Source organism: Dendrobates tinctorius, unplaced genomic scaffold (assembly GCF_039654945.1).
Source record: "Dendrobates tinctorius isolate UK_male_01 unplaced genomic scaffold, ASM3965494v1 ptg000111l, whole genome shotgun sequence".
Lineage (NCBI taxonomy): Eukaryota > Metazoa > Chordata > Amphibia > Anura > Dendrobatidae > Dendrobates > Dendrobates tinctorius.
The window spans coordinates 41,633,847-41,705,935 of record NW_027361779.1 but is presented as its reverse complement, the minus strand read 5'-3'; the positions used below and the strand labels follow the sequence as shown (position 1 = coordinate 41,705,935).

General features: G+C 41.2%; 1 long non-coding RNA gene across 2 annotated transcripts; it reads right to left on the bottom strand.

The window, feature by feature from the left end:
• Positions 1–13,948: 13,948 nt before the first annotated feature.
• On the bottom strand, positions 13,949–53,228 carry LOC141100952 (uncharacterized). 2 transcript variants are annotated; one of them, XR_012234830.1, is made up of 3 exons: positions 53,105–53,228; positions 40,708–40,837; positions 13,949–14,806 (listed from the first exon to the last, which is right to left on the bottom strand). It is a non-coding gene; the product is annotated as an uncharacterized lncRNA (long non-coding RNA). The 2 variants fall into 2 exon arrangements; XR_012234829.1 differs by lacking the exon at positions 13,949–14,806 and adding an exon at positions 40,241–40,411.
• Positions 53,229–72,089: the final 18,861 nt, after the last annotated feature.

Genomic DNA, 72,089 nt, shown 5'->3' with positions numbered 1-72,089 from the left:
CAAAATTTGAGTCGGATGAAACTGGTCCGACTAGGGCAAAGAAAGTCAGAGTTTCGTCTGAAACCTGACCCCAAAGCAAGTCAATGGGGAATAAAAGTCGGCATTGAGTGGATGAATGTCATCCGCTCAATGCTGACTTTTATTTCCCATTGACTTGTATTGGGGTTGGGTTTCGGACAAAACTCCGACTTTTTATGCCCTAGTCGGACCAGTTTCATCCAACCAAAGTCGCTCAACTCTACTCTTAATATATTGCAATCATCATATTACATAGCAACATAGCACTGTGTACTTACAATTGTTCATTTTGACATATTACCCATCTTTAGTCTGAGGCCTAAGGGGAAATGTTTTCCTTGTGGAGAGTGACATACTGGATATGGCATGCCAATGTTAAGAGGCTTATTCATGGCGCAATTAGTGATGAGCAAGCATGTTCGCCACTACTCTGTACTTGCCTGAGTATCATTGTACTCAGCGAGCACCGAGCATTTCCGGGATTATTCAACGGGAGCTTGGGTCTCCGCCCTGCAAGTTTGGAACTCTTTAGAGCGCCAATCAACATGCAGGGATTGTCTGCCACGCACTTTAATGTCGCAGCCATCTTTGCTGTGGTATTACAATGATTGGCTGGCCCCACAGTATCATGAGGTCTATATTAGACCTGGCGCCGCCCTGCTTGGCCCAGTTGCCTCTGGAATCAGATAGTGTAGGGAGAGCTGCTGCTGAGATAGGGAGAGATTTGTGCTTAGTTAGTGTGGGTATACCATCGTTGAATCCACATATCCAGCTAAACCAACACTCCTTCTAAGGGTGTGTGCACATGCTGCGGATTCTGCTGCGGATCTGCAGTGGTTTTGGCCCTGCGGATCTGCAGCAGTTTTTGCTGTGGTGTACAGTACCTTTATATTCTATGGAAAACAAAACCACAGCATGTCACTTCTTTGTGCGGATTCTGCTGCGGTTTTACACCTGCTCCATTGTAGAGGTGTCAAACCGCAGGGGAAAACCACAGGCTAATCCGCAGATAAACCGCAGGTTTCTTGACCTGCGGATTTACCTGCGGATTTTGCAAAATCCGCGCGGAAAAATCCGCAGCAGAATCCGCAGTGTGTGCACACACCCTAAGGACTAATTACTCAGTATATAGATTGCAGTGCTAGGTAGACAGGGGAATGTATGTGGCTCTATACATATCAGTGCAAGGCATGCAGGCACTGTATGTGGGTATATAAATATCATTGCATACATCAAAAGCGTCCATTAATGTCTGCTTGTCTGCTGCTGCTAGGAATAAATTTTTTTTGCACCTTAATCCTGATTATTTTATTCCAAAGCAATCCAGAGCCTCTTTTTTTCCATTTGCTTGTTGACACTGCAGACTACAGCCAGATCCTTTTAATACTACAGTGTGAAAATCTACCAATTTTAAACGGCTTTGCCCGTCCCAGGCATCACATCTGAGTGCGCAGAAAATTCTGGCATTTTTTGTGGCACCGTAGAATTTTTTGTAGTGTCCTATAACATTTTTTGACACCATTTTGCTGCCCCCAAAAAATATTTATCTGGCAAAAAATTATTTAGCTGCCAAAAAATTATTTAGCTGCCAAAAAAATATTTAGCTACAGTTCATATATTTAACACTGTGTTTTGTCTGCCACACGGATCGCATATCATTACGCTAAATATTTTACAATTTCAGTCCTCTAAAAATTTTTATGTGTAGTGTCATAGCCTACTTATTGACACAATTTTGGTGGCAAAAAAAAAAATACAGGCCACATATTTAACAGTGTGCTATCTCCATCAGACGCCTGATCTATCTCTGGGCATTTCAGGCCTGCATTCACCCTTCCTTGTTGTGTCTTACTGTAATTCTATACAGTATTTTTCTGTAAAAAAATACATGCTACATATTGAACAGTGTGATATCTCCGTCAAACGCCTCTTCTATCTGTGGGCTAAAAATTGTGGCATTTGAGGGCTCCATTGAACTGTTATTGTCGTGTGTTACCCTAGTTCAAAACACTATTTTGCTGTAAAAAATAAAAATATATGCCACATATTTTACAGTGTGGTATCTCTGTGACACGTCTCATGTATCTGAAGGCTACAAATTGTGGCATTGAGGGCTCCACTCAACTGTTTTTGCTGTGTCTTACCCAATTTCTATACAGTAATTTTCTGTAAAAAAAACAAAAATACAGGCCACATTTAACAGTGTGATATCTCTGTCAAACGCCTCTTCTATCCGTGGGCTACAAATTGTAGCAATTTAACAGTGAGATATCTCCGGCAAACGCCTCTTCTATCTGTGGGCTACAAATTGTGGCAATTCAGGCCTACATTCACCTTTTTTTTGCTGTGTCTAACCATAGTTCTATACACTATTTTGCTGTGAAAAATAAAAATACAGGCCACATATTTTACAGTGTGGTATCTCCATGACATGCCTAATGTATCTGTGAGCTACAAATTTGTCATTTGAGGATTTCATTCACCTTTTTTGCTGTGTGTTACCCTAGTTCAAAACACTATTTTGCTGTAAAAAATAAAAACACAGGCCACATATTTTACAGTGTGTTTACACGCCTCATATATCTGTGGGCTACAAATTGTGGCATTTGAGGCCTCCATTCAACTGTTTTTGCTGTGTCTCACCCAAATTTCATACAGTATTTTTCTGTAAAAAAACAAAAATACAGGCCACATTTAACAGATTGATATCTCCAGCAAACGCCTCTTCTATCTGTGGGTTACAAATTATGGCATTTCAGGCCTACATTCACCTTTTTTTTGCTGTCTTAGGCTAGTTTCACACTAGCGTTTTGGAGCGCAGCGACGGCCTGCGCATGGCCGCCGCTAAGCCCCACCCCCTGCCGCGCCTCCGCCGGTAGCTCCGCCTACCGGCACATGACGCTGCATGCGTCCTGCGTCCCCTATCTTTATCACTGGGGGCGCAGGCCGTGCACAGTATGCATTTGGCGGCGCATGCGCCTTTTTGACGGTGCGCCGGCGCAACCAAACTGCAGCAGGTTGCGTTTGGCGCAGGTCGGCGCACCGTCAAAAGGACGCATGCGCCGCCAAACGCATACTGCGCACGGCCTGCGCCCCCAGTGATAAAGATAGGGGACGCAGGACGCATGCAGCGTCATGCGCCGGTAGGCAGAGCTACCGGCGGAGGCGCAGCAGGGGGCGGGGCTTAGCGGCGGCCGTGCGCAGGCCGTCGCTGCGCTCCAAAACGCTAGTGTGAAACTAGCCTTACTCTAGTTCCATACACTATTTTGCTGTAAAAAATAAAAATACAGGCCACATATTTTACAGTGTGGTATATCTGTGACACACCTCATGTATCTGTGGGCTACAAATTGTGGCATTTGAGGCTTCCATTCACCCTTATTTTGGCTGTGTCTTACCGTAATTCTATACAGTATTTTTCTGTAAAAAAACAAACATACAGGCCACATATTGATCAGTGTGGTATCTCTGTAAAACACCTGATCTATCTGTGGGCTACAAATTGTGGCATATGAGGGCTCCATTCAACTGTTTTTGCTGTGTCTTACCCAAATTCTATACAGTATTTTTTTGGAAAAAAACAAAAATACAGGCCATGTTTAAGAGTGTGCTATCTCCGTCAGACGCCTGATCTATCTGTGGGCTACAAATTGTGGCATTTCAGGCCTACATTCACCCTTTTTTGCTGTGTCTTACCCTAGTTCTATACAATATTATGCTGTAAAAAATATAAATACAGGCCACATATTTTACAGTGTGATATCTCCATTACACGCCTCATATATCTGTGGTCTAAAAATTGTGGCATTTGAGGGCTGCATTGAACTGTTTTTAATACAAAAAAATCTAGACTCATTTTCCGTGATATGTAGCACTGAACACTTCACCAGAAACCAGAGAAACTTAGGAGTTTTTATGAAAAATTAACAAGATACTTTATTTGCACCATAAAATAAATAGGCACACAAATATTAGATAAAAAGATGTGTTAAATACAGACACCAGAAAAATTTTACACCCAGAAAGCAAAAATAAACAATTCATAAACCATGTGAATCAGTAGCAACATAAGGTGAGAGAACTTCCAGAGACATATGTAACATGTATGTAACAACCTGTTAGCATACCATATCCATTAAGTGACTCATCACTGGAAAATTACCCACATTAGTCAGACCCATAACCTGAGTAACGTGTCTCCTCCTCTTGAGAAAGCGAGGCTGACAGCTGCGAAATGCGCATCGGGGTGCGCTCAGGACACCACAGCACGTGGTGAGAGACCCATCTTTTTTGTCTGGCTCCCCCTTTATTCCCCATTCCCCTTAATAATGGGTTACTAATGTAAAAGTGGCATGGGATGGTGCGGACGCTACTCAGGTTATGGGTCAGACTTGTGCGGGTAATTTTCCAGCGATGAGACACTTAATGGCTATGGTATGCTAATAGGTTGTTACATAGACTTATGTCTCTGGAAGTTCTCTCACCTTATGGTGCTACTGATTCACATGGTTTATGAATTGTTTATTTGTGCTGCTGGGTGTCAAACTTTTCTGGTGTCTATTTTTAACACATCATTTTATATAATATTTGTGTGTCTATTTATTGTATGGTTCCAAAAAAGTATTTTGTTAATTTTTCATAAAAACTCCTATGTTTCTCTGATTTCTGGTGCTATTGAACTGTTTTTGCTGTGTGTTACAGTAGTTCTATACATTATTTTGCTTTAAAAAAAATATAAATACAGGCCACATATTTTACAGTGTGGTATCTCCGTGACACGCTCCATGTATCTCTTGGCTACAAATTGTGGCAGTTCTAAACACTATTTTGCTTTAATAAAATACAGGCCAGATATTGAACGGTATGGTATCTTGGTAAAAAATACTTCTGTTTTAAATTGTTATGGCTGCTTCATGACTGTGCCTTAAATGCACTAACTACTACCACCATCATCATCTTCTGCCTAGAGGCAGTTACTGTGCAGACATTTTGGCTGGATTTCAAGATGTGTCAATTGGAGAGCATGGTGGTCGTAGATGTGACTTCTATGATATGGGTGTTTCCACTAGACAATCCATCCAACATGTTACTGAATCAAAATCTAGTTTTTCTCGCAACTCTATTCAGCTGTGCACAAACAAAGTCAAATTGATAGCTAGACCCCAGTGGATCTTGTCACGATACCATGTTGACTACAGTGCACAGAAGTTATCTAGATCCCTAATCTCACCTCTACTTTACCAGCATGATGAATTAATAGGAAAAGCACATGGTTTTGATGGAGCTGTTCTTTTCTTGCCAAAGAAACTAAATAAGATCAATGAGGTGGTTAGCCGCACATGCAATGGAGAAATAGTAAAGAATAGATTACAATTATTTTCACAAATGAGTTACCACTCACTTCACCAACTTGCTTTCACTTTTACAACATTATATTCCGAAGCCTTGAAGAAGTTGATGACTATATTATGAAGCAAATAGGTATGAATAATTATCACCTAAATGATGTTACAGAAGTCAGAACATACAACCTTTCTGTGTGGCAATGATTTACCATCAAAATTTTGAAGTATGAGACTAGTATCATCTTGTGCATTGATATGAATCACAAAGTTCTTCATAGTGAAACTGTTCTGGATGTAACATACAATTTGCTCTAGAAAATTAGAACATGTCTTCTATGATCCTTGCATTAAAGAACTGATTGGCCAGATATGTACGGACTCAGGAAGACCAGGCTGCGGGTACCTGTGCTGCGCCAGGTCCGGAATTGTCAAGGCTGCATCCCCTGTTTCCCAGGGGAAGGAAGAGGGGCACGGACAGGCCCCATTACCCAGGAAGAGGGAGCGTGTTTAGACAGGGATCCTGGCTGGAAGCTGAGGGAAAAAACATGCAAAGCAGGAGTGAGTACCCCGCTGTCAGCGTGTGAGCAACAAGGGGGGCAGTGCACAATGTAACCAAAGCGCCGGCGCTGCGACGGACTGTAGCAGACAGACCCGGTGACCTAGAGGCAGGGGGTGAGCCTTAGAGAAAGCGGGCATGACAGCAGAGGTTTTTGGTGGGGGCAAGCAGCGTGTAGGAGGCAGAGCAGCGTGCTCCATCCTTAGAGCCCTGGTGCCGCAAAGGACTGTTCCTGTAGGCTCCTGCCGCTAAAAGCGGTACTGCCAGAGAGCGATGCGCCGTGTGCTCCATGTCCGTGAGTATAACGCACGTGCGCAGTAGAGAGAGTCAGTTCATGCCCCGTATCCAGCTTGGATAACCAATAATAATAAGGCACAGAGGAATGACGGTGTTAGGAACGGCGGAACGCGCTAAATAAAAATAAATAATAAAGTGCGTTCACTGCTCGGGGTCCACCGTCCAGTAGATGTTACACTGCTGCTAGGTAATGACAGACAAGCAATATGGCGGTATAATGCGCACGGGTTAGACTTCACCCGAAGTGCGCAAGGCGGGCTCTGTTCACACACAGAGGCGCCGCAACATAAACATACGAAAACACTGAGCTTGTTAGTATCACAGGCCTCAGGTAAATACACACACGGTATCAGGTCACAGGAGCAGGACCTAAGACAGAGGAGCTGCATCCGTCTAGACCGTGCGTGTGTGTGACATCGCTACTGAGAGCGCCAAGAAGGGCTGCAACTGCAGCGTGGTGTAGGACACTGCCGCAGGACGACACAACTACAAAGCAGGCGCAATGTCGGATGCTAGCGCAGAGGTGCGGTGTGCACAGTGGCCTAATTCTTGCCACTGACTGGCGCTGACTGCTGAACAAATTCCCTATCCACATGCGTAATATCAGAGGGAAGGGGTTTCTTAATAAGTCAGTCACCAGAATCATACATCCGTCACCATTTACACATAGCAAGTATAGTCTATACTAGCGCATGGCCGAACGGTCATGCGCGCTTTTTATAGCCATGCAGGACCTTCCAGATCTCCGAGATGGTCTAATGTGATCTGGAGCAGGACCTGGGCACATGACTCCTGATCTCCAATGGGAGATTGTCTCATGAGCATGCCCAGTATGAGCACAGAGGAACTTAGTCTCTGGAGCCGTCTGCTGCAAAGTAATCTCTGCAGTAGATAGACTGCAGGAGACTGCAGAATGTGAGGCTCTGGATTCCTGCAGAGCAGAGGCAGAAACCTGACGCCTAACAGATGGAGGACATTGGTACAGTCAACAAGGTACTCCCTCAGCATCTTCCCAAATTTTGCACTACTTGTGGGACTACCCCATGCCTCAGGGCCAGGGTGAAGGCAGGGTCTGAGAAAACTCTCCCATAACTTTGCCTGTGTTCCACTGCCTCTGCTGGAGTTGTGTCTCTCTCATCTATACTCCTTGGTTATCCACCGAACTGTGACCTCTGCCACCAGCGTTTTGAGATGGGAATTTTTTTAATAATTCCACAAGAAGGGCCCTCTGGTACTGCAACATTTTATTACACCTGTCTGCCTCTGGAATAAGAGATATCAAATTCTCCTATTAGCGGGGGTCTAGAAGTGTCACCAATCAGTATTGCCTGTCAGCCAATATTTGGAGAACGCGAGGGTCACAGGAAAGGCAGTGTAACAAACTCAACCAATGCGTGCCAGACTGCTAACAGGCAAGACTTCCATGTCCTCACCAAGAGGACGACTGACCAAGCTCTCCTCCTCTTCCTTGTCCTCAGGCCGTCCATGACTTTCGACTAACCTCTGCACTATCATTGCATAAACATCATTGTAAATATATCATTGTAAATACACCCCTGTACTTTGTATCTGCCCCACCTCATTGTAGATTGTAAGCTCTCAAGAGCAGGGTCGTTTTCTTTTGCTTTAATTATTGTATTATTGTTATTGTTGTTACTTAGGACTGTTGCGTTTGAAAATGTTAAACTGTAAATATGTTGGCGCTATTTAAATAATGATTATTAGTATTATTAGCAAATAAAGTCCGTGGAGCCTCATTTAAGAGTCTCAAACACAGGACTAGCCAGATCTTCCTCCAGGGAAGTACCCAGCCAAGGGGTGGCTCCTTTCGGAAACCACCATTACCACCATATTAAGTGGCCCTTTAAGTCAATATCCAGCTCTTTACGAGTTTACAGATATGACAAGGGAAATACCAAGGCCAGGTATCCATCCACAGACAACTGTTTCGGGGTGTTTCCCCTCATCAGTGTGGAGTAGGATTCTGGCTAGGTGGGAGCAATGCATAGCAGACCAACATCACAAAACAATCACTGACCTCAGGGAGACCAGTCAAAGAAAACACTGCGGCAGCCGGCAAAGGCGCTCAATCAGTGAAATCCTAGGTGCAATGCTCCCTGGGAAATACAAATATGCAAATAAAGTCCGTGGAGCCTCATTTAAGAGTCTCAAACACGGGACTAGCCAGATTTTCCTGCAGGGAAGTACCCAGCCAAGGGGTGGCTCCTTTCGGAGACCACCATTACCACCATATTAAGTGGCCCTTTAAGTCAATAGCCAGCTCTTTACGAGTTTACAGATATGACAAGGGAAATACCAAGGCCAGGTATCCATCCACAGACAGCTGTTTCAGGGTGTTGCCTCTCATTAGTGTGGAGTAGGATTCTGGCTAGGTGGGAGCAATGCATAGTAGACCAACATCATGAAACAATAGATGTTGAATTAGATGCTATGTTGAATAATCTTTGTTTTCAGATCATTTGAGAGTTGTTTTGAGGAGCCCATGATGCCACTCTTCATAGGAGAATCAAATAGGAGAACTACTTGCAAGTGGCCACCTTAAATACCTTTTCTCATGATTTGATACACCTGGCTATGAAGTTCAAAGCTCAATGAGGTTACAAAACCAATTTAGTGCTTCAGGAAGTCAGTAAAAAGTAGTTAGGAGTGTTGAAATCAAGAAAATGATAAGGGTGCCCATACTTTTGTACCGGTCAAATTTTGTTAAAATGCAGATTGCACATTTTCTGTTAGTACAATAAACCTCATTTGAATCCAGAAATATAACTGAGTCCATCAGTTATTAGATATATGAAACTGAAATAGCTGTTGCAGAAAACAAAATTGTTATATAGAAAAAAGGTTAACATTAATAGGTGTGCCCAAACTTTAACATATGACTGTATTTCCCAGTAAAATCCATTTGGGCTTAGTTTTTGTATGTTTTACTGTGCGCCTGTAAAAGTGGCATCACACTCTGACAACATTGGTCACTGGTCACAGCAGTGACCTAGGAGTCAGAAATGCTTCCAGAGGCATTCCCCACGATGTTCCCATGTCGTTTGATACCCTTTAAAGACGTTGGGGGGCGGCAAAAAAGGTCGGGTTTCCCATAAACTTACATTGGGCTCGTAGCTTGAGTCGAGTACCCGAGTATTTCAATTTGCTTGACTCGAGCAACAAGCACCCGAGCATTTCAGTGCTCACCCATCACTAGGTGCAATGCTTCTCTGGGAAATTTATTATGCCAATTGCCTCTTCAAAGAGTAAGAGGACTTGAACTCCACAGTGCCACCTGTTGGAAGCATCAATCCTACAAGTCATTGAACCTTGCAATGTTACAGGAGGTTAGACTGCATAGCGCATTCCATATAGGGACAGAAAAAGGCCTAAGCCTATTGTGGTGTACAACTTCAGTGCGGAATCAGATAGAAAGTGGGAGTGGTAGTCTCAGTTTGTGAATTCTATTCCAAAGATTCAAATGAAACAGGAAGGTGCTGGACCTGTAAAGGTCAATCAGTGTGACTTTGAATTTTTGATTTGAGCTATAATGCAGTATCACCAACTTAATAGCCTTTTTTTATTTATCTCAAATTGCAAACAAGGATGGCATTATTACACAACTCAGTGCTATTTTTGCTACTATAACAAAATCCTGAAGCTAAGGCTTATGTGTCACAGAAAGTGTTCTTCCTGTCTAATAATATGAGCAAGCCATAAATATTATACATTATATATACACTGACTAGTAAAAGGGTAACAATGTTTTGAACTTTCAACTTTCAGCCTCCATATCTCACCATCCACTATGGCTTCAAACGTGAGACTACTATTATTTCATAGACATTAATCTTGGCTATCTCATACATAAATTTGACTTGCAACTATTTAGCATATGATTAGTTATGCAGATTCTTGTCATGTCACTGGATTGTTACTATTTTGCTCCTGCTGGTGGAAAAATATTTTTCTTCCTGTATGCTACAAATTACAACCTGTTCTCACTTTCACTAATGGCTCAGTGTATTATTAGGTTGATTCCCAAGTAAAAGGTCACTGGTATGAATCGACAAGCAGTCATGAAGATGATTTCCAAAGAAAAAGGAAACATCATCGAGCTTATCGATAGCGGTGTCTTGGCCAAGAGAATTGGAAAAAATGCATCATGTGAGTGCCATGACAGTTGAAAGAATATGAAGTGAAGTCTGTCCATCCATTCAATTGTCAAGAGGTTCACATGTAGGAAAAATATTGGAGTCAACAAGTCGGCTCATCCCAAGGTCTATCAGTTCTTGTGCAACAGACACGGCAGTGGAGGTGGCATGTATAGTGACATCACAGACATCCATGCAAAGCATGTTACAGAAGTCTGGAATGGTGGCCCAAAAAAAGGTGAAGAAGTCTCTAATGTCATAAGAATCGTCAGCTTGAGTTTGCAAAAAAGTATGAAAAGTAGACAGTAGAAGATTAGAAATGGGTGATTTCGGAGCGATGAGGCAAAAGTCAATAGACTATGCTTTGATGGGTGCAAATGCGTCTGGAAGAAGCAAGGTAAAAAGAGGCTGACGCATTGAGAAAGTGAAGCAACTGTCAAGTTCGGTGGAGGAAGTCTGATGGAATTATTTCACAGCCAAAGGCTTGATGGTGGTCTAAAGTCGAGCTATATGTGAGTATCCTACAAGATGATTGACCTCATACACTTGAGTGGTATGAAAACGATGAGATACTGTTCCAGCAGGACAACGGTCCAAAGCATTCGTTGAGATAGCCAAAGAAATGGTTCAATGACAATGAAGTAGGGTGTTGGATTTGCCCCAACAGTTCCCAGACCTCAACCTAATCGAACACTTGTGGGTAGGGTTTAAGAAAAAACTGTATACATAACCAAGTAAGTCAACCAGTATGTACCAACTTTGGGAACGTGTTGTAAACACCTTGGATCAGATTTTGGGTCAGGCTTGAATCTGACCAAGAGCATATCCACAAGAATTCTGGCAGTTGTTTTTATTTTTTTACATACTAAAGATAAATCTCCATAATGCCTGTGTTGGCATTACAGCGCTCAAATTGGGTTTAATACACTCCAAGGAGACGCTTAGATTGTTATGCATATTTTTTTCCAAGCAATTAGAGGTTTTTCGGTATTGCATTTCATGGTGAATTCATTCAATGCAAATCAAAATTTATGGGAAAATTTGACCAAGGAATTCAAATTTCAAATGATCTGCTCATATATAGACAACAGATGTTATATTAAATTATAACATTTAATTGAAGCTTAGTTTGACGCTACATTGCCTTAGGAATGCATATAAGCAACATTACTGTTTTATCTGTTTTCTGCCTTTGCAAGCTGTCATTCCAAAACTAAACAGTATAACACTTACTGGAATGAACATGCAACGTCAAAATATTATGCTTCTAGAGTTAAATATTAGTTTACAACTGTTCACTATGAGTCTTCCAAGCTTGTTGCAGAATTCCTTTGTAAGTTATAAACTGCAGGCTGTATTAAAATATCATTACTTTCATTCTATTCGTCTCCATTTATTGGGTTAAGTGGCAATCAATACCAAATGTGACATTACATTAGCAGGGTAAGTGCCAAAAACATGATACAATGTTTGAAAACCTTTCATTTTCTGTTCCCAATCCATAATCCTCAACAGATTCTGAAATCAAAGTTTGTTTATTAAATTCTGGGTTAAAATTTGTAATAAATATTTGTAAAGTGCATATAAGCCTAACTGATATAAGCCTGAGAGAGTTACACCAAGGATGACGTTTATTCGATTCGGCAAAGATTCTTCTTTGAAAAATGATTGTCATGTGGACAATCAGAATTAACATTTCAAAATAGAACTATGTTATGTTTATGCTTTATTAAACATGCTCTGAAAATCTTTATAAAAGTTCCCTGAAATTCCTGGTGAAGTAAACAAAAAACGGACCTAATGCTTTTTCACTTTCTGTAGTGATCATTTTACTGTGTAAAACTAGCTGTGCTGAGTTCCACTAAATTTTGAGAATCTGCAGTGGCTTCCTCCCACTAAAATAAAAGAAAAGAAACAGCAGCAATTTTTGCATACTGCAATACCCAACGCAAGCTTTTAGGCAATTATAGCTGCAGCTAAGAAAGCTTATTAATTGAATAATGAAGTGTTACGCTCTCCAATATAATTTTGCGACTTTGAAGATCTCTACTCGCAGTCATTCCTTAGGAACCCTCATTTCTTACTTCCAAAAGATAAAAACCTGTCTTGGTTCCATGATGGACAAACACAATTGGAAGATTTAAAAGGACATGTTCACATGTAGTGTTTTTTGATTCTTTTTTTTTTTTTGCACACTGTTTTTTTATATAGGAAAAATGTAAGCATTTCAAAGTAAGGGAAAAAAAAATCTCATTTACGCTGTACATTTTTTTCCTTGAAGTTTTTGACCGGCAGTGTGTTTTTTTTTTTTAATTTAAAAACACAGCATGTCAATTTTTTCAACATTTGTACTGCAGTTTTTCCCATTATGGTATAGAAAAATATCAGCAGCAAAAAAATGCATAAAGAAATACATAAAAAATGCTTTAAAGGGAATCTGTCACTTCATTTTTCCGATATGAGATGCAGACACCGCCATCAGGGGCTTATCTACAGCATTCTGTAATGCTGTAGATTAGCCCCCAATGTAACCTGAATGATAAGAAAAACGAGTTAGATTATACTCACCCGGGGGTCCATTCCAGTCCTATGGGTGTCGCGATCCAATCTGGTGCATCCCATCTTCTAGCGATGACATCCTCCTCCTTACTTCTGACATGGCTCCTGTGCAGGCGTACTATATCTGCCCTGTTGAGGGCAGAGCAGACTACTGCAGTGCGCAGGTGCCGGGAAAGGTCAGCGAGGTCCGGCGCCTGCACACTGCAGTACTTTACTCTGCCCTCAGGGTAGATAATACGCCTGCGCAGGAGCCTCGGCAGAAGAAAGGAGGAGGACGTCATCGCTAGAAGATGGGAGGCGCCAGACCGGATCACAACACCCATTGGACCGGACCCCCGGGTAAGTATAATCTAACTCGCTTTTGTTATCATTCAGGTTACATTACAGAATACTGAAGATAAGCCCATGATGGCGGTGGCCGCATCTCATAAGGCAAAAATGAGGTGACAGATTCCCTTTAAAAAGTATGTTTTAGTTTTCTGGCCATAGTCTTCATGCAGAAGAAGATGCATCAAAGAAGCTACATGTAAACTTACTTTTAGACAAACTGTTGCCAATCGCAGCCAATCACTATTATTTTCAATAGGGCTGTTGGAAACTGTGATTTCAATCTGGAAAAGTTCATCCCTTGATTAAATGGAGTCATGGCAGAAAAAGGAATGTCTTTTTAGAAGGATGTAGCTTATATAACAGACCCCTAACTTAATTTACATCTAGACCAGACTAAATACCTACTCTCTTTTTTCCCAGCTCACTTTATCTATTGCACACATAGACATCAATCATTTTATTGCTTAAATAGTGATCACACTTTCATGGAAGTTATGGGACTTTGCCACTCTTTTCTATTAGAGTGTGACATAAAGTCATATCGATTATCCAACTATGGGGAAAAGGTGGGTCAGTGGGCGTCCAAGTCCGCTAGCTGCATCGCATGGACCAGGGATCGTCCATCTGAACGCCTGCTCTCCCTTTAATGTGGGAATAATGCTAATCAGACAACACAGGGTGAGGGTAAAACAATGTGGCAATGTTTATTGAACCACAAAACAGGCAGATAACACAGTCCCAGCAAAATTCCCCAAAATGGTGCACATTACAGAGTCTCACCCTTCCGCGGACCCACTGGGATAATGGCAGATGCTACGTCGGAGCTTCCAGGGTGGGCTACCCCACCTGTGGTACACACACACAGAGAGAAGGTAATGATAAGCATAGGAATATGACAGTCTATTGAGTCTATTGGTCCAAAGCCAGTTGACACAAGAGTCACCACCTGGCTTCTCCGAACATCTCCATGGAGCCAATCAACCAGCGGGTCCCTTTTCTGACTTTCTCCAAATGTATCCATGGTTCAGCGATCGTCAATGGAGCAGATCTGTATCCTTCCAACTGGAGCCAAAAACCCCTAGGTTATTCCTGTGGCATCATAGATCCATGTTGCTTCTAATGGAGCCATGAAGTAAAATGGCTGCTGTCCTGTCTCTGGTTTCTTGGATGTTTTGCAGAATGTCCAGCTATGTCATTCTCTTCCAGCCTGCCTCGGAGTCTCTTTATACAGAGGCATGTAATCTATTTTTACATTTACTCAGTGTCCTTCAGTCCACCCTCACAGATAAGGAGAAGAATGGCTATGACCAAGTTGCCTTGTTTGATTATGTAATCTATTTGCATAGATTTTCCTCCTCTCTTTTAAAAATCAACAAACTATCTGGGCTAGACAATGTATAATTAGCCTATTAGTGTAGCCTCAGTTTACCTCCTGGTCCACTTCCCAGCGCCGTCCCCCAGAGGCCTCTGCCCCATGTTCTGCTCTGTCTTCTTCTGCTGCGGCTTCCTAGTCCCAGCGTGCTGCTTGCAGGTCTCCAGGCACAGTTCTAAGGGTAAAAACACAAAAATTGAGCCTGGCTTGAGCTGGTACACATGCAGCACATAAATGCATGTTCACATGGCCAAAAAGCATACAAAAGCTACAAAAGACAAAATGAAAAAACCCTGCTATAATTAAATAAGTAAAAAGCATAAGTGCATTTAAATCATACAGAGTTCTTAGTAATACTGTATTTGATCAAACATAGCATAAAAGCCGTCCCACCATCGACAAGGTGACTCTGTGGTCGGGGCGGTCCTACACTGTCTAGTATTAATAACCTTATCATGTGTCAAAGTTGACGTCTGTGTGAATAAGGGCAGACAAGGACCGGGTCCCAACCACTTTTCACCAGTCAGGGGAAGTCTTTAAATACAATTTCCCGCTCAGGAGAGGGAGGCCACACCCCAGCTTGCACAGAATGCAAAAATACAAAGAAAAAACACAAAAATTGAGCCTGGCTTAAGCTGGTACACATGCAGCACATAAATGCATGTTCACATGGCCAAAAAGCATACAAAACCTACAAAAGACAAAATGAAAAAACCCTGCTATAATTAAATAAGTAAAAAGCAAAAGTGCATTTCAATCATACAGAGTTCTTAGTAATACTGTATTTGATCAAACATAGCATAAAAGACAAAATGAAAAAACCCTGCTATAATTAAATAATTTTGCTTTTTAATTATTTAATTATAGCAGGGTTTTTCCATTTTGTCTTTTGTAGGTTTTGTATGCTTTTTGGCCATGTGAACATGCATTTATATGCTGCATGTGTACCAACTCAAACCAAGCTCAGTTTTTGTGTTTTTCTTTGTATTTTTGCATTCTGTGCAAGCTGGGGTGTGGCCTCCCTCTCCTGAGCTGGAAATTGTATTTAAAGGCTTCCCCTGACTGGTGTCCTAGTGGTTGGGACCCGGTCCTTGTCTGCCCTTATTCACACAGATGTCAACTTTGACACATGATATGGTTATTAATACTAGACAGTGTAGGACCGCCCCGACCACAGAGTCACCTTGTCGATGGTGGGACGGCTTTTATGCTATGTTTGATCAAATACAGTATTACTAAGAACTCTGTATGATTTAAATGCACTTTTGCTTTTTACTTATTTAATTATAGCAGGGTTTTTTTGTTTTGTACAGTTCTAAGGGTGCGTGCGCGCTCCCGGTCTCTTAAAGAGACAGCACACCATTCCCTGAATTATGTCTTAATGAATTGGTGAGTATCTCGCACTATTCCAGGCACCTCTGCCCTTAGGAAGGTGCCTGAGCAGCAAGTGTTTCCTGTTGCTACTCCTAAGTTCCTGTATCAGCGTGCCAGTAATCCGCAAGCATCTTTCTAACTCCGATTTGTCTACTCAGAGTGCCTGCCGAGTCTCACCACATCTCTTCGGAGTACACCAGTACCTCCTGCACCAGTACCTGCCAGCTGCTGGGTGTTATATGCTCCTGCCATCTGCCTTCTATCAAGTGCCACGCTGCCTGCAGTTCCTGCCAGCTTGCCTGTCCCTTTGGGATAGCTTCCACTTGTACGGAGTCTAACTGGAGGTAGCACCTTGCATCCCTTGGGCATTCCAACTTAGCCCTATTTGAGGGGTCTTGCTACGGGTGTCTGGGATTTGCTTAGTCACACCCCCTTCTGAGCCCCCCTGGACAGTGGTCCTGTGGTTCCATGAAAATTTCATTTAACAATTGTTCACTTCACCATCTGTGCCTCCATTTCCATTTGTTACTATCAGTAGACCTCACTATTCATCAAGGATGAGAGCACACTATGCTATATCAAATATCAGCTTACAAGTCAATATTCCAGGTTTACACCAACAAAAGTCAGTGTTCTTGACCAACCAGAAATCAACACTTAAGTCCAAAAGCCAACATATGGATAAAAAGTCCATTCTTCTTGGTTTGCTAAGCATAGTCGTCTGGGTAATTAAGATATAATCTGATTTCTTCACACTTTGCATTTGTTGAGAATCTAAAGTAACAGCATGTCCTTTGTATTTCAGGAGAGGCACTCTAGAAATTGTAGTTTAATGACAAAATTATCTCCTGTATATAAAAACAAAATTATAATGATAATTCTACACTAAATTATACATTATTGGAGTGTATTAATTGTATAGCACAATCCTCAAAGGTTTAATGAATAGTTGAAGCCTTCACCATGCACATCCTTTGCTCTGCATCATGTTGCCCTTGTCATGTACCCACACTCACCACCATAGACTATAGAAGCTGAAGAGAGATAAAATCGAAGCCCTCTCAACCTGCAGTCACAGTTAGGTGGCAGAAAGTCTCCATTCTATATAAATTAGCACTACTGCACTGGATCATCACCTTTACCTATACAGTGACTTAAAAAATTATTAATACCCTGTAAATTTTTTAAGTTTATGCTACGCCTCAAAACTTAAAGAGAACCTGTCAAGATGACATCCTTAAAAATACTCAGTAATGGCTGCCGATATGAGCCAGAAGACGGCATTCCATAGGAAATATACTGTCCCCTAGTTTGTTTCAGGAGCATACTATCAAATCCACCTGGCTTCTTTAGAAGGACTTTTATAAAAGTGTGGGGAATGTTTGCAATGTTTGCATTTTTGCATACAATGAAAAACAGTTTTTCAATTTTACAAATCAAGCAATAGATGGTTTTATTAATTGTAATTCACATAATGTTGGGTGCTGTATTGAATGCAGCATGTACCACATACGATATGTGGGCTGCACTATTAGGAAACTGAAAAGACATATTGAAGAACACATGTCTAAATCCAGTAGTAAAAATGAATCTTCTTCCGCAGCGGTGAAACACTTTGTAAAAGTGCACAATAGTGATACTACACATTTAAAATTCCATGATATTGAATATGTTAAATGGCCCTAAAGGGGAGGGAGTTTGCATAAACACCTGACCACACATGATGCTTTTTGAATTCTCATTTTAAACAACAAATATCCCCATGGTATAAATTTTAAAAATTATTTAATTTTTATTTATTAGTTAGTTAATAATATTCTTTGTACATAAGACATTTGGTGTTGTTTTTAATATGGTAGTCTGTTTTGGTTCTGCATTGGTTGATTCCTGTGATTAACTCCTTGTGGTGTTTAAGGGTGTTTTTGCCACAAATGCATCAGTTTTTAAATTGTAATTTTTATTGTAAATTTTTCAAATTTTACAGGAAAAGAAAAAATATGTAATTAGGCATTTTAGATTTGTCACCATCATTTATAGATTAACATCTTATACTATAGTAATAGGTAAACATTTTCAAGTAGATAAAGAGTAAAATTTTACAAACAAACACACAGACTCAGACAAAACGAAAGGGGGGGGGGAAATGATGTGGAATGTTATGACCTAGTTATAGTCATCTCATAGAGGTCATATTTTTAACATGGACCAAAAGGAATCCCAAGGAGACCAAAAAGGTTAAATCTCTCTATAGTATTGTCATTAAGGGCTGCCTGGATTCAAAACTCCTGATATCTTTGATGAAAGAATATAGATCTAGTTGGGAAGGTGGAGAGGTTTGCTTCTAATGGTAGGCAATCAAACACTGTACTGCTATTAAAATATGTAAAAGAAATCTAATGGATCTCTTGGGTATGGATTCAGGGAAAATATTTAATAGAAAGAGCTGAGGAGTTAAAGGGAGATCCAGTCCAAAAACTTGCTTAATGAGGAGTTGGACTATCGCCCAGTCCCAAAAAATGTGAACTATAGAATCTTTAGACAGGACGCAACGCCAGCAAAGGGAAGGAATAGATGGGTCCATTTTATGTAAAGATTAAGGCGTATGGTACCAAAGATGAAGGGTTTGGTACTGATTTTCTTTGTATGAAATACAAGATGCTGTCTTGGCCCAAATATTTCTCCATTCTACGACGGTCAGTGTTTTACCCAGATATTCCTCCCATTTGAGCATATAAGAGTGTCTTGTTAGGAAATCTGTGCCTGGAGCCTGCAGAATATTGTAAATTCTAAATATTAAACCTCTTGTTGAACTATTCTTGTACAGTCTCTCAAAGGAGGTAGGACAAATGCTTCAGTTTTAATGTTTTCCTTTGACATTGCTCGTTTAAATGGATTTGAATAGTTTTTTATAATTCCCAGATGGACGTTCTGCTTTCGCCCTCCTTCCCCCTCCAGCACTATGTTTGGGTTCAGTGTGCTGCAGGAAGGAGAACTGATGCCCCATTCTGTAGTCTTTTGTAGCCTTTAACAGACTTTTCTCCAGGATTGTCCTGTATTTAGCTCCATCTTTTTTTCCATCAACTCTGACCATTTTCCCTGTCCCTGCATCCTCACAGCCAGATGCTGCCACCAACATGTCTTGATGGTAGGGATGGTGTTTTCAAAGTGATGTGCAGTGTTAGTTTTCTGCCATACACGGCATTTTGTAGTTAGCCCCAAAAGTTCTAGTTTGGTCTCATCTGACCAGAGCACCTTCTTCCAGATGATAACTGAGCTCCCTACATGGCATGTGGAAGAAGTTGTTTTGCCCTAATGAGACCAAAGTGGAATGTTTGGGCTATATACAAATCGCTATGTGTTGTGGAAAACTAACACTGTGCATCACCCTGAAAACATCATACCCACTGTCAAGCATGGTGGTGTCAACATCATGCTGTGGAGATGCAATTCAACAGAAGGGAGAGGGAAGCTGGTCATAGATGATGGGAAGATGGATAGAGCTAAATAAAGGGCCAATCTGGAATAAAACCTATTAGAGAATGCAAGAGACTTGAGACTGGGAAATAGGTTCACCTTCCACTAGGTCATTGACTCTAAATAGACTGCCAGAGCTACAATAGAATTATTTATGTCATATCAAAGCATATGCATGTGTGTGAATGACCCAGTCAAAGTCCAGACCTAAAACCCAATGAGAATTTGTGGTAAGACTTGAATATTGCTGGTCATAGACAAATGCAATCCAATCTCACAGAGCTAGAGCTAGGTTGCAAAGAAGAATAGGCAAGCTTCTAGAAGTGGAAAGCTGGTAGAGACATAAACCAAAACAATTGCAGCAATAATTTTAGTGAAACGTGGCCCTAAAAAGTATCAGTTGCAGTGCAGTGGGGTTGGTGCAGTGTTACAGAAAGGCAGAGACTACAGAAAGTTCAACATAAACAGTGTATTTATTCTCAAACTCACATAACAGGAGTGATATCCTTGGGATTGCAGCTTGGTTTCCACAAATACAGTGTGTTCAAAATTACTTGCCGTGGGCAAAGGCACCGCCGTGTCTCTTGGTGCATCAGCCGCCTTGAGTTCCCTGGCTCTGTGTTAGCTTCACACAGACTTGGGTTGCACAGAGCCACCTGCTCTGCAGCTTGCAAACTCTAAACTGACACACCCAAGGCAAAACTGGCAGATTTAAATGGAATTGTGTATATAATAATAATCTTTATTTATATAGTGCCAACAAATTCCGCAGCGCTTTACAGTTTAACAGTTTCAAAACACAAGTCAAAAGTAGCAATGTTAACAATGCAACAATTAAAGCAAAATAAGACGACCCTGCTCGTGAGAGCTTACAATCTACAATGAGGTGGGGGAGATACAAAGTACAGGTATGTATTCACAATGGTGTATTATATAGCGTACCATATATACTCGAGTATAAGCCGACCCGAGTATAAGCCGACCCCCCTAATTTTGCCACAAAAAACTGGGAAAACTTATTGACTCGAGTATAAGCCTAGGGTGGGAAATGCTCAATAGATTATTCCCCCATATGGTGTCCCCAGAAGAAGCTCCATAGATTATTCCCCCATATGCTGACCCCAGAAGAAGCTCCATAGATTGTTCCCTCATATGCTGACCCCAGAAAAAGCTCCAGATTATTCCCCCATATGCTGACCCCATAAGAAGCTCCATAGATTGTTCCCCCATATGCTGACCCCAGAAGAAGCTCCATAGATTATTCCCCCATATGCTGCCCCCATAAGAAGCTCCATAGATTGTTCCCCCATATGCTGACCCCAGAAGAAGCTCCAGATTATTCCCCCATATGCTGACCCCATAAGAAGCTCCATAGATTGTTCCCCCATATGCTGACCCCAGAAGAAGCTCCAGATTATTCCCCAATATGCTGACCCCATAAAAAGCTCCATAGATTGTTCCCCCATATGCTGAGCCCAGAAGAAGCTCCATAGATTATTCCCCCATATGCTGCCCCCATGCTGCTGCTGCATGTAAAAATAAAAAAAATGACATACTCACCTCTCCGTCGCTGGGTGTCAGATACTCACCTGTCCTGCGTCCATGGCTGCTCACCGCTATCTGCCACGTCATCAGTCAGTGACGTTCAGACTGCAGGGGGCGCAGCGCGCACTAACCACGTCACCGCGCCCTCTGCTGTCTGAAGTCACTGACCGATGACAGACAGCAGCAAGCACCATGGACCCAGGACAGGTGAGTATCGCTATACTTACCCGTCCTGACGCTGTGTCTTGAGCCCCCAGCTTCTCCCCATGCTCTCTCTTCCTGCCTTCAGCGGTCACGTGGTGCTGCTCATTAAAACTCATGAATATGCGCATATTCATGAGTTTTAATGAGCGGCACCACGTGACCGCTGAAGGCAGGAAGAGAGAGCACGGGGAGAAGCTGGGGGCTCAAGACACAGCGTCAGGACGGGTAAGTATGACCTGACACCCCCGCCCCCCTCCTCCGACCCCCTTTGTATATGACTCGAATATAAGACGAGAGGGGGACTTTCAGCCCAATTTTTTGGGCTGAAAATCTCGGCTTATATTCGAGTATATACGGTATATAGATCCACTTCCAAAACCTAGTGTGGAGAGAGGGATTCGCCCCACTACCAAACCTGAAAATACCTCTGAAAATAAAAGCCCTTGAAGGGTTTTCCTAAAAATCTGACTGGGTCAACTACTTGTACCCATTTCACTCTTTTACTTTGCCTTGTGATTCACAGGCGTTCTGCTGTGAACACAAGGTGCTCCAGTGGGTTTAATAAGACTCTGTCCGCATCCCGGGGGACTCATATCAATCCTCACATATGATCCCCCTCACTGCCTCACACATGAGACAGTAGGCTGAATACAAATGCACTTCACAATTTTCAGATTTACGTTCTTTAAATATTTACAAAACCATGTATCATTTCCTTTACACCTAACAAATGCTTGTTACTGTCACGCCGTTCTGTTTGTATTTGGTTGTCGGCGTGACAACGTTTTTTGCTTTAACCCCTTACTCCTTTCCCCCTAATTGAGCTGGGATACTGCTGGCTTTTACCTGTATGGAGCCTGCTCAGTTCCCTGCTCTGCTGCGCAGCTGCACATGTGGTGTTAGGTCTTTGCTCTGCTGCTTGACCATTCACATGTGCGGTCCCTGGTCGCCGCTGTGGAAGCTGTCCGCGGGTTGTGAGGTCATTTGCAGCTGGTGCATGACTTTCCACGTGCGTCTAGGCTGGCAGCCATGGCCAGGTGCTCTAAGCTGCAGTTCCTGCACTGATTGTGCTGCAGTGGTTTCTGTGTGTGCTTAGGGCGTCCGCAGCCGCACCTTCCCTGCTTTTATCAGGGTTAGTGTGTGTACTTGAAATGCTGTCCCCAGCCAATTGCTGAGGGGCAGCTCCTTTATAAACTGACCCTGCCCTATGGGTGGGGCCAGAGCTACTCACAACTCACAAAGCTCCTGGACTTTGCCATGTGTGTCTGGTGTCTGTGGACCTTGTCTGTCTCGGTTATAGTACCTAATTGCCTGCCTTGATTCCTGCTTTGTCCTGTTCCTTCGCCCTGCCCCGGAGGCGGTATATCCGGGCCTGAATCCCTGATCCTGTACCTGACCCTGTCTAAATTCGCCTTGGCCTAGAGGCAGTGTATCCATTCTTGAATCCTTGATCCTGTACCGATCCCGTACCTGACCATGTCTGAACTGTCTGCTATGTTGTGTTCCTGGAATCCCTCTGTGCTTGGAGCCCTGCACCCAGTGACTCTGAGACTCTTGTAACCGGTGTTCCTGCTGAGCATCTACTATGCTGTGCTCTGACTACCATGCGGTGCTAGCTCCATGCAGGCCCAGCAATCCTGCGGTGTTAGCACCATCACGCTTGAGTTCCTTCCTAGGTCCGATGCCCTGAGCCTGACGACCGCAGTCTGGAACCTGATGACCGCTGCCTGGAGCCTGGAGCTGGATGACTGCAGTGGTGCCTGTAGGTCGTGTTGGATGTCCGGAACCAAACGACTCCCGTCTGATGTCTGCCAGTGACTCTGATGTCCTGTGGGTGACCCTGATGTCCTGCCTGCTTCTGGATGACCTCGTGTATCCTGATGACCTCGTGTGTCCTGATGTCCTGATGACCTCGTGTGTCCTGATGTCCTGATGTCCTCGTGTGTCCTGATGTCCTGATGTCCTGATGACCTCGTGTGTCCTGGTTTTGTCTATGTACTGTGACTTTACATTAAGTAAACTTTACTTTATTTATACCTGAAGTTGTGCGGTGTCATCATGTCCTACGTCCTCTTTGTCCACATGCTCAGCTGCCACAGTATCCCGGTCGCTGCCCTTCTCTAGTTCGGGTAGGCCCGGGTCCCCCTCTGTGGTATAGAGGGTCCATATTGTGTCCCCGGGGGATGCCCGCCCCTCGCCATCGGCGTGGAGGCACCTGCTGGGTCACGTCTGCGGCTGCAGTCGTGACAGTTACTTAGTGTTGGTATATCACATTAAATCCTAATAAAATGCATTTAAGTTTGTGTGTTTAACATAAACAAATGTGGAAAAGTTCAAGGGTATGAATACTTTTTCAAGGCACTGTATGTGTAGTGTGGTATACCCCACTGTCTACCTGCACTGCATGTGTATATCGGAGTCTGCCACTCTCTAGCTGCTTTACAGACCAACAGACTGCAACTTCTGCACTAGCCATTATAATTATTATTAGTTTGACCTGTAGGACCCCAAAAACTCAATGATAGCTAGTTGTAACATCTTGACTGATTGAGAAGGGGTGGAAATAGTATTCCAAGAGCCATTTTTCAACTTGACAATGGCAGGTTGTATGTTGATAAGACTGCAAAGACAAATGTACTTCCATTGCCTGCAGGGTCTCCGGGCTTGTCTCCTATTCAGCACATCTGGGACGTCATTGGTCGGCTATTGCAAAGGGAGCAGCCAGAAACAGATCATGATGATTTGTGTGTCCGAGTGCATTCAGCATGGTAGAACATTTCTCATACAACCATTATTAACCTCTTTGATAACATGCAAAGGCATGTAAGTGCATGTACTTCTGGGCATGTCGCTCAGACTTGAAGTAAAATATATTAAGATGTTTTAAAAATGTTGTTTTCATTTTTCATCAATTACATGTCATTAACATGTCTATTGATCCTGTGATTTCCATAATTCCGAAACTTTTCCTTCTTGGTACTAATGTTTAGGGCAGTGTGTTCATTTTTTGAAATGTGTTTTATTTTATAGCACTAAAGTTGTGTTTACACGTAGAGGTTTTTTTTGCGTTTTCTCATCAATTTTAAACGCGCGATTTTGCTGCAAAAACAAGCATCCCATGCAATCCTATGGCATTCCACACATGCTGTGTTAATGCTGCGGATTTTTCTGCAGCGGAATTGCATCGCGGAAAAATATTCAGCATTCTCATTCTTTGTGCGGAATCGCGGGAAAATCCGCACACATAGGAATGCATTGTTCTGCTTACTTTCCGCATGAGGCTGTGCCCACCATGCGAAAAGTAAGCAGAACATCTGCGGATGGTACCCACGGTCTGGGGGAGAGGAGATTCTCCTCCAGGCTCTGGGTACCATATCCCTATAAAAAATAGAATTAAAATTAAAAAATCATCATATTCTCACCTTCCGATGTCGCTCGCCGCGTCATCAGGCCTCAGCGATGCTCCCGGCAGGTGCCGTTCACAGTGATGCATTGCGACAATGACCTTTGATGACGTCGCGGTCTCACGACGTCATCAAAGGTCATTGTCACAATGCATCACTGGGAACGGGACCTGCCGGGAGCACCGCGATGATCGGGAACGCTGTGCGGGACGTTGGAAGGTGAGAAAAACACGATTTTTAATTATTTTTAACATTAGATCTTTTTACTACTGATGCCGCATAGGCAGCCTCAATAGTAAAAAGTTGGTCACACTCGTCAAACACTATGTTTGACGAGTGTGACCAACCTATCAATCAGTTTTCCAAGCGATGCTACAGATTGCTTGGAAAAAACGCTAGCATTCTGCAAGCTAATTACGCTTGCAAATCGTTAGTTTTTCTGCTGGAAATAGGCGGGAATTAAAATGCAGTTTTCTTGCATATTTCCCGTGGAATTGAATTCAGGAATTCCCGCGGAAATTTCTGTGGCAATTCCGCAACGTGTGCACATAGCCTAATAAAATTAATACATTTTAAACCTAAATCAGGATCTGACCAGGCAATGAGAAAATATATGCCACGACTGCAGAGATTGGTGATATACAAAGCAGATGTGCTTATCTTTTAGATCCTGGGAAACATTCCATCATGTATAGAGATATTGTGCTATTTATTTCTAAAATGATTGCAATTATTTAGTAAATTGTTAACAAGGAGAACATGAGTCATAATGTATCTCAAAACATATAAGTATTTTATTTTGGGTAAATATACCACATAAAATAATTGCACAGAATGCTTAATATATGTAAGAAGCAATTCTCACAATAATTGTTACAAAGAGGCAGGGAGAAACCATAGACTACCCACATGAATTGGGATTAGATTAATCCACCCACAAGGGTTATATAAATAACAAAAGTGAGACGTTGCTATATCTTCTATACTAGACCAAGCAAAAAATTGGGCCAGCTATTGATATGTAAAAGGCTAATTACCCATATTGATAAGAGCTCCTGTCCACAGTGTGAGCAAGCGAGAGTCATACTCGCGAAACGCGCGTCGGGTCTGCTGTCACGCTGTGGACAGGAGATCTTATAAATATGGGTAATTAACCTTTTACACATCAATAGTTTGGACAGTTTTTTGCTTGGTCTAGTATATAGCAACATCTCACTTTTGTTATTTATATAACCCTTGTGGGTGGATTAATCTAGTCCCAATACATGTGGGTAGTCTATTGTTTCTTCCTGCCTCTATATTAAATTATTTTATGTGGTATATTTACCCAAAATAAAATACTTATATATTTTGAAATACACTATGACTCATGTTCTCCTTGTTTACAATTGATTGTTTGGAGTCTGTATTTTTGTGAAATTACGGTTGCATTTATAACTGGTTACTAATATCTCAAATTAATTTAGTAAAGTAGGAAAAAGGTTGCGTACAGCTGTGCGTGGACAGTCTTGTTTTACAGCCTTTGTGAATCGGGATGGGTGTAACTATCTTCAATATTCTATACACATTCCTGCACCTTTCTTCTTCCAAGGAGACTCCATTGTCAGCTGCGCTCTATGATGCAGATGGTTGATATTGAGGATATGATCTGTCCAGTAGGATCTTGATCTTATGAACTATTGTTGATATTTCCTTTCGTTGACTCAGTTTTGCATAAAGTATGCTATTCTATAAAGTAAAAACAAATATGCCGTCATACACCAAAAGGACACACTTTTGGCCCCAGTTGGATGAATGAGGCCAATGGTGTATTGCACATGCTGTGACCTCTCCCAGAACTAGAGCTAAACATACACTACAAATGCAGTCTGATTTCACCCGCATATGTTATAACTTTATTTTTGTTAACAGTATTGTTTCTATGAAATATTAGACTTCAGTATAATGCAGAAATTGGGTTAAACCGTTGAGAGAATAAATTACAGAATTTATCAGTTTTCACTGCCAAAATATGTCACATCATGTCATGACGTAGATATAACTAATGTAAAAAAATGCCTGCAGTATGTGACCCAGATCCACAACTGGGATTTCCCTGAGCAAGATAAAAATTGTTGCTGTTCATTAAGAGCAAGATAAGAAAACTTTCCCAGCACAGACATGAGTTGGAGTGTAACCATCTAAGAATTTGCTGAATTCTTATAGATTTATAGATTCTTCCAAATACAAATTTAAATAACCTATGACAGACACAATATTGTATTATGCACCGTTTTATCGCATGTAAAATCTCGTGAGAAATCTGCATCCCGTACATTTAAATGGGGTTTCCGTGAGCTTGATCAAATGCATGGGAAACTTTTAATTCAGAAAAAAGGAGGTCTGCAGTATATTTTTTTTCTATTGGTCTCTTAACATAAAGTTAGTAGCTAATGACTTTGGTGAAGATTGGTTAACCCCTTAACCCCCAAGGGTGGTTTGCACGTTAATGCACGGGACAATTTTTACAATTCTGACCACTGTCCCTTTATGAGGTAATAACTCTGGAACCCGGTGATTCTGACATTGTTTTCTCGTGACATATTGTACTTCATGTTATTCGTAAAATTTCTTTGATATGACTTGAGTTTGTGAAAAAAACGGAAATTTGGCGAAAACTTTGAAAATTTCACAATATTTCAACTTTAAATTTTTATGCCCTTAAATCACAGAGATATGTCACATAAAGTACTTAATAAGTAACATTTCCCACATGTCTACTTTACATCAGCACAATTTTGGAACCAAAATTTTTTTTATTGTTAGGAAGTTTTAAGGGTAAAAAGTTGACCAGCGATTTCTCATTTTTACAACATCATTTTGTTTTTAGGGAACACATCACATTTGAAGTCACTTTGAGGTGTCTATATGATAGAAAATACTCAAAAGTGGCACCATTCTAAAAACTGCACCTCTCAAGGTGCTCAAAACCACAGTCAAGAAGTTAATTAACCCTTCAGGTGCTTCACAGGAATTTTTGGAATGATTAAAAAATGAACATTTAACTTTTTTTCACAAAAAAATTAATTCAGGTCCAATTTGTTTTACTTTACCAAGGGTAACAGGAGAAATTGAACCCCACAAGTTGTTGTACAATTTGTCTTGAGTACACTGATATGTAGGTAAACCACTGTTTGGGCGCACAGCTCAGGTCAGGCGGGGAGTCAGCGCAGCCTAAGTGACATCAGCGGTAGTCACTGAGGCTGCGCAGACTCCCCGCCTGATACTGCTAAAATCATCTTACTCAAGAAAAGACACACTGCTACCTCAGTGAAGGATCAGGTTACACCAGCTTACTAAAGGAGAGAAAAGAAGAGCATGTAGCAGTTTGTGGAGAAAGGCAAAGAGAAGGAACTGCAGCTTTCTAGTAGGTGTTTTTGCTTAACCCAGTGCTGGACTCACAGCTACATTGCACATTACCACTGCATATTCTCATCCATGCTGCTGATACTTCTGTACATGTGCAGACTGTGAGAGACAGGAGACAAGGAATACCTCATGTTTATGACTACTGTATGGAAGACATCACGGTCAGTACTTGCACCCAATAGCTCAGCGATAACTCCAATTAGATGATTAGAAATGGAACTTGAAATGGAACTTGCAGAGTGGAAAACTGGGAGAAAATGCAGGATACAAGTAATAGAATAACCAAAATAGTGGTATTCCTCACGTACTATACACACACAATAGCATAATCTAAAAAGTGACCTGAAGCCACAGGTATGTCTATAGAAATTGAGCTGGCATTTAAATAGGAGGCACAATGTAATTCTAGACATTACAATATGAAATGTCCACTAGGCTGTTCCTGCCTTGCAGCGGAGGTTGGCACCTTAATGATATAGGACTTGTCACTTGTCCTAGCTGTCCTTAGATATTAAGATAATATAAAAACCTTCTAGTCTACACAACATAGGTGCTAATCTACAAGGCATTTCAAACTCACCCCTTATAGATAATAAATTAAAACTTATCCATTTTGTTCTCCTGTCGTGATATCAGTCTCTGTATCTCATGCCTCCATGCGTTTCCCCATATGCTGGATCATCAGGAGGCCCAGTTAAGAAATTATATGAAACAGAGGTAGCCATAAAAAATTCAGGATAATGATATGCCCACTGTAATATCTGCTGGGAACTCCAACAAGACGCAATATAATTTCATCCTGCGAGCTGTTGGAGATGGTGCACACAATGGATGTTGGATGGCGCAATGCAGTGACATTGCACAATCCAGCATCCACTGCTGTAGAAGAATAGACAGAGCTATGCTGGATAGGGAGCCTGTATTATGAGAGTATAAGCTTTTTCATTTTTTTTTACATAATTTTGCCACTGAAGGGAGGGCATCAAAAGAGAGGCTGGCTGAGAGGGGACATTTTAATGGGGGCTGGCTGTGGGGGGGCACTATACTGGGGACTTGTTGAGTTCATCAAAAGGGGCAGGCAATGGGGGACATTATTCTGGGGGCTGGCTGTGGTGGCCATTAAAAGAGGGGCTGGCTGTTTGGGGCATCAAAATAGGGGATGGATGTGAAGGCAATCAAAAAAGAGGCTGGCTGTAGGGGGGAACATTATTCTGGGGGCTGGCTTGAGGGATATTTTATGGGGGGCTGGCTGTGTGGGCCATCAAAAGAGGGGTTTTCTGTGGGGGCCATCAAAAGAGGGGCTTGCATCATCCATCACTGGAATAACCATCACAGAGGCTGGACAGACATCTGTCTGGGATGATTTAGTGAATCCAGCTTTGAGCTGGGGTTTGGACCAGATGGCCCAGGAGGTCCCTTCCAACCCTACCATTCTATGATTCTATGAATATGTCAACAGAAGCATCAGTACAGGAATTTGACACCAGAACCATGATCAGTACATGAATACTTAACAAGACACCCATCAGTACATGAATATGTCACTAGAACCACTATCTGTACAGGGATACAGCTCCAGAACGTCCATCAGTTTTGTTGCAAACTGTATTTGTTGCATGATGGACACAAAAGCCATCATATGTATCCTTTTATCTATAATGGAGTCTGTTTAGTTTTCATTAGGATATCCACCAAATGATGGACATCTTAATGGAAGTCAAATAACCCCTGTTATAGTTAAGCTATGTTAGATTCCATGGTTGTCCTTGTGTCTTACATATAAAATATAGGACATCAGGGATGAATATCGATATTTATCCTTGGTATTGTGCAAATGATCTACAAATAAAGACTGATTCGGTATATAACTTTAAAATTGCACTCTCTGTTGAGTTTCACCACGAAAGTATACCACTTTTTACATTTGCTGGTATTTTTTTATTGAAAAGGGTAACAATTCTAGTGAATACGGTCCTCAGAGCTTGTTACCTGACCCATCGGAGGGTGAGGGGGGGCTTCATTAGGGGTCCTGTTACCTATTCCTATTCTTGGGGGCTGAGGGTTCATCAAGGAGGGGGCCATTGGCTTCATCTGCCTAGGGCACCAAAAAAACCTTGCAAGGGCCCTGGCGGTTGGCCAAATGATCATTTGATGGACAACTATCTTATCTGTATGGCCTGCTTTAGGTTCGTGTTAACTATAGAGTTGCTAAGAGATTCAATTCTCGCAAAGTATGATATTACTACTGGGTTAAAAATTATGGGGGGCGGTGACATATAGAAGAAAGTCATCGGTTTTTGGAGACTGCTTACACATGTGAGAACATTTAGAGCAGCCCAGAGTGAAGGGACTACTACAAAGGTTGACAGAGAAGTGATGCCAAGTCAAGTCAAGTGGAATGAAGATAATCTTGGTAGGTGCCATTAAGAAGAGGATATGGCTAAATTACCAAAATAATGGAAACCTGAATGATGGGAATATACTCTCTAAAGGAGATTGTGTGAAATTATTTCCAAGGCGTTTTCTACATCAATTGACAAAAGGCTTTTTAGATTTTCTGGATAGTGATGTAGTTTGGAATCCTTACCTATCACAAAGCTACAAAGCTCACTTGGATATTGAACAGAGAACTAAAGGTTTTTTGGGCTTGTATCTACTTTATGCCATTAGATGCTTGCATTTTTTTTGTCATCTACCTCAACAATCCTGAGGCGAGGCCTCAATAGTACTTCCATGCTCCAAGTGTCTATTTTGCCATCGGAGCCAAAGCCAAATGCATGTCTTCACTCAGGTTGTTTAGCTGTGCAGAGGAAGATAGAAAACTACAGAGGCTGGATAGCTGCATAATCACAATAATGGATTTATTTCTCAATGGGCTATGTAGTTGGCTAATACTGGTTTACAGAATTTTAAAGACACAATATGTTTTACGATACCAGAATGCAACAAGTCACTTGTCTTGCCAAAACATCTGTTGTAAAGCAAACAACTGTTTACAGTATTTCATCAACTGCAAAACCCAACATTATAAGGAGATCATTGCTACAGATATGATACATATGGAGTTTTTTGCAGCCAGCATTTTAATTAAGAGCACTCTATAAAAATTACATTTAAATGCACTGCACCTTACTTGGCATATACTCTTTGTCTTTTTTCTCTTTTTTTGTATCTATGACTGCAAACTCTGGAAAATATATAGTTTTTAATTTGATATATATACTCTTGGATCATGTTACCAACAAATGTGTGTGATGGCCTGCTTCCCTTGTCTTTTTAATATAATTTTATACTGTCTGTCTAATATGTATTGTCTTTTTGGTTTTAGTATGTCATCTTGGTGTCTCTAATAAAAGGATGTTGATTGATTTGTACTATTCATACAATTGTCTTTATCTTTTTATTATTTTTTTATTTTGTTCATGTGGTTTCTTTATTGGTTAAATTGTATTCTTTGTCCACTTGAACCCGTTATAGTATGTTATTATTAGATATATAAATTACTCCTATATTTCTGGTTTAAAGTTACCTCTCTACTTGCAGCATAGCAGAGTGTACAATTCGGGTTAAAGGCACGACAATTTTGCTGGTATGAATTGTTAATCAAGCTAAAACCCACAGCTCCCAAGACTGAAAGCCAGAAGGCAGGGAACCAGTTTGTTACCACTAAAGAGGATGAGAACACCATTCATGATACTGCAGCATATGCTTTTGCTTTTTCAGAAATACATATTTATTTACTGTGGTGGCTACTGGAGTGTTTAAAGGCACTATAACCAAAATGCGCCTCTGCAATAGTAAACTGCTGTTAACCAGGTGGGAGGGGGGACTTAGTGGCTATTTGCCTCCCATAGTAATGCCTCTGGGTAGGGTGAAATCTGAGGCATCATATTCCGCACCACAAATAACACAAAGTGGCCCTAAAGATGTCTGCTGGATATAAGTCTAGTACAGATGTACTGTAGTTCTCCTTGCACCTGTTTAAAATTAGTTACAATCATTGGTTTAGATAATCCTTTATGAGCAAAAGGACATTTTAAGATGCAAGTAATTAATATACATTTTAAAATACTAGCAGGGCATAATGGTAGCGGTTACAGAGGATGAGACCGCGACTGGGCCTCTGAAGAAGGGGGGCCTGCTGACACAGTGCCTAATTCAGTTGGAAGTGCATCCAAAAATGCACATTGAGCTGAAATGCATTGCAGCACAGAGACGTGCAGGCTGAGTCCCCGTGCTGCAATATAAGCTGATGACCAACCAGAGGTCAGTTACTGACGTCGCCAAGTCCTTGATTGGGGGTGCATGGCAGTAACGTCATGCGCTGTCCATCACCTGCTCGCTGAATTTAGCTGCTGGCTGCAGGAGAGGACGCCGAGTGGTGTTGGAGCGAGAGCAAAGTAAGTAGATGTAAAGTACAGTGGAAGAACGGAGGATATACATACCATAATAGGTACAGGATGGGCCACATATTTAGCAGTATGGGGAACATATATATCAGGTTGGGTCCATGTTAAGGGACATATATATACCAATATGGAAGTCATATATACCAGGATGGGCTCAGGATGGTCGGCACATATACCAGTATGGGGGATATATGTATACCAGGATGGGCGAAGAGTTTAGAACATATATGCCAAGATGGGGGACATATAAAACAGGATGGGCCCGGGATGGAAGACATATATACCAGGATGGTGGACATATATCCCAGGAAATAGCCCAGGGACAAGTTGCTTGACCAAAAACATTTGTGGAATTTGTGACTTGAGTCATGCAACGATATTTGAGCTGTGATTTTACTGTAAAGAGACAACAGCCAAACTGCACTTAAGAAAGACCTCCAATGATTTTTTAAATTCTTAACCTATGTATATTTGTATGTATTGGACTGTCAGTGTGTTAATATACAGGTGGGAAAATAAGTATTTAGTGAGCCACCCATTGTGCAAGTTCTCCCACTTAAAAAGATGAGAGAGGCCTGTATTTGACATCATATGTAGACCACAGCTATGAGAGTCAAAATGAGAAAACAAATCCAGAATATCACCTTGTCTGATTTGGCAAGATTTATTTTTCAACTTATGGTGGAAAATAAGTATTTGGTTACCTGAAAACATGCAAGATTTCTGGCTCTCACAGACCTGTAACTTATTCTTTAAGAGGCTCCTCTGTCCTCCACTCATTACCTGTAGTATTATCGGCTCCTGTTTGAACTTGTTATCAATATAAAAGACATCTGAAAAAACACAAAAATTGAGCTTGGTTTGAGATGATACACATGCTACCGTATAAATGCATGTTGACATTGGCCATAAAACATAAAACCTGCAAAAGACAAAGTGAGCAAAAACCCTGCTGTAACTAAATAAGTAAAAGCAAAAGTGCATCTAAATAATACAGAGTTTTTAGTAATACTGTTTTTGATCAAAAGTAGCATGAAAGCCATCCCACCACGACAAGGTAACTCTGTTCGGGATAGTCCTACACTGTCTAATATTAAAAACCTTGCTTTGTGTCAAAGTTGACCTCAATGTGTGAACAAGGGCAGACAAAAGGACTGGGTCCCAAACAGTAGACACCAGTCTGGGGAAGCCTTATATACAATTTCCAGCTCAGGAGAGGGAGGCCACACCCCAGCTTGCACAGAATGCAAAAAATACAAAGAAAAAACACAAAAATTGAGCTTGGTTTGAGATGATACACATGCAGCGTATAAATGCATGTTGACATTGGCCATAAAACATAAAACCTGCAAAAGACAAAGTGAGCAAAAACCCTGCTGTAACTAAATAAGTAAAAGCAAAAGTGCATCTAAATAATACAGAGTTTTTAGTAATACTGTTTTTGATCAAAAGTAGCATGAAAGCCATCCCACCACGACAAGGTAACTCTGTTCGGGATAGTCCTACACTGTCTAATATTAAAAACCTTGCTTTGTGTCAAAGTTGACCTCAATGTGTGAACAAGGGCAGACAAAAGGACTGGGTCCCAAACAGTAGACACCAGTCTGGGGAAGCCTTATATACAATTTCCAGCTCAGGAGAGGGAGGCCACACCCCAGCTTGCACAGAATGCAAAAAATACAAAGAAAAAAACACAAAAATTGAGCTTGGTTTGAGATGATACACATGCAGCGTATAAATGCATGTTGACATTGGCCATAAAACATAAAACCTGCAAAAGACAAAGTGAGCAAAAACCCTGCTGTAACTAAATAAGTAAAAGCAAAAGTGCATCTAAATAATACAGAGTTTTTAGTAATACTGTTTTTGATCAAAAGTAGCATGAAAGCCATCCCACCACGACAAGGTAACTCTGTTCGGGATAGTCCTACACTGTCTAATATTAAAAACCTTGCTTTGTGTCAAAGTTGACCTCAATGTGTGAACAAGGGCAGACAAAAGGACTGGGTCCCAAACAGTAGACACCAGTCTGGGGAAGCCTTATATACAATTTCCAGCTCAGGAGAGGGAGGCCACACCCCAGCTTGCACAGAATGCAAAAAATACAAAGAAAAAACACAAAAATTGAGCTTGGTTTGAGATGATACACATGCAGCGTATAAATGCATGTTGACATTGGCCATAAAACATAAAACCTGCAAAAGACAAAGTGAGCAAAAACCTTGCTGTAACTAAATAAGTAAAAGCAAAAGTGCATCTAAATAATACAGAGTTTTTAGTAATACTGTTTTTGATCAAAAGTAGCATGAAAGCCATCCCACCACGACAAGGTAACTCTGTTCGGGATAGTCCTACACTGTCTAATATTAAAAACCTTGCTTTGTGTCAAAGTTGACCTCAATGTGTGAACAAGGGCAGACAAAAGGACTGGGTCCCAAACAGTAGACACCAGTCTGGGGAAGCCTTATATACAATTTCCAGCTCAGGAGAGGGAGGCCACACCCCAGCTTGCACAGAATGCAAAAAATACAAAGAAAAAACACAAAAATTGAGCTTGGTTTGAGATGATACACATGCAGCGTATAAATGCATGTTGACATTGGCCATAAAACATAAAACCTGCAAAAGACAAAGTGAGCAAAAACCCTGCTGTAACTAAATAAGTAAAAGCAAAAGTGCATCTAAATAATACAGAGTTTTTAGTAATACTGTTTTTGATCAAAAGTAGCATGAAAGCCATCCCACCACGACAAGGTAACTCTGTTCGGGATAGTCCTACACTGTCTAATATTAAAAACCTTGCTTTTTGTCAAAGTTGACCTCAATGTGTGAACAAGGGCAGACAAAAGGACTGGGTCCCAAACAGTAGACACCAGTCTGGGGAAGCCTTATATACAATTTCCAGCTCAGGAGAGGGAGGCCACACCCCAGCTTGCACAGAATGCAAAAAATACAAAGAAAAAACACAAAAATTGAGCTTGGTTTGAGATGATACACATGCAGCGTATAAATGCATGTTGACATTGGCCATAAAACATAAAACCTGCAAAAGACAAAGTGAGCAAAAACCCTGCTGTAACTAAATAAGTAAAAGCAAAAGTGCATCTAAATAATACAGAGTTTTTAGTAATACTGTTTTTGATCAAAAGTAGCATGAAAGCCATCCCACCACGACAAGGTAACTCTGTTCGGGATAGTCCTACACTGTCTAATATTAAAAACCTTGCTTTGTGTCAAAGTTGACCTCAATGTGTGAACAAGGGCAGACAAAAGGACTGGGTCCCAAACAGAAGACACCAGTCTGGGGAAGCCTTATATACAATTTCCAGCTCAGGAGAGGGAGGCCACACCCCAGCTTGCACAGAATGCAAAAAATACAAAGAAAAAACACAAAAATTGAGCTTGGTTTGAGATGATACACATGCAGCGTATAAATGCATGTTGACATTGGCCATAAAACATAAAACCTGCAAAAGACAAAGTGAGCAAAAACCCTGCTGTAACTAAATAAGTAAAAGCAAAAGTGCATCTAAATAATACAGAGTTTTTAGTAATACTGTTTTTGATCAAAAGTAGCATGAAAGCCATCCCACCACGACAAGGTAACTCTGTTCGGGATAGTCCTACACTGTCTAGTATTAAAAACCTTGCTGTGTGTCAAAGTTGACCTCAATGTGTGAACAAGGGCAGACAAAAGGACTGGGTCCCAAACAGCAGACACCAGTCTGGGGAAGCCTTATATACAATTTCCAGCTCAGGAGAGGGAGGCCACACCCCAGCTTGCACAGAATGCAAAAAATACAAAGAAAAAACACAAAAATTGAGCTTGGTTTGAGATGATACACATGCAGTGTATAAATGCATGTTGACATTGGCCATAAAACATGAAACCTGCAAAAGAAGCCAGTGTAGGACTATCCCGAACAGAGTTACCTTGTCGTGGTGGGATGGCTTTCATGCTACTTTTGATCAAAAACAGTATTACTAAAAACTCTGTATTATTTAGATGCACTTTTGCTTTTACTTATTTAGTTACAGCAGGGTTTTTGCTCACTTTGTCTTTTGCAGGTTTTATGTTTTATGGCCGATGTCAACATGCATTTATACGCTGCATGTGTATCATCTCAAACCAAGCTCAATTTTTGTGTTTTTTCTTTGTATTTTTTGCATTCTGTGCAAGCTGGGGTGTGGCCTCCCTCTCCTGAGCTGGAAATTGTATATAAGGCTTCCCCAGACTGGTGTCTACTGTTTGGGACCCAGTCCTTTTGTCTGCCCTTGTTCACACATTGAGGTCAACTTTGAATCAAAGCAAGGTTTTTAATACTAGACAGTGTAGGACTATCCCCAACAGAGTTACCTTGTCGTGGTGGGATGGCTTTCATGCTACTTTTGATCAAAAACAGTATTACTAAAAACTCTGTATTATTTAGATGCACTTTTGCTTTTACTTATTTAGTTACAGCAGGGTTTTTGCTCACTTTGTCTTTTGCAGGTTATAAAAGACATCTGTCCACAACCTCAAACAATCACACTCCAAACTCCACTATGGTGAACACCAAAGAGTTGTTGAAGGACACCAGAAACTAAATTGTAGCCCTTCAAGAGGCTGGGAAGACTGAATCTGCAATAGGCAAGCAGCTTGGTGTGATGGAATCAACTGGTGGAGCAATAATAAGAAAATGGAAGACATACAAGACCACTAGTAATCTCCCTCGATCTGGGGCTCTAAGCAAGATCTCACACCGTGGGGTCAAAATGATCACAAGAACGGTGAGCAAAAATCGCAGAACCACACAGAGGGACCTAGTAATAGACCTGCATAGAGCTCAGACCACCGTAAAAACAAAGGCTACCATCAGTAACATACTACGCCGCCAGGGAATCAGATCCTGCAGTGCCAGGCGTGTTCCCCTGCTTAAGCTAGTACATGTCTCGGCCCGTCTGACGTTTGCTAGAGAGCATTTGGATTATCTGGAAGAGTATTGGGAGCATGTCATATGAAACCAAAGTAGAACTGTTTGGTAGAAACAAAACTTGTCGTGTTTGGAGGAGACAGAATGCTGGGTTGCATCCAAAGAACACCATACCTACTGTGAGCATGGGGGGGGAAACATCATGCTTTGGGGCTGTTTCTCTGCAAAGGGATCAGGACGACTGATCTGTGTACATGAAAAAATGAATGGGGCCAAAAATCGTGAGATTTTGAGTGCAAACCTCCTTCCATAAGCAAGGGCATTGAAGAGGAAATGTGGATGGGTCTTTCAGCATGATAATGATCCCAAGCACACCGCCAGGGCAATGCAAGAGTGGCTTCATAGGAAGTTTATGAAGGTCCTCGAGTGGCCTAGCCAGTCTCCAGATCTCAACCCCATAGAAAACCTTTGGAATAATTTGAAAGTCCATGTTGCCCAGTGACAGGCCCAAAACATCATTGCTCTAGCAGAGATCTGCATGGAGAAATGGTCCAACATACCACCAACAGTGTGTGCCAACCTTGTGAAGACTTACAGAAAACATATGACCTCTGTCACTGCCAACAAAGGATATATAACAAAATATTGAGATGAACTTTTGTTAATGACCAAATACTTATTTTCCACCATAATTTGCAAAATAAATCTTGCCAAATCCGACAAGGTGATTTTCTGAATTTGTTCTTTCATTTTGACTCTCATAGTTGTGGTCTACCTATGATGTCAATTACAGGCCTCTCATCTTTTTAAGTGGGAGAACTTGCACAATTGGTAGCTGACTAAATACTTTTTTTCCCCACTGTACTCACCTTCTGCAGTATTCTCCAGGATTCAGCGCCATTCTACTCCTCTTCTCAGTGACATCACCATACTTCAGACAATCTGGATCACTCAATGCTTTATGCGTGAGCCAAATATCTCATTTACAATTTAAGCCTAGGAGCTGTGTTCTAATGCTCTATGGGCTTACAATGTAAAAGCCACTTCCGGGTCACATAGAGCGCATTGTGACCCAGAGAGTTTGAAAAGTGGTGATGTCACTCAGAAGAGAAGCATAATGATGCTGGATACCAAACAAGACCGCAGTAAGTGAGTATATTAGCACACTACCCTGCATACACATACTGTATATGCATACCTTACAACCTGGAATTTCACTGTTTTTTGTGAGGGTTTGCATCAGAACATGCCTACAACTGTGAAAATTTGGTTTTCTTTTTATTGTGAAGCAAACAACAAATAGGACAAAATAAATGAAAACTTCAATGTGCATAACTATTCACCCTCCTAAAGTTAGTACTTTGTAGAGCCTCCTTTTGTGGCAATTACAGCTGCAAAAGTATAATAAAACGAGATAAAGAAAAACAAATGTAAAAATGAAATTATATCACTGAAAACGTCATCTTGTCCAACAATGAACAAGCCACCACAAAGCTCCATCAGCAGAAAAATAAAAGCGTTATTGCTCACAATAAGGTGATGCAACAATAATTCCTTTTTCTATAAATTCGCTTTTATGATCGCTGTTGGGACCATAGAATGACAGCTGTGGGAGTAGGATTCAGTCAGGATGAGTTTCAACTGCACGTGAACAATACTGTTTCAATTTACACGCATCATTGAAATAAGTCAAAACCTACAGGAAATTGTGCCTCAAAGTACAATATTTGCATAACTTTAGATGAAAAAATAAGATTTGAGTTGACATGTGTTCCATATTTTATATGGCGGAATTTCTCAGATATACTATACTGAGCATAATATCCATGAAGCGTCACAGAAGCATAATTGGAAGATGAAGAGTTCACACCATTTTAATAGCGAGAATGATACCTAATTCTAGAGCCTAGAAATTGTAGGAAATCCCTGTTTTACTATAGAACTGAATACTTTTACATATTTTCATACCAGTTGTAAATAATATCTTGAAATGCAACCTGCTTAGTGCGAAACTGTATTAGGAAGTGCGCCGAATCTAAACTCGTAAAGTAGCAAGAAATTACCAAGTCATAAATATTTCATCCCAAATGTCGGTATCCGTAGGGGCATATTCAGCTCTTGTTACATTATTCATCATCTTTTTGTCAGGTAAGCATACACATTAATCCTGCAGCATATTTACATCCTACTTATGCTTTTCCTATACAGAGAGTGTAACATTTCATGCTTCATGTGACAGTAATCACATTTACATGTTTACACCTACATCGATGATCCATTTGTTTCATGGTGATCAATTAGGCGCTTTCAATGAGGCTCCAATATGTAACATAGTTATTATTAAGGTTGAAGGAAGACTTTAAGTCCATCTAGTTCAACCCATATCCTATCCTAACTTGCCCTAACATGTTGATCCAGAGGAAGGCAAAAAAAACCCATGTGGCAAACAGTAAGCTTCACATTGGGGAAAAAAATTCCTTCCCGACTCCACATACGGCAATCAGACTAGCTCCCTGGATCAACGCAATATCAAGGAAACTAGTGTATATACCCTGTAATATTATACTTTTCAAGAAAGGCATCCAGTCCCTTCTTAAATTTTAGTAGGGAATCACTCATGACATCATATGGCAAAGAGTTCCATAGTCTCACTGCTGTACTGTGTATAAAAGAAAGGAAGCTGAATGAAAGGGTTAAAATATATCTAAACAAGTAGTAATGAAAAATGGAAAGAACATCATTTCTTTCTTTATCCATTTTTTTTTTTAAATGTAATCTCGAATGGTCAGATGTAGTTCAGACAGATAATTTAGGTTGACAGCAGGGGAAACCCTCAAAGACCTCACACAGGCTTCATGTGCTTTCAAGTTACCTATAATCAGATTAAATCTGCAGGAGGCTGTGCTGTTACAGGAGAGATGTATAAACTTGCATCATGTTGATTTCAGAGAAATATTGCCAGAAAGTGCACACGGTGCTAAGTTCCTACTGATGCAAAAGCTTGATGTTCATCTGGTTTATGGCTTTTTGCAAAACATGCCATTTCCAACTGGCGAGATAAAGAAAATAGTGTTTACTAAGGCGACAACTTTAACATAACAAAGACTAGAAGCAAAAGAAATGAACTAAATCAAGAACCTTGTGGACAATTAATATGCATTACTAGGCAAATTGGCTCTTCCAGAAGAAATAAATATTTACCTCTACTTCTACATATCGTAAGTAGCTACCAGATAAATCAATATCTCACACTTTTACAGGCCTTGAAACACGCATATACGAAGCCAGAGTCTCCTGTAACAAGAGTAGACACCTATCTGCAAACTGCTGTCTCCGTTTTCTTACCCTTTTGTCATTGCAGCGAAAGCACTTGTTGGTTGGATGGAAATCCTCTGATGTGGGGCTTGGGGATACGGTTTCACTTTGTGTAGACCACTAGCTGGAATAGGGAGTCTTATATACTTGGTAATTTTTCCTTGGCAAAAAAGATATGCAAAGTATCAGTTTTTTTTCTAAAATGTCATCAATTGGAGGTAGCTGTCCCATAAAGGCCCCGTCTCACTAAGCAATCTCGGTAGCGAGATTGCTGCTGAGTCACAACTTTTGTGACGTAACAGCGATCTCACCAGCGAGATCGCTGTGTGTGACAGCGATCAGCGAGCGGCCCCCCTGCCGGTATCGCTGATAGAAACCTCTGGACATTTCTTTGGTCGCTGGTCTCCCGCTGGCCAGCACGCATCGCTGTGTGTGACAGCGGGAGACCAGCGATCAGGTGTAAAAAAATAATAAAAAAAATAAAAAATATAGTTATTCTCACCTTCCGATGTCCCGTTCAGCCATCCTGCCTCTCTCCACGCTCCGGTCCCAGTGATCCTTTGCATGAATGACCGCGAGACTTTGTTATCCCGCGAGACTGTGACATCTCGCGGTCATTCGTGCAAAGGATCACTGGGACCGGAGCGTGGAGAGAGGCAGGATGGCTGAACGGGACATCGGAAGGTGAGAATAACTATATTTTTTATTTTGATACTATTTTCTACAGCGATAGCCAGCGATGCCGGGCGCTCGGCGTCGCTGTGCTGATCGCTGGTGAAGCTGTCTGTGTGACAGCTCACCAGCGATCACATAGCGACTTACCAGCGATCCTGACACCTTCATATCGGTGTCGGGATCGCTCGTAAGTCGCTTAGTGTGACGGGGTCTTTAGTCAATGTCCTATCAACCTTTTTCAAAGACAATGAAAGAACAACTGGATAATCTGAAATTATGCACAGGTTGCCATGTCTGTAGCTTACATTTTTAGTTTCAAAACATTACCCTTTCTCACTTAATTATTATAGTATGTCAATTTGGTGGTGATCTTGGTCAAGAAATATGTAGCGAGTCCTGTTGTAGATTAATACTTTTTTATTAACCCAATTTTTTTCTCCAATTTATCATGGATTGATCAATATCACACTTGACAAGACAAATCACTTCAAAGACATACTGTATCGTTAAAGAATTTAAATTAGGAACCCCAATGGGGACAGTGTGTATGTAAAGTGCTGCGCAATATGACAGCGATATATAGGCAAGTATAATAAATACATACTAATTGCTTGTCATTTTATAAGCGATCACAAATATAATACTTGCTGACAACAGGGGATATGTATTTTTAGGTTGTCTAGAAGTAGCTGATGTTTGGGTTTATGGAAAAAATTGCGTGAATGTGTAGAGGTGCTACTTATATAACCCTCTCAAGGATGTTATAGATAATCATACCTAATAAATGCATGTAATCAAATACCTTCTGCAAATAGTTTATATCAATGTTAAAACCTAACATTAATTTTGAGTATATTTTATGGAGCAAACTGGTGCCTCACCATGAAAATAGTGCTAGACACAACAGAAAATAGCTATCAAGTTCATTATGAATGCAACTGCCACTTAAAGCACCATTAAAAGCAATTTTCTGAAGCAGAATGCAAGATCTGTGTGAGAGCAAGAGTTATTTATCTATCTTGACTCCATTTTTGTTATTATACGTGCATCTTCTTGCTTTCCAAAATGGAGTCTGTGCATGTTTTTAGATAAGGAGTCTCAGGAATTTCTTTGTCTAACGGGACTTAGAGATAACACATAGGAAAGCGAAATAAACATGTGAGAGCCACACCTAGGGTGTAGATCAGGGGCGGACATACTGCTAGTGCAGCTTCACAGGGGCCCGCAGGTGGAGGGAGGCCCCTGCAGAATGGCTAATAACAAGGGTAATCTGGCCTGTTTCTCTGGCCCCCAAGTTTTGGGGTAGGCTATGGCCAGATTGCCCTCATGTGCAGTGGGCTGGGAGCAATCCCTTCAGCTCAGGAGCCTACAGGAGGATATGTCAGCAGAGCGGAGTTGCAGGGATCTATCCTCTGCTTGCTGTCCGGCACTCTCTGTCTGACACAGGCTCATGCAACTGGATGATGTCAGCATTCAATGCATACCTGTGTTAGGGAAAGAAAGGTGCCGGCTATGATGATGCTGCGGGGGAATGTGCGGAGTGGTGAGTGGTGCTGTTTGCTTGTTTTTTTATCAATACATTGGGGGTAGATGGGGAGAACAATGATGAAGGTAGTGGAGAGGGCAATGATGGAGGTGGTGGGCGAGAACTATGATGGAGGTGATGGAGAAGGCAATGATAGGGTAGTGGAGAGGGCAATGATGAAGGTGACATGCCCCCCGATGAAGCCTAGCGCGAAACGTGCGTAGGGGCTTTGGGGCTGGACGCTACGCACATGCACTTCTTTTATGGGTAAGCATGATCACTTTTCTACAAAATCCCCCATGCTTTTTTTGCACATAGCACTTTATTGCAAAGTATTTGTATGAATTCCCCATGCTTTGTGCTATGCACTTTATTCTAATAGCAACACTAGACGTTTAAGTGTGAGACTTTTCTGCGTGGGCACTAGTTTTCATGCATTCGCTTGGGGTTTTGAAAACTCATTTTTTGTACTATTGCATTTACCATACATGTGCGGTGTATCCATCCCTTCTTTTTTGTAGTGTCATATCCGACATCTGATCATATGATTGTATTTTGTAATGTACACTTTTTATGCACCTGTATTAATAAAGAGCAAATAATTTTTGACATTATAACCAATTATTTTTATTGACTCCATGGCGTCATACTCCGTCTTCTATGTAGGTCTATATATTTCCAAGGGAGTTGCTTTTTTGTTCATTCCATTATGAACGTCCTTTTTTCTAGATAGGAAAAAGTACTATGTTCATTGCTATATATGGAAAAAAATTCCAGCATCCAGATCAATAATTAGATTAAAAAAATTTTTATTCCTTTATTCCAAAATTTAAAAAAATCATAAGATTCTCCATCATGATAAGAGACGCATCAGGACGTGTAGTTGGACGCGTTTCGGACAAAAAAACAGTCCTTATTCTAAGACAACACATAATACATCTGAACACATGCTTATAAAGGGAAACAAAGGAAGTCAAGGAACAATCAAGACTAAACATAGGCAGCTGATTAATAGAGGGTAGCAAGTCAAAATCACACTTACAAAACACTCAAAATCTCACTCCTAATATTCATACCCGTTGGAACTCTGCTTTGTAACAATAACATCCATTTTGCCTCTCGGCGTAATAATAAATCATTTAAATTTCCACCTACCCTTTTTGTCTGCACCTTCTCTATGGCATTAACCCTAAAGTTGCTGAGATCTCCTTTATGTATATGCAAAAAATGTCGAGAAGCAGCAGACAAACTGCGTGTGGTAGTGTGACCTACGTCATAAACGTGCTCGGAAATACGACGTCTCAAGGTGCGTGAAGTATTTCCCACATACTGAATATTACAATCCACGCATGTTATGACATAGATCACACCAGTGGAACCACAGTTCAAAAAAGATTTTATTTTAAATTCCTTTCCATTAACAGAAGATACTATTTTTTCTGTGTTCCACATAAACCTACATAGCCCACAGTTTTTCTGAGCACATTTAAAAGATCCACAAGTGGGTAACCAATTAGTTATACTTGCTGAACTGTCTGAAAAAAATTTATTAGCATGTCTATTGGCACTAGTATGATCACTTGGAGATACCTTATTAGCAATAGTTTTATTCCTCCTTGAAACAAATCTGATCCCATCCTTCAGTATATTCTTTAATGTATCATCAACATACAAAATAGGGAGGAATTTTTTAATAATATGAACAATCCTGTAGTAGTCAGTACTAAAATTAGTTGAAAAAACAATAGGTGACCGACCCTCCACAGAATTTGGTGTTTTTCTGCTTTCCTTCTGCAAATAATCCTCTCTACTTTTTTCATCCGTTCTATGCTTAGCTTTCTGAATGTCTACCTTAGTATAACCCCTCTTTATAAAACGTTTACCAATGATCTCACATTGTTTATCGTATAAATTAGGCGTGGTACATGTTCTTTTTGCTCTTACAAACTCCCCTGTAGGTATATTGGCTATAACATGACGTGGATGGCAGCTAGATGCGTGTAACAGTGAATTACCTGCCGTAGATTTTCTAAAAATATCACAATCAATCTTTTTTTCTTCCAAATTTGCCGACAAAAGAATATCCAAAAACGAAATTGTCTTGGCATCAAATTGATATGTGAAACGTATATTGCATGGATTATTATTAATATAGAACATGAAATTCTCAATATTAAATACATCACCATCCCACACAATTATAACATCATCAATAAATCTCAAAAAAAGAAAAATATCAGAAGAAAAAGGATTTTTTTCAGAAAAAATATACTCCTCCTCCCACCAGGCCATAAAAATATTAGCAAGAGACGGTGAAAACTTGGAACCCATGGAACAGCCTTGCACCTGTAAATAAAGATCATCCAAAAAAGAAAAAAAATTGTTTTTTAACAAAAAATAGGTCACTTCAATCAAATACATCTGTAAATCTTCTGAAAAATTACTGTATTTCTGTAAATAAGTAGTAAGAGCCAAAATAGCCAAATCATGTGGGATGGAAGTGTACAAACTTTGTACATCACAAGTGAGCCAACAAAAGGAACTTCGCCATTCCACCTGAGAAAAAATACTAAGAACATGCTTGGAATCCTGCACATAGCTAGGTGAAATAGTGGCTAGAGGTTTTAATCTTGCATCCAACCATTCTGACAAATTTTCATTAAGAGATCCTATGCCCGATATGATAGGACGAAACAAAGGTGGAAAAACCTCCTTATGAACTTTTGGAAGTGCATGTAACAAAGGAACTCTGGGATATAAAGGACAGAAAAATTCACATTGTTTTTGATTAAAAATTCCCAAACTAAAACCCCTATGTAACAATTCCTGTAATTCCATTCTGATGTTATCTGTAGGGTTATAATTAATTCCCTTGTATACCTCACTATTAAAAAGCATAGCCCTCACCTCTCTTTCATACAGCCCAGTATCTAATATGGTCACAGATCCCCCCTTGTCAGAATTTCTTACCACGATATTGACATTAGCAGATAACAAATCAAGTGCCTGTTTCTCAGTACGAGAAATGTTAGAACGACCATTCTGATTAGCATTATAGATTTTCATAAGTTCATCCTCAACAAGAAATTGAAAATCATCCATAACTTGCAATTTTGACTGCTCAGGATAATATCTAGGATTAGGGACTCTAGAGGAAAAATTAACATCAGTTAAATACATTAACTTAGAACCAGATTCAGACAAGTCCCTCAAATTCTTTAGGGTAACTTGCTCCTGGAAAGAAGTAGGCATAAATTCCTCAGGAACTTTATCAACATATTCATCATTAATATTGGAAGTTTTTTCACGTTCCACATCTTCTGCAAAAAAATGTCTCCTAAGAGTCAATCTTCTCATAAAGTGATTAACATCAAGCATAGTGTTGAATAAGTCCATTTTCGCTGTAGGCACAAAATTAAGACCCCTTTCAAGGATATTAATTTGATCATTCGATAAAATCGATGCAGAAAGGTTCAGGACTGTAAAATTATCAGTTGTATCTAAGCATGCTTGTTCCGCGCTGATCTCCTGAATTCTCTTATGATGGGAGTGTTTCCTCCCTGATCTCCTCTGACGTTTCTTTTTCCTGAACAGTTTTTTGAAAAACTACTGCTTTGTGAAAACAGCTGCCCCACATCCCGTGCACACATGGAACTGTTAGATGGTAAATTCTCAGTATCGGAAGTGTCAGTATTAACATCCGTATTATCCATATCCGTTGAGGAAAAGCTTACCCTATTATCTCTGCGTTTGAGAATGGAAGGGTGAATGTTATTACGTTTTCTTCTATAATCATGCCAGTCATAAATATGATTATTCTGGTAATCAGTTTTATCTCTTCTGAATTTCTTTTCCTTTATCACTGTAATAGAGTCCTCCATTTTGCTCAGATTGTCATTAATTTTATCTCTAGCCATTATAAAAGAAGAAGAATCTTTATATTTCACCAAATCACTTTCAATCATTTTAATAGATTCCTCCAAAGTTAACATCTTGGCTTCCTCTCTCTTCACAATCAAATTCATCAGCTTAGTAGAACAGTCACTAAGAATATTGTCCCATTCTTTTACAAATTCAGGGTCATATTCCGTAGTAGGGCGCTTCTTAATGCGCAAACCTCTTGGAATCATATTGCTGCTTATATAAGCCTGTAAGGTTTTGTGGTCCCACCACACCCTGAGTCGTGATGACATAAGTTTTTCAAGTTCCCACATAAGTGGTTTCAAATCCTTTCCATCCTCAGGTGTAAAGGCATGGATAGTAGAAAAAATGTTGGCAGCCTTGTCTAGTCGTTGCCGACTGTTCACATTGAAAAAATCATCACTGATAATGTCATCAGAAATATTGGTAGCTATCTCCAAATTCATATTTATGAATAATAATGGATATGTCAAAATCAAATTAAGGGGAGCACGAAAAATAGGGAATCCAAACAGTAAGGTAAAAAAAGAAAATTTTTTCAGCTCACCCCAAAGAAGACAGCTATAAGTCCGATCGGTGCACGGAATGTGGAAACAGGATCCCTCTGCAGCAAAGCGTAATATGGAAAAAAATTCCAGCATCCAGATCAATAATTAGATTAAAAAAATTTTTATTCCTTTATTCCAAAATTTAAAAAAATCATAAGATTCTCCATCATGATAAGAGACGCATCAGGACGTGTAGTTGGACGCGTTTCGGACAAAAAAACAGTCCTTATTCTAAGACAACACATAATACATCTGAACACATGCTTATAAAGGGAAACAAAGGAAGTCAAGGAACAATCAAGACTAAACATAGGCAGCTGATTAATAGAGGGTAGCAAGTCAAAATCACACTTACAAAACACTCAAAATCTCACTCCTAATATTCATACCCGTTGGAACTCTGCTTTGTAACAATAACATCCATTTTGCCTCTCGGCGTAATAATAAATCATTTAAATTTCCACCTACCCTTTTTGTCTGCACCTTCTCTATGGCATTAACCCTAAAGTTGCTGAGATCTCCTTTATGTATATGCAAAAAATGTCGAGAAGCAGCAGACAAACTGCGTGTGGTAGTGTGACCTACGTCATAAACGTGCTCGGAAATACGACGTCTCAAGGTGCGTGAAGTATTTCCCACATACTGAATATTACAATCCACGCATGTTATGACATAGATCACACCAGTGGAACCACAGTTCAAAAAAGATTTTATTTTAAATTCCTTTCCATTAACAGAAGATACTATTTTTTCTGTGTTCCACATAAACCTACATAGCCCACAGTTTTTCTGAGCACATTTAAAAGATCCACAAGTGGGTAACCAATTAGTTATACTTGCTGAACTGTCTGAAAAAAATTTATTAGCATGTCTATTGGCACTAGTATGATCACTTGGAGATACCTTATTAGCAATAGTTTTATTCCTCCTTGAAACAAATCTGATCCCATCCTTCAGTATATTCTTTAATGTATCATCAACATACAAAATAGGGAGGAATTTTTTAATAATATGAACAATCCTGTAGTAGTCAGTACTAAAATTAGTTGAAAAAACAATAGGTGACCGACCCTCCACAGAATTTGGTGTTTTTCTGCTTTCCTTCTGCAAATAATCCTCTCTACTTTTTTCATCCGTTCTATGCTTAGCTTTCTGAATGTCTACCTTAGTATAACCCCTCTTTATAAAACGTTTACCAATGATCTCACATTGTTTATCGTATAAATAAATTGTCTTGGCATCAAATTGATATGTGAAACGTATATTGCATGGATTATTATTAATATAGAACATGAAATTCTCAATATTAAATACATCACCATCCCACACAATTATAACATCATCAATAAATCTCAAAAAAAGAAAAATATCAGAAGAAAAAGGATTTTTTTCAGAAAAAATATACTCCTCCTCCCACCAGGCCATAAAAATAATAGCAAGAGACGGTGAAAAAAATCCTTTTTCTTCTGATATTTTTCTTTTTTTGAGATTTATTGATGATGTTATAATTGTGTGGGATGGTGATGTATTTAATATTGAGAATTTCATGTTCTATATTAATAATAATCCATGCAATATACGTTTCACATATCAATTTGATGCCAAGACAATTTCGTTTTTGGATATTCTTTTGTCGGCAAATTTGGAAGAAAAAAAGATTGATTGTGATATTTTTAGAAAATCTACGGCAGGTAATTCACTGTTACACGCATCTAGCTGCCATCCACGTCATGTTATAGCCAATATACCTACAGGGGAGTTTGTAAGAGCAAAAAGAACATGTACCACGCCTAATTTATACGATAAACAATGTGAGATCATTGGTAAACGTTTTATAAAGAGGGGTTATACTAAGGTAGACATTCAGAAAGCTAAGCATAGAACGGATGAAAAAAGTAGAGAGGATTATTTGCAGAAGGAAAGCAGAAAAACACCAAATTCTGTGGAGGGTCGGTCACCTATTGTTTTTTCAACTAATTTTAGTACTGACTACTACAGGATTGTTCATATTATTAAAAAATTCCTCCCTATTTTGTATGTTGATGATACATTAAAGAATATACTGAAGGATGGGATCAGATTTGTTTCAAGGAGGAATAAAACTATTGCTAATAAGGTATCTCCAAGTGATCATACTAGTGCCAATAGACATGCTAATAAATTTTTTTCAGACAGTTCAGCAAGTATAACTAATTGGTTACCCACTTGTGGATCTTTTAAATGTGCTCAGAAAAACTGTGGGCTATGTAGGTTTATGTGGAACACAGAAAAAATAGTATCTTCTGTTAATGGAAAGGAATTTAAAATAAAATCTTTTTTGAACTGTGGTTCCACTGGTGTGATCTATGTCATAACATGCGTGGATTGTAATATTCAGTATGTGGGAAATACTTCACGCACCTTGAGACGTCGTATTTCCGAGCACGTTTATGACGTAGGTCACACTACCACACGCAGTTTGTCTGCTGCTTCTCGACATTTTTTGCATATACATAAAGGAGATCTCAGCAACTTTAGGGTTAATGCCATAGAGAAGGTGCAGACAAAAAGGGTAGGTGGAAATTTAAATGATTTATTATTACGCCGAGAGGCAAAATGGATGTTATTGTTACAAAGCAGAGTTCCAACGGGTATGAATATTAGGAGTGAGATTTTGAGTGTTTTGTAAGTGTGATTTTGACTTGCTACCCTCTATTAATCAGCTGCCTATGTTTAGTCTTGATTGTTCCTTGACTTCCTTTGTTTCCCTTTATAAGCATGTGTTCAGATGTATTATGTGTTGTCTTAGAATAAGGACTGTTTTTTTGTCCGAAACGCGTCCAACTACACGTCCTGATGCGTCTCTTATCATGATGGAGAATCTTATGATTTTTTTAAATTTTGGAATAAAGGAATAAAAATTTTTTTAATCTAATTATTGATCTGGATGCTGGAATTTTTTTCCATATTACGCTTTGCTGCAGAGGGATCCTGTTTCCACATTCCGTGCACCGATCGGACTTATAGCTGTCTTCTTTGGGGTGAGCTGAAAAAAGAAGGCAATGATGAGGTATTGGAGATGACAATGATGGAGGTAGTGGAGAAGGCAATGATGGGGTGGTGGAGAAGACGATAATGGAGGTGGTAGAGGAGAACAATGATTGGGGTGGTGGACAAGGCAATGATAGATGTGGTAGGGGAGAACAATGATGGAGGTGGTGGAGAGGACAATGACGGGGGTGGTGAAGAGGGCAATGATGGGGGTGGTGGAGAGGGCAATAATGGAAGTGGTGAAGAAGGCAATGATGGAGGTGGTGGAGAAAGCAATGATGGAGGTGGTGGAGAAGGCAAAGATGGGGGTGGGTTGAGGACAATTTTGGAGGTGGGGAGATGACAATTATGGAGATGGTGGAGAGGACAATAATGGAGGTGGTGAAGAGGGCAATGATGGGGTGGTGAAGAGGGCAATGATGGGGTGGTGAAGAGGGCAATGATGGAAGTGGTGGAGAGGGCAATGATGGAGGTGGGAGAGAAGGCAAAGATGGAGGTGTGGAGAAGGCAATTATAGGGGTGGTGGAGATGACAATGATGGAGGTGGGGGAGAGGACAATTTTGGAGGTGGGGGAGATGACAATTATGGAGACGGTGGAGAGGACAATAATGGAGGTGGTGAAGAGGGCAATGATGGAAGTGGTGGAGAGGGCAATGAGTGGGGTGGTAGAGAGGGCAATGATGGATGTATGAGAGAAGACAATGAAGGAGGTGGGGAGAAGGCAATTATAGAGGTGGTGGATAGGGCAATGATGGATGTGGTGGAGAGGACAATGATGGAGATTGGGTAGAGGACATGATGGGATGTGGGGGATTGGGATGGGAGGAAGGGGACTTATGATGGACGTATGAACATGGGAAGGGGGAGGAAGACATTAGATATGGATGTAAAATACATTTATTGGTGGAGGAGGGTGCTAAGTTCCTGATAGCTTCCTTCCCCATCTCACAATTCATTGTGATGCTATCGGGAATTAAAATTTATTGGGGAGAGGGGGAGGAGAGGGTAAGGTGTATAGGACCCTTTATAATGAATTAAAAGAATGAATTGGGAGGTGGCGGAGGATGCTCAGTACCTGATAGCATCTTCTCCCTCTCCCAAATTCATTACGATGCTATCAGTGACTTATAATGAATTGGGGTGGGAGACAGGACAGGGACTAAGGCTATGTGAACACGTTCAGGATTTGCAGTAGAAAATTCTGCTGCATGTCTTAATGTTTTGACAGATAGAATGTTGCGTAGAATACATTTATGTTTTTCCACATTTTTGCCATACTTTTGTTGTGTATTTTCCCCCACTCATTATTACGGGTGAAATACGCTGCAAGAATTGAAAAAATGTAGATTTTAATCTGCTGCAAATATGCAAGGAAAAATGAGCAACTTGTGCATGAGACTTCAGAGATCTCATTCACTTTGCTTGTACTGTAAAACCTTATGTACTTTACGTGTGATCATCGTGACAAGATGAGTTGTGGCTGGGAGATGTCGACCTGAAGGTCTGATCCAGAGGCATAGCTTTGCCTTCTGTGTGTTTAATTAGTGCAATGCTGGGACCTCTGGTTCTGCTAGTCTTAGTTTCTGTTTTCAGTTTGTTTCGGCAGCCTTCTCTTTGTTTTCTATTAGGAGGTGACCCTTTTTTTGTACCCAGTCCTTAGATCTTTCAAGGACCCCTTTCCCCCATCTATAGGTCTTCGCTTGAGATTTACCTTGGATCGTCGGTGGATCTATTCGCTAGGAATGGGTCGCCCGCTCCATCGGAGGGTATCAGCCTAGTCGCAGCGCAGGGTCAGTTTCCCCCCTCTTACCCTAATCCTGTGCTGCAGTACTGTAACACCATCCTCTCACATTTACCCTCTGTGCCCTGTCCCCCCTCAGTCACAATGCCCCCATCCTCTCACATTCACCCCCAGTGCCCTATTGCCCCTCCCCCACTTCAGCCCTCACAATACCCCATCCTCTCACAGTAACCTCCATTGTAGGGTATCAGCCTAGTCACAGCGCAGGGTCAGTTCCCCCCCCCTCTTACCCTAGTCCTGTGCTGCAGTACCGTAACACCATCCTATCACATTCACCCTCTGTGCCCTGTCCCCCTCAGTCACAATACCCCATCCTCTCACATTCACCCCCAGTGCCCTATTGCCCCTCCCCCACTTCAGCCCTCACAATACCCCATCCTCTCACAGTAACTCCCAGTGCTCTGTCCCCCCTGCCTCACCATACCCCCATCCTCTCACATTCAGTGACCATGAGATGCCTAAGTTGAATGAATTTAATAAATTCCAATCCCACTTACCATGAAGCTTGCAGGCAGTGAATGAGGCAGGACCAGGAAGTGTCCATTATGGCCCAGCGTGCCTGAGACAAGCAGAGCCTGAATGGCAGAAACTGCTGGCCAGGAAGCAGCTCCTCGGGTGAGACTGTAGCACTGCACACTGCACAGACAGGCTCTGCAATCTTCCTCTGTGCAGTCTGTGAGACAGGGGAGTCAGCATTGGGCTGCTCTCTCCCTGACACCTCAGATACTGAAAACGTATAACGTGGTAGCAGCTGCCAGTTGATTTGAATCATCTAAAGAAGCTATAAACCTAAGTAGCTATAAACCTATCTGCCATGGACAGTCTATTAGATTGGCTAGTGGTGAGAGCAAGAGCATCAGGAGGAGAAGAGTGGCTGCTCTGATACTTGGAGGAAGCGGCCCCTGCATCGGAGATGCTGGCATTACCTGTGGAAGAAGTGGGCCCGAGCCATCCTGTCAGTGACGATGGTGCTGCTCGAGGAAGAAGAGAAACCGTCGGGATGCCTATTTCCCTATATTAGCCGGAAGTAGGAAGGCGTCAATTGGGAAGCATCCATCAAGTTCCTGTGAGGCTGAGCCAGCGGTGGGATTACTGCAAAGTCTCGCGATAGCTCCGAGCATCACGGGATCGGCTAGCATGGAACCAGCCTCTGATGTTGCAGACGGTGATCCCTGGAGCGCTGTTTCCAGCTGGAGTTTCCGGTATAGCTGGGGCACTGAGCAGCGGCTGCTGCAAAAGAGCTTACCTGCGGCAGCATCAGTGCTCAGGGCATGGGGACCAGCCGAAGATCTGGTAGAAGATTTTCAGACCAGCATAGGGTTACCCCCATCCAGTCGTCCTGCTTTCCAGCAGCTTTCACGTCCACAGACGGTGCCTGAAGCAAGTCTCCAGATGACAGGTCAAGCTGCTGATGGTGAGATAATTACTCCTATATTACAAACTTTATGTTACTGCAGATAGGATTAAGGATTTAGATAAATTATCTGCAGGGCATAATGTTCACTCTGGTGCTAGGGCTGGGGTACCGGATTTCTGTCTTAAGGAAGGTTTGGCATGGCATGTGAATTATCACCACTTGGTTTTCATTTAAGTGGATCATTCATGGACAATATTTGGGCTGGGGAATTCATTGTCATTTTTATTCTCCTTCGCAGCAGAGAGCATTCTAGGGTTGATAAGTCAGATGACAATGATAGGAAGAAATTTTTCAAATCATTTAATGTTTGGTTGCAATCATTTCTCATTTATGTTGCTGTTTTAAGTGAAAAAGCTCCAGCACTAAGCTTTCAACATATTGATATTGTTTTGGAAGCGTACCGTCATTTTCGTTGTCATATGACAAGGCTTTTAGTCAGAAATTATCTGTGCACCCGTCTTTGAGATGGGGAGTAAAAGATGTTGGGCTTTGGTTAACCATGATGTTCCACACAAAAAAGGCAAAGCGATCCGTACAGCAAAAGACAATAATAAGATAATTATGCTCACATCGAGCTTGCATCATGCCCGGTACCTTAGGTGCTTCTCCATGAAACCACATAACAGCAAGTCCAACGAGAAGAAGAAATTGGATGGCACTCACCGGTAAAATCCAAAAATTTATTTCAAAAAGTTAAAACATCTGCAGCGGAAGAATGGTAAAGGGAGTGCAGGAGGAGGCGACGGCTGTTTCATGCTGTTGCGCTTCCCTTTCTTGTTTTTATTTTGAGTTTTTTTCTTTTCTGCAATCGTGTTTAGAGTCTATTTTTCCTGGTAGTAAAATTATACATTATTTGGACGATTTTTTTATTCATTGGTTCAGCTAATTCTCATGATTGTTTTCAGTTATTGTCTAGGTTTTTGAGTTTGATAAAGGATTTTGGTGTTCCTATTGCTGATGAAAAGACGTTTTTTCCCTGGTAAAAAGTTAGAATTCTTAGGTATTGAAATTGATTCTAAAAATATGGTTTGTAGTTTACCTCTTCGTAAGATTTCAAAACTGACTTTGGCAGTTTGTGAATTTTTGGATAAGGAATCTGCTTCGCTTCAGGAGTTCCAGTCGCATCTCTGTATGTTAAATTTTGCATTAAGAAAAATACCAATTGGTCGTGTTCTTATGAGAAGACTATATGATGCTACTAAGGGTTTTTCTTTTCCTTATAGTCAGATTTTGATTTCCCATGCTATGAAAGAGGATTTATTGATTTGGAAGGAATTTTTAAAGGATTTTAACTGTATTTCTTGCTGGCAAAGCGAATTCCAGTCATCGGAAGCTTGTCAGTTTTATTATGGTGCAAATCAGATTGGTTTTGGCTGTTTTTTACAGGGATGGTGGGTAGCTCAGTCTTGGCCGAGAGTTATTTTAGATTCGGTTTCTAATCCCATTGTTTTTGAGTTATTGTCTGGGGTATTTTACTTCAGAATAAAAGGATTCTTTTATTTATTGCTTCCCAAGGTGTTATTTTTTACATTAATACTGTGTCCTTGAAAAATGTTTCATGTAATAGAATTCTGAGGTGGCTGGTCTTGATTTTATTGAAACATAATACTGTATTTGGCTGAAGGCTTGTTTCAAACCTGAGTATCCTAATGTAATTGGGAATCTTCTTTCATGTCAACAGCTGGAACAATTCCAGGCTTTGCTTCCGGATGCCGACTGGGATGGGAATTATTTTAACCCTTGACCCTGAGTTGATTATTAATTCCTTGGCACCTTGCACGTGGGCGGACTACTCTGCCGCATGGAAAAAATGGGTTTTATTTTGATCTAAAGAAGGTTTAACTCATCACAGGTTAACAGCAGAGTCTGCTCATTTCTTAGAAAGATTAGCACATGAGGACTTGTCGCATTCTTCCGTCTGTAAGAAACTCATACGGGTATCGTTTTTTATGAAGTTGCATGGTGAACAATCTTTGACATCTATATTTTCGGTAAAACAATTTTTAAAAAGGTACAAAAAATTGTTTTTTAAGCAGGATGATAGGGAACCTATATCGGTTTATCTTTTGTTCAAATTTTGGCAGGTGTTAGAGAAGGTTTGTTCTGATGGTTTTGAGACAACCCTATTTTGCACTGTTTTTGTTCTTTTGTTTTTAGTTGTGCTTCAGAATAAGCGAATTATTATCGACTAATAAACGGCGAGCTTCTGGGCTTCAATTTTCTGACACCTCAATTTTAGAATCTTGTATTGTGATTTTTCTGCGGCGTTCTAAAACTGTCCAGCTTGGTAAAGGACAGAATATTGTCTTGAATAGCATTTTTGAGTCATGCTTATGTCCAGTGTCGAACATGCGGGAATGGTTAAAAATTTGCCCTAATTTGAAGGGTTCTCTTTTTATTCATCAGAATGGCACAACTGTGACAAAGTTTCAATTTTCATTTGTTTTGAAAATATGTTTGTCAGATTTGAACTTGAGTAAATTGAGATTATCTTCACATTCATTCAGAATTGGCGCTGCCACCGAGACGGCCAGGTCTGGAATGAATGCTGCACTAATTAAGATTATTGTAAGGTGGAGATCTGATCATTACAAAATTTATGTAGGGCCTAATTTATTGTTTAATTGTTGAATTTTTTAAGTTGAAAAATCATTTGGAAAGTGAGCCGTTCATTCACATTTTGGGCCCAGCAGCGAGCCTCCAAAAGAAATTATTCGGAAAACCTATCTTTTGATGTAAAGCAAGTACAGGTATACTGGCACGGTTTTCGGGGGCTCCGTTGGTGTGATTTGAATAAAGTTTTAATGGAATTATTAATAAAGTGGCCAAAACCAGATTTATTAATTCTCCATGGTTTAGGTAATGATTTGGGTAAGTTTAGAACTTTGGATTTGCTGTGGCAAGTGAAAAGCGATTTGGTCTGGTTGTCACAGCAGTTATGGGATTCTTCCACTGTTTTTTCCAAAGTCATTCCTAGGCTCTGTTGGAAATTACAATGGTTGATGTTTTTAGAAAAAATTAGAAAGCTAATAGGGGTCTTAATAAATTCATGTCATGTTTACATGGTTTTTCCTATCGACATTGAGATCTTGAAGGGGTCGCAACTGGTTTATACCAAGGTAACTCTATTCATCTTTCTGATATTGGTAGTGATATCTTCAATCTTGGATTACAGAGCATTGTGGAAAATTGGTTGGGTTGCGCTGTGGGGGAGGGGCACAACTTTTTAAGCTGTGCCCTCTTGGGATGGTCATCATGATTTATGGGTGGACCAGTTTACAAGGTTCATTATTTATTAAATTATTTATTTATGGTATTTATAGAATGTTTGGTTATTTACCTGTATCGCAAGTCTTAATAAAGTACCCAACCTTTGTTTATCTCACAATGCTCTGTGTCTTGAGTATTATTAACTCAAATGATTAGTTTAATTGATTTGATCACATGGGCTGGAAGATTGAAAAGGTAAAAATTAGCAGCTCTATGGTAGCAGCTGCCAGTTGATTTGAATCATCTAAAGAAGCCCTGCCCTCCCTCCTGGTATTTAAGTTTTTTAATTTTGACATTTTCATGGTTGTTGCGGTGCTTTGTTAGAGGGAGTAGTTAAGTGTCAAGTTGATGGTGGGATGAAATTGATTAAACTGTTCATGCAACATCTTTAGCTGTGGCTCAGACTCTGTTCAGATGATTAAAATATCATCAATGCAGCAAAGGAATTTGCTCCTCAGACATTGTGGGGGCATCACAACATAGGACCCAATCAGAGTACAATAAAACTTTCACCCTCGTTATCTATGAACTGTTCCAATATTTATGGCCACAACTGTTTATCACTCTCCCATAATGATAGTTCAGCTTCACGTCACTTATCTTATCTATTGCATTATTTCTTTCTGTGCTGTGTTGTGTATAAATATGTGATTCTTCAGATTTTGTATTAGTCTATATGCCTGATGAAGAGACTTGAGTAGTCTTGAAAGCTTGCAATTTGTTGCCATCTTTTCTGTTAGCCATTAAAAGGTATCAACCACTGAGGACTCTCAATTCTAAATATTTTTCTATCTACTGGCTAATACAGTACAAAGATATATATCTTTCCTGTACTAAATTTCTCCCAATTTTAAATGAGGATTATACTTTGGCTAAAATTCTACAATCTGGGGTTAATGTAGCAGCCAGAAGAGCACCAACCATTAAAAATAAAATTCCCCCTAGTATGTTTCGTTTTTGAATGACCAATAATATTTGGCTGAATTAGGCTGGGTTTACACGTAGCGGAACTCCTGCGGAAAAACTAGCGATTTGCAAGCGATTTGCAAGTAATCTGTAGCATTGCTTGGAGAACTGATTGACAGGTGGGTCACATTCGTCAAACATAGTGTTTGACTAGTGTGACCAACTTTTTACTATTGAGGCTGCCTATGCAGCATCAGTAGTAAAAAGATCTAACGTTAAAAATAATAAAAAAAATAAAAAAATTTGTTATATTCACCTTCCGATGTCCCTCGCAGCATCCCCAGGCCTCCACGATGCTCCAGCAGGTCCCGTTCCCAGTGATGCATTGCGACAATGACCTTTGATGACGTCGCGGTCTTGCGAGACTGCTACAGTATCGCGAGACAGCGACATCAGCAAAGGTCATTATTGCAATGCATTATTGGGAACGGGAGCTTCCGCGTGTATCGCTGAAGCCTGGGGACGCTGCGCGGGACATCGGAAGGTGAATATAACACGATTTTTTAATTTTAATTCTATTTTTTAGGGTGTGTGCACACGCAACGGATTCTGCTGCGGATCCGCAGCGGATTTGGCCCTGCGGATCTGCAGCAGTTTCTGCTGCGGTGTACAGAACCATTATTCCCTATGGGAAATGGAAACCGCAGTGCAGATGCTGCAGAATTTTCCGAGCGGATTTTCTGCGGTTTCTAAACCGCAGAAAGAATTGACATTTCAATTCTTTCTGCGGATTCTGCAGCGGTTTACCATCTCCTCCACTGTGGAGATGGTAAAACTGCAGGGCAAAACCGCAGGATAATCTGCAGATAAACCACAGGTCTTTTGACCTGCGGATTTATCTGCGGATTTTGAAAATCCACGCAGATTAATCCGCAGCAGATTCCCCAGCGTGTGCACACAGCCTTACAGGGATATGGTACCCACAGCCCGGAGGACAGTCTCCTCTCCTCCGGACCTGTTCTGCTTACTTTTTGCCTGGTGGGCACAGCCACATGCGGAAAGTAAGCAGAACAATGCATTCCTATGTGGGCGGAATTGCTGCGATTCCGCAAAATAATGAGCATGCTGCGGATTTTTCCGCAATGCGATTCCGCCACGGGAAAATCTGCAGCATTAGCACAGCATTGCAGAATCCCATAGGATTGCATGGGTTGCTGTTTTTTTGCATTTTCGTGGCAAAATCATGCGTTGAAAACCGCCGCGAAAACACTGTGACTCGTGAACGCAGCCTTATACAGGTTTTTTTTAAATGCGGCACAAACAATTGCAGAACTTGTAAACACGCACTTATCACTAAAATATTTAGTAGTCATGATGATTCGACTCATTTCAATTTAAAATAGTACATTAATTGTAATTCAACCTTTGCTGTATATAAGATCAATTGTACAACTTGTAATTTGTCTTACATAGGGTGCACTTCACGAGAACGTAAAACTCGTATTTCTGAGCACCTATGTGATGTAAAGAATAACAATAATTCTAATCGTAATATCTCCACAACAGCGAAACAATTTGTAACTCACCATGCTCGCAGTAAGTTGTCCTTTCAGGTATGTGGCTTAGAACATGTCAGCAAGCCCCTGCGTGGGGGAGATGTTAGACGGCATCTTCTCACATGGGAGGCATTTTGGATCTATAATCTTAACACTAGATTCCCTAATGGACTCAATAAACGAACTGAAATAATGTTCCATTATTAATGTCAAATGCAAATATATGTACTTTTTATTTAACAATGTTTTATTTGCGTATTTTTATTTTATTCACATCTATAGCGTGCACTTGATTTATTAGGACCTTCTCAAATGTCAGGTGACGTTTGGGAAATGTTTTTATTGGTTGAAGCATGCTATAAAATTTTAGAAGTTGCCACAAGTAACTGAGCTTTGACAAAGATTGCTATAGATCGAAATGCGTCACTCATTTCCCTTTGTTAACATTTTCAGAGGAGAACCTTAGCACATGTATCATTTAATATGGATCAATAAAGACTAAGGACATTTTTTAGGAGCTGGAATATGACCCTTTCTTTACTGTAAGATACCCCCACGGTGAATTCCTCCACAGTACCCTCCACATGCACAGTATAATGAACTTACTGTACCCCAGCCCTCAACTACTCCAGAAAAGTGTGGTGACCCCAACATAGTCTGATCCACCAACTGTGACCTCTACACAGCCCTCCATGCATAAGGGGCCTAACTACAGTATACTGTCCCCACACCTGTCCACACTGTATAGTGGCCCTCATACAGCCCTCCGCACAGTATGATGGTCCCCACATAAAGCTTCACACTGTATAATTGCCTGAATACAGTATAATGCACCCCATAGTCATCCATACAGTATAATGCACCCCATAATCCTCTGTATAGTATAATGCACCTCATAATCCATACAATATAATGCACAATTCATTGTCCTCTGTATAGTATAATGCACCCCATAGTCCTATGTGTAGAGTTGAGCGATACCGTCCGATGGTATCGGCCGATCTTTAAAAAAAGTATCGGTATCGCCGATTCCGATACCGGAAGTCCCATTCAAGTCTATGGGACTTCCGGTATCGGAATAAGAAAAACCCTTTCCTGCCCTTGTACAGCCTCTCTGGGGTCTGTACGGGCCTTTCGGGGGGCTGTGCCGGCCTGCCAGGGGGTCTGTGCAGGCTCCGGTGGTCTGTGCCGGCCTGCCGGTGGTCTGTGCAGGCTCCGGGGGGCTGTGCCGGCCTGCCGGGGGGCTGTGCCGGCCTGCCGGGGGGCTGTGCAGGCTCCGGGGGGCTGTGCCGGCCTGCCGGGGGGCTGTGCCGGCCTGCCGGTGGTCTGTGCAGGCTCCGGGGGTCTGTGCAGGCATCGTCCGATGGGACTACAAGTCCCATCGGGCGATGCCTGCTACCATGACAGTGATTGACACATTAGCCAATGATGGGACAGTAGTAGTCCCATCATCCGGCTAATGTGTTAAATGTAAAAAAAAAAAAAAAAAAAATTACATGCTACATACATACAACATGCATACTACATACATGCTACATTCATACTACATACTACATACATGCTACATTCATACTACATGCAACATACATACTACATATATACTACATGCATGCTACATACATACTGCATGCTACATACATACCACATATATACTACATACATACTACATGCATGCTACATGCATGCTACATGCTACATACATAACACATATATACTACATGCATGCTACATAATTCCCACGCAGCAATGGCATAAAGTGAGACTAGGGACTTTTTTTTTTTTAAGTGGCGGAGGAATACAGTGCGGAAGGATACCTACCTTCCGTCATTGGATTCCTGCAGCCCGTAGAGAACGGCAGCATCATCTGATGCTGCAGTTCTCTACCCAAGATCGTCGTGGGACACACTCGTGGACTGCTTCGGATCGTGGGTGAGTATTTTTGTGGTTTGTTATGTTAATATTTATTCCGGAAAGACAATGGCTTCGGGGAACAATGTGACAAGTATTGGTAAGTATGTTACTCTATGTTATATGTACTGTATGTCTATGTATGAATTGTATGAATGTATTGTATGTATGTAGTATATATGTGGTATGTATGTAGCATGTAGTATGTATGTAGTATGTATGTAGCATGCATGTAGCATGTAGTATGTATGTAGCATGCATGTAGTATATATGTAGTATGTATGTAGCATGCATGTAGTATATATGTAGCATGTATGTAGTATGTATGTGGTATGTATGTAGCATGTAGTATGTATGTAGCATGCATGTAGTATATATGTAGTATGTATGTAGCATGTAGTATGTATGTAGTATGTATGTGGTATGTATGTAGCATGTAGTATGTATGTAGTATGTATGTGGTATGTATGTAGCATGTAGTATGTATGTAGCATGCATGTAGTATATATGTAGTATGTAGTATGTATGTAGTATGTATATGGTATGTATGTAGCATGTAGTATGTATGTAGCATGCATGTAGCATGCATGTAGTATGTATGTAGCATGCATGTAGTATGTATGTAGCATGCATGTAGTATGTATGTAGCATGCATGTAGTATGTATGTAGCATGCAGTATGTATGTAGCATGTATGTAGTATGTATGTAGTATATATGTAGTATGTATGTAGCATGTAGTATGTATGTAGCATGCATGTAGTATATATGTAGTATGTATGTAGCATGTATGTAGTATGTATGTAGTATGTATGTAGCATGCAGTATGTATGTAGCATGTATGTAGTATGTATGTAGTATATATGTAGTATGTATGTAGCATGCATGTAGTATGTATGTAGCATGTAGTATGTATGTAGCATGCATGTAGTATGTATGTAGCATGTATGTAGTATGTATGTAGTATATATGTAGTATGTATGTAGCATGTAGTATGTATGTAGCATGCATGTAGTATGTATGTAGTATTTTTTTTTTTTTTTTTTAACATTTAACACATTAGCCGGATGATGGGACTACTACTGTCCCATCATTGGCTAATGTGTCAATCACTGTCATGGTAGCAGGCATCGCCCGATGGGACTTGTAGTCCCATCGGACGATGCTTGCACAGACCCCCGGACATCAGCACAGCCCCCCGGCAGGCCGGCACAGCCCCCCGGCAGGCCGGTACAGACCCCCACAGGGTGCACAGACCACCGGCAGGCCGGCACAGCCCCCCGGCAGGCCGGCAGAGACCCCGGGCAGTCCACACAGCCCCCCGGCAGGCCGGCACAGCCCCCCGGCAGGCCGGCAGAGACCCCCGGAAGGCCCGAAATGACGGCGCATCATGATGCTCACACACCGCGCATCATGATGACGTCAGGCCGTCAATCAACTGAACTTCCGATTCCGATGCCGAATTCCGATATTGAAAAAATATCGGAAGTCGGTATCGGAATTCCGATACAGCAAGTATCGGCCGATACCCGATACTTGCGGTATCGGAATGCTCAACACTACCTATGTGTAATATAATACACCCCATAGTCCTCTGTATACTATAATCCACCCCATAGTCCTCTGTATAACATAATGCATCATATAGTCCATACAATATAATGCACCCCATAGTCCTCTATATAGTATAATGCACCCAATAGTCCATACAGCATAATGTACTCCCCATAGTCCATACAGCATAATGCAACTCTTAGTCCTCAGTATAGTATAATGCACCCTGTTATGAATGAGTCACCGTAGGAGGCAAAAGCAGAAATACAAGCTAAGTCCAGAAAACCAGAGAAGTTGGCAACTATCAGATTGCAGACCCCTGAACCTATCAACACAACTAGCAGTAGCCATGGGGGGTTCCTACGATGCCCTAGACCCCTCGATCACAGCCGGAGAATAACATAGGCCTAAAGAAAGAAAGGGGAAATCTAAACTGCCCCAGAGCAGACCCCAAAGCAATAGGCAGCCCCCAACATATAATGACGGTGAAGCAAGATGAAAATACTAACACAGACAGAAAGATAGACTGAGCAAAGACGGGGCCCAAAAACTACCTAGATAGGAAAGGACAGGAAGGCTGCTGTCTGCAATCTGCCAAAACCCTATCAAAGACATAAGCCAACAAGCTGATATGAAAAAGGCCCTGAAGCAGCTAGGCTTCAAAAACTAAATCAGCACTCAGGTATTTTCAGAAGACAGAGCTAAATGAATTCAGCACACCCCAGCAGGGAATGGCAGAAATCCAGAAAAACAAAGCAAATCAAAGTCAAGCACAAAAGCAAAAGGCCGAGCAGCAAACTTAGCTTTAGAGGAGCAGGAATTCAGACTGGTCTCCAAGGATCCCACAGAGAAATCACCCGCAGGGCAGAAGGGCGTCGGCAGCCTTATATCCAGTCAGTAACTCCACTCAGCCAGTCATCATCATCAGCCTCAGGTGTTTGATAATCAGGCTCACTACCTTTCTTTACCAGAAGAGGGAGTTCCTCGGGCCTCAGTAATGAAGGGGAAAATGAACTCGCAACAGTACCTCCCCCTTGAGGAGGGGTCACCGAACCCTCAACTACGCCACCAGGGCGATCAGGGTGAGCCCGATGAAAGGCACGCACCAATCTTTTGGCATGAATATCAGAGGATCAGAGGCAGAGACCCAGGAATTATCCTCCTGACCATAAACCTTCCACTTAACCAAATACTGGAGTCTCCGTCTAGCCAGACGGGAATCCAGTACTTTCTCTACCTCATATTCCATGTTACCTTCAACCAATACAGGGTCTGGAGGTCCCACCCCCGGAACAACAGGTTCAACAAACCTCTTCAACAAAGATTTATGGAACACATTATGGATTTTAAATGTGACAGGAAGAGCCAAACAAAAAGAGACCGGATTAATAATCTCCACAATCTTGTAAGGTCCAATAAATCTAGGCTTAAACTTAGGAGAAGCCACCTTCATAGCAATATTTTTTGATGATAACCACACCATATCACCAACCTTAAACTGGGGACCAATGGTCCTATGTTAGTTGGAAAACCGCTGGGCCTTTTCCTGGGAGAGAGATAACTTATCCACCACTTGGTCCCAGATCTGGTGCATTCTCTCCACCACAGTGTCAACACCTGGGCAGGCAGAGGGCTCCACCTGCCCTGAAGAAAATCGAGGATGAAACCCAAAGTTACAAAAAAAAGGTGACATCAAAGTGGCAGAACTAGCTCTATTATTTAAAGCAAATTCGGCCAAGGGCAAAAATAAAACCCAATCATCCTGATCAGCAGAAATAAAACATCTCAAATATGACTCCAAGGTCTGTTTTGTTCTCTCTGTCTGCCCATTGGTCTGAGGGTGAAAAGCAGAGGAGGAGGACAACTGAATTCCCAGCCTGGAACAGAAAGTTCTCCAAAATCTAGACACAAACTGGACTCCTCTGTCAGATACAATGTTCTCAGGAATCCCATGCAAACGAACCACCTGTTGTAAAAACAGGGGCACCAACTCAGAGGAAGACGGCAACTTAGGGAGTGGTACAAGATGAACCATCTTAGAGAACCTATCACAAATCACCCAAATAACAGTCATCCTCTGAGAGACAGGCATATCAGAGATGAAATCCATTGAAATATGGGTCCATGGCCTCTTGGGGACAGGCAAAGGCATCAACAACCCACTAGAGCGAGAACACGATTTAGACCGGGAGCGATTTAGACCGCGCGCCGAAATTTGGCTCATCTTTCATCATTTTTAAGAAATCTCAAGATGGAAGAGGCCAGGAGCCATTTGGTGAGCTGCATTTCTTGCTACATGTTCACAGATTTACCAGTGGAAAAGCCAAACTTCACATGCCACAAATGCAAGCTTGTGTCCCTGTTGGAGGAAAAGTTGCAAAATCTCGAAGAGAGGTTAGCTACGTTGAAGATCATTAAGGAAGGTGAAGAGTTCTTGGACAGAGCACAATTATCTCTTCATGTTACAGAAAGAGAAGAAATTCGAAGTGCACCTGAAGAAACAGAGGAATGGAGACATGTGACCCAGAGAAGCAGGAGGATCAGGAGGCAGTCAGCACCCATACTGCTCAGGAACCAGTACCAGGCTCTCACGCAGGAAAACGATGAAGAAATACATCAGGATAAGACTTTGCCAACAAACAGCAACCTTGTACGCCCTCAGAGTCCTCCTGGATGGAGAAAGAAAAATGTTGTGAAGAAGAAACGGAGAGTGGTGGTCATGGGGGATTCCCTGCTGAGAGGAACAGAGGCCGCTATCTGCAGACCGGATATAACTACAAGAGAAATGTGCTGTCTTCCAGGTGCAAAAATTAAAGATGTGTCTGACAGGATATCAGGACTCTTCAGACCTACAGATGACTACCCATTCCTGCTACTACATGTGGGGACAAATGACACCGCAAGAAACGACCTGGAAATCATCTGCAGAGACTTTGAAGACTTAGGCAAGAAAGTGAAAGAACTGGGAGCGCAGGTGGTCTTCTCTTCCATCCTCCCAGTGGATGGCCATGGAACAAGGAGGTGGAATAAGATTCTGCAGGTGAACAACTGGCTACGTCGATGGTGCCGTCAGCAACGATTTGGATTTCTGGATCACGGAGTGAACTACTTATACGATGGACTACTTGCTAGAGATGGGGTGCACCTTACGAAGACTGGAAAGCATGTATTTGGAAGTCGCCTTGCTACACTTGTAAGGAGAGCTTTAAACTAGAACAACATGGGAAGGGAAGCAAAAGACCAGAAAAAGCCATACACCTAACAAATGCTATTGAGAACTCTGCTATTAGAAGTGGAAAGGAAGAACAAAGACGAAAGAATCTAATTAATAAAAATATTGGAGAAAGAGAAACCAATCACAAACTAAAATGTTTCTATACTAATGCACAAAGCATGGGCAACAAACAAGGAGAATTGGAACTACTAACACAGGAACAGAAACATGATGTAATTGGAATCACTGAAACTTGGTGGGACAATACACATGATTGGAATACAAGACTAGAAGGATACAACTTATTTGCAAGAAACAGACTTGATAAACGAGGAGGGGGTGTCGCATTGTATGTTCGAAACGCGTATATCTGCACAGAGATTGAAGCTTCAGAGACTGGGAGTTCTGTGGAAACTGTTTGGGTAAGAATACAAGGACAGAACAATGGAAAGGACACCATTGTAGGCATTTACTACAGGCCGCCTGTGCAAGCCGAAGATATAGATGAACTCTTTATGCATCAGATGGCCAAGTTCTCCAAAAAATATGACATAGTTGTCATGGGAGATTTCAACTATCCAGACATTTGTTGGGAATCTCTCTCAGGCAAAACTAACAGGTCAAGGAAATTCTTATCCTCTCTTGCTGACAACTTTATCTTCCAAAAGGTAAGGGAGAAAACAAGGGGAACTGCTACCTTGGATCTAATCCTTATAAACAGGGAGGAAATGGTTGAGGAGGTAAAAGTGGCTGGGACCCTAGGAGGTAGCGACCATGCTATTTTAGAATTTTGGATTACTAGAGGTGGAAGACCTGTGAAGACTCAGACGTCAAGGTTAGATTTCAGAAAGGCAGATTTTAAGGGATTCAGAAAGAGAATTGGAGGGATCCAATGGCTGGATATCCTTAAAGACAAAAATGTCCAGGAAGGATGGGAAATCTTGAAAAATGAAATTCTCAAAGCACAGTTGTTAACAATTCCGAAAAGAGGGAAGAATAGGAAGCAGTTAAGGAAACCAGGATGGATGAACACAGAACTTAAGCACATGCTAAAAAGGAAGAAAAAAATGTTTATAAAATGGAAAGAGGGAGGCATATCTAAAGAAGAATATAATGCTGTCTGCAGAACCTGCAGGGCACAAATCAGATTATCTAAAGCTGAAAATGAACTGAGGCTTACAAGAGATGTCAAAAGCAATAATAAAGGATTTTGGGGATATGTCAAAAGTAAAAGAAAAGTCAAAGATGCTATAGGATTTTTACAGGATTAAAATGATGAAATGGTAAGACAGGATGTTGAGAAGGCTGAACTTTTAAATTCCTATTTTGCATCTGTTTTCTCTCAGAAAGGAAATGCAACATCAACTGTTATTCACTGTCCTATTAAGGGAATAGAAGAAGAATCCAGGATATCTATAAACAGAAAGATAGTGAGGAAACACTTAGCTAACCTAAATGAATTCAAGTCTCCAGGTCCAGATGAATTACACCCCAGAGTACTGAAGGAGATAGCAGAAGAAATTTTTGAACCCCTCTCCATAATCTTTGAAAATTCTTGGAGAACAGGAGAAGTGCCAGAAGACTGGAGAAGAGCAAATGTTGTTCCTATCTTCAAAAAGGGGAAGAAGGTGGACCCAGGCAACTATAGGCCGGTGAGTCTGACTTCTATACCAGGAAAGATCTTTGAACAAATTATTAAACAACATGTATGTCAATACCTGGATAAGAATGAAGTGATTAAACAGAGTCAGCATGGGTTTCTAACTAATAAGTCATGTCAGACTAACTTAATTTCCTTCTATGACGGTATCACTGATTGGGTGGATCAAGGAAATGCTGTAGATATAGTATATCTTGACTTCAGCAAAGCATTTGACAAAGTCTCTTATACAATCCTTATTGAAAAAATGACTAAGTATGGAATGGACAAGGCAACTGTTAGGTGGATTCATAACTGGCTTAGTGATCGGACCCAAAGAGTGGTCGTAAATGGCTGCACATCCAGTTGGAAGAATGTCTCAAGTGGGGTACCACAGGGCTCTGTCCTGGGCCCTGTATTGTTCAACATCTTTATCAACGATTTAGATGAAGGAATTGAGGGTAAACTGATTAAATTTGCTGATGACACAAAGCTAGGAGGGATAGCTAATACTAGAGAAGAGAGAGAGAGGATTCAAAAAGATTTAAATAAACTGGAGAAGTGGGCAGCAACTAACAGAATGGTTTTTAACAGGGAGAAATGCAAAGTACTACATCTGGGCAATAAAAATGAAAAAAGCATATATAGAATGGGAGGAATAGGGCTAAGTGACAGCACATGTGAAAAAGACTTGGGTATACTAATAGATCACAGACTGAATATGAGTCAACAGTGTGATGCAGCAGCAAAAAAGGCAAATGCAATTCTAGGATGTATTAACAGAAGCATACAGTCTAGATCATGTGAAGTCATTATTTCCCTCTACTCCTCTTTGGTCAGACCTCATCTGGAATATTGTGTCCAGTTTTGGGCACCACATTTTAAAAAAGACATCAACAAACTGGAGCAAGTTCAGAAAAGAGCGACCAGAATGGTGACCGGTCTGCAAACCCTGTCTTATGAGGAAAGGTTGCAGGATTTGGGAATGTTTAGTTTGCAAAAGAGAAGACTGAGAGGAGACTTAATAGCTGTCTACAAATATCTAAAGGGCTGTCACATTGTAGAAGGATCAACTTTATTCTCATTTGCACAAGGAAAGACTAGAAGCAATGGGATGAAACTGAATGGGAAGAGACACAGATTAGATATTAGAAAAAACTTTTTGACAGAGTGATCAATGAGTGGAACAGGCTGCCACGAGAAGTGGTGAGTTCTCCTTCAATGGAAGTCTTCAAACAGAGGCTGGACAGACATCTGACTGGGATGATTTAGCGAATCCTGCTTTGAGCAGGGGGTTGGACCAGATGGCCCAGGAGGTCCCTTCCAACTCTACGATTCTATGATTCTATGATTCTATGATTCACGTCCCACAGGACTGCACAAAATTCCTGACATCACGAGACAAGGAGGGCCACCAAAAAAAACCGACTCACCAGATCTCTAGTACCAAAAATACCTGGATGACCAGCCAAAGCAGAGCAATGAACTTCAGACATCACTCTCTTCTTCCACTGGTCAGGAACATACAACTTTCCACTGGGACAACGCTCAGGTCTGTCCTCCTGGAACTCTTCCGGAGCACGTCTCAAATCGGGCGAGATGGCAGAAAGAACTACCCCTTCGCCTAAGATGGTAGCAGGCTTGGTCACCACAGGAGAATCAGCAAAGAAGCTCCTAGAGAGGGCATCTGCCTTGACATTCTTTGTTCCAGGAAGAAAAGAAACCACAAAATCAAAACGTGTAAAAAACAAGGCCCACCTAGCCTGTCTAGGGTTCAAGCGCTTAGCCGACTCTAGGTAAATCAAATTCTTGTGATCAGTGAGGACCACGACTTGATGCTTAGCTCCCTCCAACCAATGTCTCCACTCCTCAAATGCCCATTTCATGGCCAACAGTTCCCTATTCCCCACATCATAGTTACGTTCAGATGGAGAACTTTCGGGAAAAGAAAGCACAGGGATTCATTTTAGATGTTACAGGATCCTTTTGGGACAAAACAGCTCCTGCACCAATCTCAGAAGCATCCACCTCTACCTGGAATGGAAGTGAGACATCAGGTTGCCGCAAAACCGGGGCGGAGGTGAATCTTCGCTTCAGCTCCTGAAAGGAAGAAACAGCCTCCGGAGACCAATTTAACACATCAGCACCCTTTTTAGTCAAATCAGTCAATGGCTTGGCAATACTAGAAAATTTTGCTATAAATTTCCGATAAAAATTAGCAAAACCCAAAAACTTCTGGAGGGCCTTCAAAGAAGTGGGCTGAACCCAATCGTGAATGGCATGTACCTTGGCCGGGTCCATTTCAATAGTTGACGGGGACAAAATAAATCCCAAAAAAGAAATCCTCTGTACTCCAAAAAGGCATTTCGATCCTTTGACATACAGGGAATTCTCCCTCAAGATCCGTAACACAGTCCGAATATGTTCCACATGAGAATCCCAATCCTTGGAGAAGATCAAAATATCATCCAGATAGATAATCAAAAATTTATCGACAAAATCTCGGAAAATATCGTTCATGAAGCACTGGAAGACAGAAGGGGCATTAGTGAGCCCAAAAGGCATCACCAGGTACTCAAAATGTCCCTCCGGAGTATTAAACGCCGTCTTCCATTCATCCCCATGCTTAATGCGAATAAGATTATACGCCCCCCTGAGGTCAAGCTTTGTAAACCAGCAAGCACCTTTAACTCTGGAGAATAGATCAGAAATCAGGGGTAACGGATACTGATATTTAACAGTAATTTTGTTGAGGGCACGATAATCAATACAAGGTCTTAATGATCCATCCTTTTTGGCTACAAAAAGAAAATCGGCACCTAAGGGTGACGAGGATGGTCTAATATGACCCTTCTCCAACGCCTCCTTAATATAGGATCGCATAGCCTCGTGCTCGGGTACAGATAAATTGAAGTGCCGACCCTTGAGAAATTTACACCCCGGGCTCAGTTCAATTGCACAGTCATAACTCATATGAGGAGGCAGAGACGCAGACTCATTCTCACTAAATACATCATAAAAGTCCGCCAAATAATCAGGAACATCATGCGACTGAGGAGAGGTGGAAAACACTGGAGCCTCACTAAAGGCACACCGACAACCCCAACTCACCACAGACACAGATTTCCAATCCAAAACTGGATTATGAATCTGTAACCAGGGAAACCCCAGAACAATAGTATCATGCAGATTATGCAACACCAAAAATCTGCAATTTTCTTGATGGTCTTGGGCGACCCGCATTACCACCTGGGTCCAAAACTGGGGTTTATTTTTAGACAAAGGAGTAGCATCAATCCCCCTCAAAGGGATAGGCGTCTGCAGAGGTGTCATCGGAAATCCACAACGTTTAGCAAAATCCAAGTCCATTAGGTTTAGGGCTGCTCCCGAATCCACAAAAGCCTTGGCGGAAAATGTGGACAGGGAGCAGATAAGAGTAATAGCCAGAAGAAACTTAGGTTGAACACCCCCAACAGAAAACGTGTGTGCAAATCGTTTCTCTCGTTTAGGACAGACAGAAATAATATGCGAGGCATCTCCACAGAAAAAACACAACTTATTACGCCTTCTGAACTCCTGACGCTGCTCTCTGGAAAAAACTCTATCACATTGCATAGGTTCAGACATTTGTTCAACAGGTGGCAACACGCAAACGCCGATCAACCTGAATGGCTAATGACATAGAATCGTCAAGACCAGAGGGAACAGGAAATCCCACCATAGTATCTTTTACAGCTTCTGACAACCCCTTCCGAAAGAGAGCAGCCAAGGTATTATCATTCCAGGTAGTAAGTACTGCCCACTTTCGGAATTTTTGACAGTACAATTCTGCAGAATCACGACCCTGGCTCAATGCCAGCAGGGTCTTTTCAGCCTGATCAATGGCATTAGGTTCGTCATACAACAACCCCAAAGCTTGAAAGAATGCGTTCACATTAGTCAGAATAGGATCATCTGGTTTCAAAGAAAACGCCCAATCCTGGGGATCGCCACGCAGCAAAGAGATGACAATTTTAACCTGCTGCTCAGAGCTCCCTGACGAGTTAGGCTTCAAGGAAAAAAATAATTTACAATTATTTTTGAAATTCAAAAATTTAGACCGATCCCCAAAAAATACATCAGGTGTAGGAATCTTTGGTTCAGCAGCATGTGAATGAGCAAGGTAGGCGGAAATTCCCCGCACTTCCGCAGCGAGCTGCTCCACACGATCAGACAATTGCTTTATCTCCATTGAGAGAAAAAAAAAAAAAATTCCCCTACGGGCTCAGAGATATAGAGAAAAAATATACACACTTTTTTTTTTTTTTTTTCTACAATTCTTTCCTGCTATTGAGTACCCTAGGATCTGCGGTATGGCGGGTGATTCTGTTATGAATGAGTCACCGTAGGAGGCAAAAGCAGAAATACAAGCTAAGTCCAGAAAACCAGAGAAGTTGGCAACTATCAGAT